General features: G+C 54.0%; 2 protein-coding genes across 2 annotated transcripts; both read right to left on the bottom strand.

Annotated features, from left to right (window-relative positions):
- Nucleotides 1–1,917: 1,917 nt before the first annotated feature.
- Nucleotides 1,918–30,425, bottom strand: VASP (vasodilator stimulated phosphoprotein). Its single transcript, XM_056847648.1, has 13 exons — nucleotides 30,404–30,425; nucleotides 12,720–12,891; nucleotides 12,167–12,335; nucleotides 11,193–11,262; nucleotides 10,219–10,280; nucleotides 9,480–9,772; nucleotides 9,065–9,162; nucleotides 8,123–8,183; nucleotides 7,000–7,033; nucleotides 5,811–5,856; nucleotides 4,171–4,255; nucleotides 3,247–3,304; nucleotides 1,918–1,985 (listed from the first exon to the last, which is right to left on the bottom strand). Exons 1-13 carry the CDS (start codon nucleotides 30,406–30,408, stop codon nucleotides 1,948–1,950), a joined length of 1,191 nt encoding a protein of 396 aa, XP_056703626.1. The 5' UTR covers nucleotides 30,409–30,425; the 3' UTR covers nucleotides 1,918–1,947.
- A 3,911-nt stretch (nucleotides 30,426–34,336) lies between these two features.
- Nucleotides 34,337–43,938, bottom strand: LOC130474618 (4F2 cell-surface antigen heavy chain-like). The gene is made up of 8 exons (XM_056846312.1): nucleotides 43,614–43,938; nucleotides 39,032–39,190; nucleotides 37,796–37,881; nucleotides 37,367–37,444; nucleotides 36,612–36,670; nucleotides 36,026–36,200; nucleotides 35,507–35,632; nucleotides 34,337–34,678 (listed from the first exon to the last, which is right to left on the bottom strand). The coding sequence occupies exons 1-8, from the start codon at nucleotides 43,936–43,938 to the stop codon at nucleotides 34,337–34,339; spliced, it is 1,350 nt and encodes a 449-aa protein (XP_056702290.1).
- Between the last annotated feature and the right edge of the window lie 8,545 nt (nucleotides 43,939–52,483).

Here is a 52,483-nt window from a genome sequence, read left to right on the forward strand (position 1 = left end):
AGCTGCAATCCTGCTTTGGCACTTGCTGCTTCAACCTTCATCAGGAGTCATTTCAAGTCTTCACTATTTTCTGCCAGTAATGTGCTATCATCTGCATATCTCAAGTTGTTAAATGTTCCTCCCCCCCACACCAATTTTCACCCCACATTAATCTTAATCAAATCCAGCTTTCTTTATGATATGTTCTGCATGTTGATTGAAGAGAACCCCGCTCCAGGACAATAATCCTCGTAAAGCAGTGCATGACACTGTTCCAATCTAAGCACCCCAAGTAATTCAGTCTCTGGCCAGCTGCAGACTGCCTTTCCCTCCCCCATATACTCACCCCACTATGTAAGAGACCATAGGTCGCCATGGGTTTTGACTGCTGCACCTAAAGAGGGTACTCTCCACACCTTTACCCCAGACACGCCCTGCCCTGCACCTATGGCTTTTAAGCAAAAAGGCAGCAAAGACATTTCATGACCTCCCTGGTCAGGCCTGAGGGCAGGAACCGTCACAGCACAATTTGAGGCACCGTGCCCCACGCCCCTGTGGATGAGGGGCTCCCCCAACCCCCCTCCCTCTGCTGCTGCAGGCACCTCAGTCTTTGAGCACCCACATTCCTGCCCTACCCTTTCCATTGCACAGTGAAAAGACAACACACGATTTGCAATTTTACAAAAAAGGAAAAAGATTTATTCCTAGAGAAGTTTGGTGTGTGAGCCTGAGATCCTGGTGACCATCTGCAGGTGAGGGGGGGGGGTGCCCTGGGGCGGGAGAATGCGTAAAAATCGGGCAGAAATACCCAGCAATCAGTCAAACAACTTAAAAACAATCAAAATATAATATCCCATCCATCTCAACAAAACAACAACACAAAAATCAAAAAATTACAGCTTGGTAGAAAATGCAAGAATCTGGCCAGTGTACCCCCCCCTCCTCCCCAAGGAGGCGGAGGGGTGAAAACTCATCTTTTTAAAAAAGAAAAAAAGTTACCCAGAGAGGTGAGGACTGGGGTTCCAGATAAAGTATTTTAAAAGCTACCCCATCTCGGTGTAAAAATATATATATATATAAAACAAGAGAAACCAGCAGAGAGTGAGTGAAATGAGGGAAAACCCAGGGGCGTGGGGCAGGGGCTCAGAGGGGCATGCATTGTGGGTCAGGAGCAGCCAGGGACCGAGGCGCAAAGGATGGTCACCCGCAGGGAAGCCACCCCCCAAACCACCTCCTCGGCTTCTCTGTCCCCCTCCCTGAGAAGAAGGCCTGCCCGTGTCACCCCGCAGCCCAAAGCCACACAGACAGGAGGGAGGCGGGAAGGGGTTCCATCCTTCCAGGTACCAGGACCGCTGTGCCAGGTGAGGCCCAGGTGGCCAGCAGCTTTCAGGAAACTCCTCCAGTGTCGTCAGCGGGTGGGATTCCCTCTCCCCCAGCACGGGAGCCCAGCTCCCCCCTCTCCCAAGGACCCCTCACTCTGGCCTGGCTGCCCACCCCTGGGGGAAAAAACACACACCACAGTCTTGTGTTGGGAGCAAGGGGGAGATGAAGGGGGAAAGCGCGGAAGGGCCTGGCCCTCTCTGGGAATGGCACAGGGGAGGGGGGAGGAACCGGTCCCCCCTCCCTCCTCAGGAAAAAGCCTCTGGTGGCAGGAGAGGGGAAGGAAGAGGGTGCTGCTATTGCTCTGGGTAAGGCACGGGCGGGGTGGGGTCCTGCCCTTCCGGGGGGGAGGGGCTGCCACAAACGGTGTCCCTCTCCCCCACCCTGAAATTGCACAGTGGGAGCCAGAGGCCTGGGAGTCGACGAGTCAGGGTGTGTGTGGATCTCTTGGGGGGGGAGTGAAGGAGAGGGGGGTTTGCACTTTTCTCTCTCTTTTTTCTATTTTTATTCTTTTTCCGCACATTTGGGAGAGTTAAACGGCTGACTCCAGGCGGCACTGGGAAGTGGCTGAGGGGGGGCGTGGGGGGGCTAAGGGGAGCCCCGCTTCCGCAGCTCCGTTACGAATGCTGGGGAGAGAAAGGAAGAAGGCAGGTAAAGTCACGCAGGGCGAAGCATGGCGGCCTTTATGGATTGTCCCCACCTGTCACCCATTGCTTCTCTCCCGGTGAAGCACCTCTGGATTTTTTTGCATCCTGTCCTTAATGGCCTGTGCACAATTCAACAGCCATGTCATAGAATCATAGAGTTGGAAGGGAACACCAAGGTCATCTAGTCCAACCCCCTGCACAATGCAGGAAATTCTGAAATACCTCCCCCCCCCACAGTGACCCATACTTCATGCCCAGAAGATGGCCTCAACATTCATCCACTCCCCACCCATATTGCAGGGAGGGGGGCGCATAACACTTTCAGTTTCCATTACGACTTGGTCTAAATCATGCTCAGTCTTATGCAACTTTAGTAATTCCCAACATCTGATAACTAGTGGAAACGTTCAGAGCTTAGTCTTATTCTGTTCCCCAAGCAATGGCACAGACAGCGAGGGAGAGAAAGTAACCCAGATGTGCTCGACAGGGGCATCATCCAACTGGAACAGACAGCCCAGCCACACCGAACAAGATAATTCCTGAGAGGCTTAAAGTAGAAACCCTGGGCACAGAAGGGCCAAGTTCTCCATCTCAGGTTCTGGGAGCATTTGGACTCCTTATAAGGACACGCCTTATTTGCCCACCAAGCCATTTCATTACCTGGGGCTGCACTTGCTGGACAGGAAGGAATGGCTTTGCTTGCGTATGCTGGAAGGGCGGCAGAGAGGCAGCAGCCCCAGCTTTGCCCTACCCCAGTCACAGCTGGCCGGCAGACAGGAGGAGCCGTTGGCACCTCCCTTTGCAGGGGGAAGTGCTTGTCAAGTGGGGATATTTCTCCTGCCTCTCTCAAATTTGGCACATAAAAAACCCCTTGCAAGAGAGGTACAGTCCCTCTCATGCAGATGGAAACACGGCCCCCATTTGAAGCATACAAAGAACACCGGATGGGGGGGGGGAGAGAGAGAGCAAAAGCACAACAAGGGTAAGAAAGAAAATGAATGCAAGATATTAGAAAAATAAAATGACCCCAGGACAACACAAGAGCCTCTCTTCTTGTGCCCCAAGCATGTGTTTCAAGGTAGGGAAAGGATTCTCTTTCACCATCCTGATGGGGAGTCAACGGTCTGAAGCGGCAGAGGGGTGCCCGGTCCTTCAAAGGCCACTTGTGGGCCTTGCTTGGCCCCGAGGCTGCATTTTTCGCAGCCCCTCCCTCTTTCCTCCCCCCAACTTGCTCACTCACCTTGTATGATCTCCTCTTTCACCTTCTGCAGCTCTCTTCGGACCTCCTGCAGTATTTCCTAGGGAAGGGGCACGGCGTTAGAGGTGGAGGATGGACAGGTCAGGAGGGGGAGAACCTTCACGGCTCCCTGCCCCCACCATTTTAAAGCCAGCCCCTAACTTCTGAAATCTGTTGGCGTTCCGAGAGGACCTGGCCCCTGACCGGGGTCAGACCAGCCGTCTTTCCCGATACCAATCTTGGACTGCGAGACTGGCCAGCCAGCCAAAAGGTTGTGGTGATAAGGCCCTCTCTGTTTTATTTCATTTGGGTTATTTATAGTCTGCCTTCTTCCCGGTGTCTCAAGGCGGATTCCATAGTGTCAGTCAAGTACAATTGACAGGACGGGACGCACAACAGGGTTTGGACCGCAGACAGACACCTTGCACAGGGCGGAAACAAAGCCTGGGCTTTTCAGTATGATAAGTGGTGTAGAAGCTGCCTGGCCTGCAGCAGACCTACAACGACAGGCAGCAATATGGTTTTGAGGGCTGCAGTCCCTGTCCCTGGAGCAACACAACTTGCATTACAAAATGTGCAAAAAGCCCTCGAAAATTAACTCTGTCCAGCCCCAGCAGCTACACATCAGAGGTGCTCTCCTCCTACCCACAGACGTCCCACTTCTTGCCACGATCACAGCTAGCAGCCCTCCATCAGACAGCTCATCCGCGAATTCAGCTAACTCTCGTTGCCATTCTGGTGGCCCACCTGCCATTCTGGTGGCCCACCCTTCGCACAAGCCCTACAGAGTGGCGGGGAGGCCAGAACCGGGCACTGGCTGGGCCCCCCTGCCGGAAGACCAGGGGTGGGTGGGAAGCGGCAGCCCCGAGGGGATAGAGGAGACAGCTCAAAGCACATCCGAAAGAACTGAGGCGTGAAAGCAGATACCTGTTTCACTCGTTCCAGCTCGGATTCGTCCCCGGCACCTCCACCTGCGGGTTCTGAGCCAGTGATGGCTCCAGCGGATTTCATCCTGTGAGAAGGGCAGAATTAAGAATTGTCCGCTGGATCAGACTGGGGGGCCCCCAACCACACTGGCTGGAGGCTGGGAGCAGGGGGGGGGCGGCACCCCAGAATCCACTCGGGGGAGGGGCAGAGAAGCACAGTGCTTGTGGGAACGGGGGAGAGGCACACAGGTAAACAGGGTTTGGTTTTAAGGACACATAACCGGGCGGTCCACAAACACGTGGGCAATGGAGGCCTCTCTCCAAAGTGGCCACCGGAGAAAAGGGTTAAAGCTATCCTATGAAGCAGCCAGTTGGTTCAGGGGTTCACACTTATACCCAGGAGGGCAGACAGGGAAGGGCAGAAAGGACTTGGGAGGCGAAGACTCCCTCCTCCAGCAGGCAGAAGCTCTCCAAAGCGTTATTTCCCCAGTACCTGAGATCCTTGAACCAAACGGGAGGTGCCAGGGATTGAACTTGAGACCCTCCGCCCGAGACCACGGACTCAGTCCCAGAGCCAAGCAGAAGCTCAGTCCCTGGAGTGAGGGAAAGCTGGCCTGGGCCACCTGAGTTTCTTTTCCTGTCCTGGAGGAGCTGAGACAGGTCTAGGAAGCAACTGGGGGGGAGCTCTGATAGGATTGGGAGAGGGAAACCCACCAAAGGATTGGGAGAGGGAAACCCCCTCCCCCGTTCCGTTTCCATGCCAAGAATGGTCATGGGTTGCAAGACGGGACCAGCGTCAGTCTGATAATTCACCCGTGCAGAGAACAGGGGGGAAGAGCGAGAGGGCCCCACCATCCGCTCAGCAACCCAAAAGAGCCCCCCCTCGAGAGTGGATGAGGGGTAGAGAACTAGAGCAGTTGGCAGCCGTGCTGGCTAGATATGGTAGCCCCCCTACCCGCCCCACAAGCCCTTCTGCAGCCTCAACTAGTCCAACTGGCTACTTGTGGGGGGGCTGTACTTTTAACCCTTTCCTGGGCCTCGAAATCATGCCCACCCCCACCCCATGGGGATGCCAACATCTTTTCTGCAGTTGAGAAAACTGTTCTGCCCCTCAACAACTCTCAACGCTTACGCCAAGCTGGCAACACAGCCGGAAGCTCCTTGACTTCCTCACATGCGCCCAGGAAGTTTTAAAACAACCTGGGGGGAGAAGATGCCCTGTACTCACTGAGAATCTCCAGAGAAACAGACTACACCCTACGGCGTGTACTTAGCGTAATGGTTCAGCCAGCCCGTTTGCTCGATACCTAAAATGGCCAACTGGAGTCCGGGCCGGAGCCGGGACTGTGGAGCTCTTCGGAATCACACTTTTCCTGATTGGGAGGGGGAGAGAAAGTCTGAGATATGGGGTGGGGGAGTGGGGAGAGAAAGGAACCCTAACCCTTCACTGGCTATCTCTGCCACTGCTCTGGGGGGGGGGAGTATCGTAAGGGCCCCCGGCTTCTCCTGAGGAGAGAGGGCCCCATCCTGCCCAGCAAGGAAGCGAGCAATGCAACCCTTGGCCGTGGGGGGTTGGAGGAAGGGAAGGCAGAGCCCCCTCCCCTGTTCCCCACAAAGAGGCTCAAGACCGGCAGCTCTTACCTGGGCAGCGTCGTGCTGGACTTCTCCCAGGGCCTCCGGAAGGCGTCTATAAAAAAGCAGGACAGCACGGCCTGGTGAATACCCACCTCTCAAATCCAGCCTCTTGCAACACAGAATATGGAAATTTGCATGCCAACATCCGAGGCATTGTTTCTGGGTTTGCCAGTCACGCCCAGGGAGGGCACAGTTGGCTGGAAGCTGGACCACTGGAGTCCTGTTTGGCCCTTTCCTGACCCCTGGGCTTTCAGCGCATATGGCCACGGCCATGAATATTCTCGTCTCAAATATAGAGCTGGGCTCACTCGCTCAAGTCCTCTGGGGCTATTCCCCCTGCAGACTTGTGATTGGAGTGGCTGGTGGCCTAGGGCACTCTGGTACCTCCCAGTTTTGGGATTCTCCTTCTTCAGCCAGATGGACTAGAAATTTGATTGCTTGTTTTTAGAAAGGAAGCAGAGGCTGCTCTCAGTGGACTGACTTTGGTGCTGGACCCCAGACCCCCCAAGGAAGACGTAAAACCGCAGCTTTTGCAACGGGGTGCCTAATTGGCTCAACAGGGTGACAGAGGAGTTAACGCCTGCTGGGAGTGGAACAGGCTGACTTTTGGGTAGCAAACCAGGTGATTTATTAGCAGCTTGCCTGGAACACATTGTCAGGTGCACACACACACCCCATCTCTGCACAGGAAACAGCCAAGTGGCAAAGGGTCTGCCCTGCCCACCACCTCCCTCTTCTGGATGCCCCACCCTCAGCCCAGGATTTATTTACTTCATTTATGCCCCACCTTTCTCCCCAGTGGGACCCCAAGGCGGCTTACTTCATTCTCTTTCCTCCATTTCAATATCACAACAACCCTGTGAGGTGGGTTCAGCTGAGTGTGTGTGATTGTTCCAAAATCACCCCAGCAAGCTTTTATGGATTTCATAGAGTGGGGATTTGAACCCGGGTCTCTCAAATCCTTACTGCCACTCTAACCACAGCACCGTGCTGGCTCTCAGCCGCCCATAGAAATTGCAGGCGGGATCCAAGCCAATAACTATCCTGCCTTTCCTCCCAAGAGCTTACCAAGGCAGCCGCTGTAACTCTACATCCTGTTCCCTCAGCCCAAGGGCAGAGAGCAGACACCCCCCCTTTCAAGGCCAAGGAAGCCTGTGCCTGCTCTGACACTAACCTCACGGCCCTTCACACCCACCTGTGGTCTTGGCACCTGCGGCTTCCGTGTCTTCCTGCTGTGGGGACAAAATGGGGATGGGGGGGAGGAGAAAAGCTCAGTGACAGAAAGGCTATCAACTTTATCATGGCATTCATGAACACATGAAGCTGCCTTATACTGAATCAGGCCCTTGGTCCATCAAGGTCAGTATTGTCTACTCAGACCGGCAGCAGCTCTCCAGGGTCTCAGGTGGAGGTCTTTCACATCAGCTACTTGCCTGGTCCCTTTAACTGGAGATGCTGGGGATTGAACCTGGGACCTTCTGCATGCCAAGCAGATGCTCTTCCACTGAGCCACAGTCTCCCCTCCATAGGAGACCAGAGTCTTCCAACCCACTTTGATGCAAAAAAGCAAGCAGCCAGGGTGGTGGGGTGGCATCAGCAGAGCAGGTATTTGGCTGGCCCGGCCCGGCACCTAGCACACTGCAGGTGCTAAACAGATGCTAAAGGAACACAGCCAAGTCCCATCAGAAGTGTCGACACAAAGCAGCAGAAGTGAGAAGATGTGGGTTTCTTTGGGTTTAACCATTCCAGGGCCAGCACCAGTTCCAGATTTTGGGGGGCCCTGGGCAGAGAGTTCCGGGGGGGGGGGCTTCCCACCCAGCTGTCCCACTACCCGCTTGTGCATCCTTCCCCTGCCCTGCTCACAGGCCCTCCCGCTGCCCATCTGCACAGACACCTGCACTGCCCCCCCCCAGCATGCCCTTCCTCTGATGGCACTGGGCAGCGTGTGCAGCTGGGCGCATGGCTGGCGAAGCTCTCACAATGGAGCAGGCCCTGGTTTGGGCACCATCAAGGGCAACCAAGTAAAAGACACACAGGCCTGCCTCATCAAGGGGGCCAATCCCTCGAGAAGGGCGAAAGCAGCCAGAACCATGCAAGGGACACATTCAAATGAATCTACGTATGAAGAGCGACTGTGGCTGCCACAGGGAGGGGGGAAGGAAGGAAGCGGCGACGGCTGCCAGTTGTGGCAAGCAACCAAACCACACCGGCTGCGCACTTAAATCCCTCCCCGGGTCGCCTGTGGACAAGCAGGTCTTTCTTCTCCCTAGGGGCTGAGGCCGAGGCAGGGGTGGGGGGAGACACACATCCATTCTCACCTGCGCAGGCCCCTCCTCTTTCTTTGGAATGGATTTCTCACCCTGCTCGGTAACTTTCCTCCTATGGAAGGAACAACGGTTACAGAGGGATTTGCCGGGACATACGAAAGTGGCACCGGGACAGGTGGGCCCTGCACATCCCTTCCACTAGCAAAAGAGCCCTTCTGGATCCCGTGATGCCAGAGGCCCAGAAGAGTGCATCTCCTAGCAGAACGAATCCGCAGGACCCGACCCGTTTTTGGGCCATGCATTCCCGGGAGCAAGGACTGGCTAATTGTGCGTGTTCCAGGAGGTGGACTGCCCCTCCCCTCCAGCAGGCAGAGTGTGGGACCTGAGCTCGAGTCTCTCTCCTGATTTACACGGGATCCTGAGCTAGTCTTAAAACAAAAACACAAAGGGGTAAGACAGAGGATTGATTTATATTGGAGATTTTTTTTTTCAAGATGAAAGATTGCTCAGAATATATTTTGAGGCAAAAGCCAGCAGAGGCAGCCAAAGAGCCCCCTTCTGAGATGCCACAGGTCAACCTGGGTCTGTGCTGGGCGCAAGGGATGCTCCAACATGGGGCACCCCAATGTGACCCCACACAGGGTTACCAGCCTCCAGGCAGGGCCTGGACATCTCCCAATTATGGAGATCTGCTTCCCTGCAGGAAACGGCGGCTCCATAAAAGCAGAAGTTACGGTGTCTCAACCGAGCTGAGCTCCTTCCCCGCCCCCAGGCTCCACCCTCTGCCCCTAAATCTCCAGGAATTCCCCAAGCTGGAGTTGGCAACCTTATGACCAGCTAGATGCGAGTACAGCAGCACCTTAGAGGCAAGGAAGATTGTTGGGGTAGGAGCTTTTGAGAGCTGAAGCTCCCTTCGGCAGACACCTCCCGACCAGGCCTGAGGAAAACCCCATGGAAAAACTATGCCCCTCCTCGGGGTTCAGCCCCACTCACCGCCGTGCCAACATGGCACTCATTTCTTCCATGAGCCCTCCCCCGCCAGGTCCGCCAGCGGGAGCCCCAGCGGCAGCCGCAGCCTTTGGTGCCTCCTCCTGCGGAAGAAAAAAAGAGGCATGGAAGTATCCGAATTTGGGTGGATCTCCACAAGGGCTACAGGAACACACGGACCACGGCAGAACCAACGTTCAGGAGCAGGACGGGGCCTCGGCACTCCCCAACCACAGCCCAGGAGCCTCCAGCCAGAGCATCGGTGGGGGCAGGGAGAGGAGGACGGGGCAGAGCCCCACACCCCAGAAGTGTGTGTGTGTGTGGGGGGGAGTGCTGATCCCTGCCCGCTGCAGGAAGGGGAACTGAAATGGAAGCCCCGGGGAACCTGATCGTGCCCCCAGCCCGCCCCACTGCCACTCACCTTGCCAACCTTTTTGAGCTTTGCCCCCGCAAGGGCAGCAGCCAGCCCACTAGGGGGCCCCGCGGCACCTCCGCCAGGGGCCAGTGGAGGAGGGAGAGGCGGCGCTGGGGGTGGCCCCCCTCCTGGGCACGGGCCAGGGGGCGGGGGTGGCCCTGGAGGCGGGGGTGGCCCTGGTGGAGCTCCTGGCGGCGGCCCCGGAGGCCCCATTGGGGGGGCGGGAGGGGGGCATGGCGGTGCCGGTGGGGGTCCTGGGGGCGGTGGGGGGCCTCCTCCGGATGGGGTCACTGGGGATGCTGCAACAGGAAGGAGAATTCAGTGCAAGGGAGGCCGGGAGAAAGGGTCTTGCCCCCCCCCCAGGCAGGCTGGGGAGGGGAGCAACGGTTTCAACCCCAGAGGAGCTCAGGTAGCCTCTTCTCCCCTGACCCCAGAGCTGGACTTAGTAGTCAGCAGAACGCCCTCCCCCCACCCTCCCTCCCTCCAGCATTAATCCTGGCTAAACCAATTGTTTCTCCTCCAAATACTCTCCGGTGGTCAGGCCTCCCCCCCCTCCCCGGCAACCCTCCTTCTGAAATGATGCAGCCCTGCGACTACCTGGGGGAGATTCGCCTGCTCAGGCCAGCAACCGCACAAGATCTCCAACACCCCCCCAATCCAGCCAAGGGGCTGAAATGGAGAACCCAAGGGAAGGAGGAGAGTCAGAACAGCTAGCTTCACAATGCCCCCCACCCCAGGAACCCACCTGAGATAGGTCCCCTCCGTTCTCTTTCTGCTAGTTCCTGCTGTTCTCGCTCCAGCTGCTGCCTGAGGGGGTTGGGGGGGAGAAGAGGAAAAGCTGTTAATGCCCCCACCCCAGGAAGGATAACAGTGGGCTAAATCTCACCTAGCCCAGGCTCCCCCCACCAAGGCAGGCGCTCAGATCCTTCCACACCACTCACCTGTGGGGTGGGGGTTCGGGCAAAATGGGGCCCAGGACCCCCGAAACTGCATAGCCACACATGCTGGGGGGGCAGCTGAGCTCGAGGAACCCCGAGCGAATAAGGTGTGTGCACACCCAAGCCCTGGGAACCCAGAATGGTGGCAGCGGGCAGGGAAGGCTGGATCCAACCCTGCTGACCCCACAATCCGATTAGCGGCTAAGCCGGCAGCACCCGCCCTCGGCTGCTCAGGGAGGTGGGGGTCACACTGGTCAGCACCCCCCTCGCCTGTCAAAGGGGAGCAGAGTATGTCTGCAGAGGCTCCGAACACCAGGGGAAAGAGGCAGCCTCCAGGGAAGGCCTGGGCCTCAGACAGGAAGCAGGACGGCTTGGCTCTCGTAGCGCTCTTTAAGCTGCAGGTGCTTTTACTTCCAAGAAGGCATGCTTCCTGGGCACATCTCTGGCACCCAGGATAGGGTTGCCATGTCCCTCTTCGCCACCGGCAGGAGGTTTTTGGGGCGGAGCCTGAGGAGGGCGGGGTTTGGGGAGGGACTTCAATGCCATAGAGTCCAATGGCCAAAGCAGCCATTTTCTCCAGGTGACCCAGCTATTCTTCAGCTATTTCCTGGCAGTTGGCAATCCTAACTGAAGAGGAGTATTCGAAGACCCACGGAGCATTGCTTGGGGGCCAAAGAACAAGCCAATGCACCAAGCCCCACTCCAGAAACAAAGTGAAAGGAAGAAAGACAAAATCCAATCTCCCCCCACCCCCAAGAGACTCTGCTGAGGACCCAAATACCTTTTCTGCTGTTCAGCAAGTTCGTCTGCCAAGGGGCCGTTCTGGGTGGGCCGAGGTGGTGCAGAGTTTCCTGGGGGAATAAAATAAGCCCCCCCTTGAGTATGGCACCCACCTGGTTAAGCCATCCCCCTTCTCTCAAGTTAAAAATATGCACCTCAAGCATCTCAGCCAGGAATTTCGAGCCCTGCCTTCAGGTTTCCAAAGCCCCCAGAAAAAGAATTCACACAAAGGCTGCCCGTTTTTGACAGGTTCACAAACACCAAACAGAGGCAAGGATTTGTTTTTGAAGAAGAAAGGCTGTCACGGGCTTCAGGATGAAACTGTGACGTTTGAACTTCTGGCCTATTTTCTTTCTTGCAACATTTATAAATCCGGCCTTCGAAGCCAGACAAACCCCTACTGCAGCTGATCCCGTTTTCTCCTGCGGACATCCCCAAGCCATGACCTGCCAGATGATTTAATCAGCACACACAAGTGGCCAGGTGTTAATGACCCACAGAAGCGGCTGCCCGCCACACCCCTGCACATTTGCTGCAGCAGTTTTGCCTCCTCCTAATCAACCTCTACTGGATTGGGGCGGGGGGGGAGAGAGCTTCTCTGGAATCTCTGCATTGCACACGACTGAACTAATCGATCTGCTGCCAACATAAATCACTGGCCCTCAGAAGAGGCTGCCCAGTGCATCTCTGCATGTTACTGCGCTGCCTCACTTCCAGTCAGGAAGTATGCTCAGAACAGTGACTCACAAAGAGACGCTGGATGTGGGTTAACAGAGGCCATGTCATTTATTCCTGGATCCAAAGTAAAGCTGTTTCTAGCTCTCCTTTCGAGATCCCTCTTCTGTTGCCTCCAGGTGCAGACCACGTCTTTCACCACCTACGCGGTGCCCTCCTCCCACCCAGAGGTACCCTGACCCGGGGGACTCAGCCTGCCTTCCCAAGGGGCTCTCCCCCTGCCCCAAACTCAGGCCTCACCTGAATCCAGCACCTCCAGCGCATGCAACATCCCGCTGGCAAACTGCCCGGCATCCTCTTTGGTGTTAAAGTTGAGCCCCCAAACTTGGCGGGCATCGCGCCACTGGTGGAAGTTGGGGGTGGCCTGGTTGTATTTTAGCCCTTTCACAATGGCACTGTTAATGACCACCTTTGGTGGCAGGAAAGAAGCAAAAAAAACCTGGTCAGTTGCAGTCAGGCAGAGGGGGTTGAGTTGAACGGATGAGCGGAAACACAATAGAAGATGTGGGTATCGGGGGGGGCGCTGAATGCCCCCCCCCCAGCAATCTCACCAGAACGCTCTGAGGAAGGCCTGCGCTGCAGGGTAGTGCCAGAGAGGCAGAGCACATGCCCCATTCCTCCAGAAGGGGCACCCTATGCTATGGTGACCCAGGGTATGCCACCTTCTTTGCCAGGGAATTTCCTTCTCCCTCATCACTACAGCAAGTGGCGCAGCCCATCCTGGTACCCATCTCCTCCTGCCCAGCCCCTCCCTTCCATTCCCCTCAACTTGGAGAGCCTGTTCAGGGCGTACCTGTTGGTCCTGCTGCATCTTGCGGCCCACCACCCGGAAAGTGTTGGTGGTGGGGTTTTGGTAGATCTGGATGCGGCTGGGTGTCTGGGGCCCGCCCCCAGCCGGCATCCATTTCTTGTTGACGTCGTCATACAGCATCACGGTCGCTCGAGTGGCGCAAATGACCGTCTCGCTGGGGGTGGGGGGTGAGAGAAGGGGAGGGTTAGGCATCAGGGACACATACACACGTACCCCAACCGCAAAGGGGGCAGGGCACGTCCTGAAACACGCCACCCCCACCTGAAGAGCCTGGCAACACTTCTGCATACACAGGGTGTTCCCTGCCCCGGCATCCTGACCTCCTGCCAGTAAGAATAGAGAGAGGAATCAAAGTCTAACATTACGCAAATGTCAAAATGCAAATCTGCATTCATTTGTGTCCTTCTGGGCTCATATTTTTGAATAAAAATTTGCATTTTTCTTCTTTTTTTCTGAAAGAAATCTCGAGCTGTTTTTTGTTTGTATCTTCTGGAATTGTACCCCCCCCCCAAAAAAAACCCAGATTTGGGAGGGAGTTGTGATCCACTTTATGAATGACATGTTGGGTATTAGTCTGATGGTCCTTAAGGTCATGTTGCTGGGAAACATAAAAGACGCTCCTAAGTGTGGTTTTTTTCAGATTCAGAACTTGTATTAACTCCGTTAGTGGCAGCTAAATTAAATGCCAATGCTAGATGGACCCAACATGCCTGCCTCAGCTCTGTTTGGAATATTGTTGTGTTTATCAAGTTAATTTATCATCAAAGAACTTTAAGAAGCTCGATGGATATTTCAAGCACATTTTTAGAATGCTGGACCATGTTCAAATGTTTTGGAAGGATAAAGCTATGGAAGGAATTTCTCTTTTACAAGCAATTATGAACAACAGTTACAGACTGATCAGTTTAGTCATATGTTAACAACACTGTTAACATTGTATTTTCTATTCAGGAAAGTGGTCAGTTCACATTGTAACACTTCATATTCTGCTCGTCTGCTCATATCGTAACAATTTGTATTCTGCTTCTCTCACTGAAGAGTAAGGTGATAATTTTTCTATTTATTCATATCATGCTTGTCTCACTATTTTGAAAACTAAATATTGATATTCCTAGCTCACGTATGTCTCTGTTAGGTTGGATACGATTATATTCCCTGGGCATGTGCTACTCAGAATAAGGTTTTAGCTTTGTTTATGTTTGTATTTTATTTAATGAAAAAGTTGGAATTCTAAGCACTTTAGGACACTGTTTCCACGGTGGTGGTGGGGGAGCCATGCACTATAACCAGCTTTTGAAATTCCTGAGGCCCCCCCCCCAACATCCATCTCTTTAAAGCAAGGTTGCTACTTTTTTATTTAATGGCTTTAGTCTGGGCCTCAGCAGGTGAAGCTCTCCCCCCCTCATCTCCCAAAGGTCAAGGCTAGGGAAAAGAGGGCTGGCATCCCAGCTCCGGCTGCCCTTGTGACTTCCAGACACCCTTCCCAGTTCTGTCACACCCACTGCAACCAGCACCCCCGCGCACAAACACCCACACCTCCACATGGCCAACATCTGGAGCAAAAGCTCTGCAAAGCCTCACGCCACAGAAGTTCAAACAACAGGCAAGAGAAACGTGGCTTGGCAAAGGGGACAAGATTTCCAGTCCCTCTGCCTGGATTCCCCAGAGGTGTGTGGGGGGGGGGGGCTTGGAATCCATAGCCTGCCTCCGGGGAACCTGGAAAATCTTGCCATGTCAGAGTCTGCCTCTCCCTCTCCCCGTCTCTGCCACTTGAATTCTTGTGCCATTAATAGCCACCAAACAGAAATTCAGGAGGTGTGGGCAGAAAGTTAGGCGGCTGCACCAGTGGAATTGCTGCCTGTTGGAGGCTGGGTGCTTCTGCCAGGAGAAAGGGGGCAATCCTGACTCAATAGGGGGAAGAAAACTGCCAGTTCACAGTGGGATAAAAAAAAAAAAGCATGTGTGAATCTTAAGAAAAAAGGAAGCTGGGGGGGGGGAGATTTGAATGTGGGGCTTGAGTTGATTTCATATCCAAATTTGTGGTTCACCCTCAGCAAAAAAACAAAAACAAAACAAAACTCCACAACTGAATACAGGGAGTGTCTTTGCACTACAACCTGGTTTCATGGCTCTTCCCTCTTGGACGCTGGGGAGGGCAGGTGGACTTAAGAGATCTGTAAAGAGAGATTGCTCAGCACCTTCTTCAGACTACAGTTCCCAGGATTCCTGGGGGAGGGGAAGCCATACCAGTGAAAACCAATACAAAGCAAGACAGTCCAAGGGTGGTGCAAAGGTCCACGGGTCAGACTAGTACTGGGGAGATCCAGGGTCAACTCCTTCCTCCTTGGGCAACCTTGGGCCAGTTTCGTCCTTGACCTAACCTACCTCACAGGGTTGCTGCAAACATAAAATAAGAGGGAAGAAGCCACCACCCAGGAGCTCCTGGGTGGATAATCACGTATTAAGGGCATTTGTCGCACAGATGAGCCCTTCGGTTCCCCATGTTTGACGTCGTGACCTGCAGGATATCCTTAGGGTGCACAGAAGCAACATAGCTCTGGGGCTGCTCCTTGGTCGCTGACTACCTTCCCACACTATAGGCCACCATACAAGATGGCTCTTCCACCAGGAGGGGCCCCAGAAATCTCTTTTCCAGAAAACTCAGCCGTTGTTTCTCCTGCAGCAGGCAGGCACCCGGCAAGGGACAGGGACACCAGTATGGCAGAAGCAGCCTGGCTCCAGGCCCCTTCTCAGGGCCATGCGGCTTCACCACCCCACAGGAGCCGCACGGTTATCGCCTGGCCCAGGGGTTTCCTCAAGAGGAAGCAGCGGGCAAGCGGGCACAGCCACGCACAGGAACTCAGCCATGCTGACTTTGACTGCAATGCCAAGAGAGGAAACCGGATGGTCAGCGGACAGAGAGATGCCATCCCCAAGCTCTTCTTCAACTAGGATACCCCCACTAGCCGCTCTCACATGCAGCCTCAGCCTCCCCCTCTGCAAAAATGGTTTGTGTGTGGGGGGGGGGGCAGGCGAAGTAGCAGTCAAGCATTTCGCAGATCAAGGGCACTCCAGAAATGGTTGGCGGATGGAAGACAGCGGGTATTAAATTGCAGGGACCGAGGGAGAATTAAAGGTGTGTGGATGCCCTTGCCTGATTTAGCCTGCTCTCGGGACCTGGGTACCACAGACCGCCAAAAAGACAAATCAGTGGGTTCTAGATCAAATCAAGCCTGAACTCTCCCTAAAAGCTAAAATGACTAAACCGAGGCTATCGTACTTTGGTCACATGAGAAGATCAGAGTCACTGGAAAAGCCAATAAGGCTAGGAAAAGTTGAAGGCAGCAGGGAAAAAGGCAAACCCAGCATGGCCGCAATGGTCAGTCTGCAAGACCAGAGCAAGGCTGTTAAGGAGAGGATGTTTTGGAATCATGAATTCAGAGGGGCACCATAAGTCGGAAGCACCCTGATGTCACTTAACACGCACACACAAGGCCGGGGGAGGCAGCAGCTCCCTGGAATATTAAGAAAGGGAAGGAAACGGAGGTGAGAGGAGGGGATTCCCGTTCCAAGGCCCTGGACCTCCAAAGCACAGAGGACTAGAAACTTGGTTGATGGGAGGAAAAAAGAATGGATGTCCAGCTTTCTCGCAAAAACAAATTCAACCTCAGATGGTCCAGAAGCGCAGGCAGGCAGGCAGGCAGGACACCACACGGCTCAACCTAGTCCCAGGTCCCACCTCCATCTCTCCCCCCAACACACACACACACAACTACACACACCAAAGCTGCCAAGGAGTCCTAGGAAGCTTCTTCACCTTTCAGAACAAGGATGGGCGACTCCTGGCATCATCTGGCAAAACTGGAAAAGCCAGGAGGCTGGAGGAGCACCCCCCCACGGTGTATGCATGTGCAAGGAGGAAGTGGCAAAGACATGGGGCAGAGCAGCCCAGGAGTACAGTGATGCCAACCCAGGGAGCCTGTGTGGCCGCTGGGGGTGTCGCTTAAGGTCCCAGGCCAGGGAGGCCCACCCGACATGCCCCCCACAGCTTGACCATTCAGGCCTTTGTCCAGGAGAAAGGAGCACGGCTGCTTCCGCCTGTGAAAGCAGCCTGGATCCGCCCCCGCTTTGCCGCCACCCCCACCCCCCACCGCCACCAAAGCTCAGCTCCTCTCCAGGCACCAAGGGCTGAAGCGGAAGCTGACGCCACTCCCTCCGTCTAAACAGGGAGCGCCGAGCCAGGAATTCCTGCCCGGGCTGCATGCAGGTTGTGGCAGAGCCCGACCTGGCCGCTGCAGGGAAGGGAAGGAGCGGCAGGGGAGGGGAGCTCTCCCAAGCAGGCAGCCCCTCCCCACATATACAGGAGGCGCAACCCTCCCCACTCCCCACCATAGGAAAAGACCCCCCTAGCAGTTCAGAAATGGAGCAATGTGGAGTTTTCCGGGAGGGCTTCCCCAGAGAAGTAGTGAAACAGGTATGGGCCGCTCTTCCATCTGGTGCTATTTTCTGCCCTTCCCTCCTTCCCCAGAACTCCCCTCTTCCCCGTTTTATCCTCACAACAGGTTAGGATGAGAAAGTATAACGGCCTGAGATCAGCCTGTGAACTTCTTGGCAGTGTTGGCATCCGAACCTGGGGCCACTGCTCAGCTCCTGTGTGGGCACAGTTAAGGCGCTTCCGACTGATGGCGACCCTCCAAAACGTCCTCTTGTTAACAGCCTCGCTCAGGTGTTCAGCAGGGCAGCTCCTGATCTGCCACCAACAGGGCCAGAGCAGAATGCGGTCGGCTCCCAGAGAACACCAGCTTCCTTTTTTTGAAGGTTCTAGCTCTCATGGCTTCGAATGCGTGCAAGAAATGCCCGCTCAGGTCCTTGCTTTGCTGCTAAGGCCTTGAGCCCCCCTCGAGCCCACCTGTACAATGGGAGCGATATCCACCTCCTGCACCATGGGGCATTTAGGAGAGAGGAGAGAGAGCCGAGAGGGGCCTGCACTTTTCAAGCCCTGAGTCAGCGACCCAACGCCTCCTGTCCACCGCAGACCTTCCTCTGCACGCAGCCCCGGCCTCTGCCATCCATAAACACTGCAGCTTGCAATCTTTGCAGAACGCCAAGTATATTGCCAGGGGCCACACCAGGGACTGGGCGACCACTCTTCATGCATCCCCCGCCCCGCCTGGCTACTCTCCCCCCACCGCCAAGAAGCCCCAGCTTCACTCAGCCCTGCTGCAGCACCAGCACCCTCCGAGGAGACAGAGGAGGACGTCTCCAAGTCTCCAAACCCCACGCGAGGCTGTCCTCCAGCTTGCCAGAGCAAGGGGTGTGGGGTGAGCCACACTTATTTATTTACCCCATTTATACCACACTCTTCTCCCCAATGGGGACCCAAAGCGGTTTGCATTGCTCTCCTCTCCTCCATTTTATCCTCACAACAAACCTGTGAGGTAGGTGAGGCTGAGAGGGTGTGACCGGCCCATGGCCACCCAGCAAGTTTCCATGGCACAAGTGGGGATCCCAACCTGGGTCTCCCACATACTAGTCTGGCACTCTAACCACTACGCCACACTGACTCTCAGGTGGCAACGCAACAGAGCGCCTCATTTACACAAGCGCAAAACCAGTCGCCCCAAAGCAGCCACGCATTCCTGCCAAGGTGGCAAGTTTCCCACAATCCCTTGAGACACACCCCACTGTGAAGGCACCTGCCGCCCCCCCACCCAACTCTCTTTCCTACTCGCCAGCCCCTCTGCCCCCCCCCACTTCCTTGCAAAAGGTTGTTCGCCCTTTGGAGCCCCAAGAGAGGCACCGCAGGCCCCGGCCAAAGGTCTTTGTCTCTCTTTCACACACTCAAACAAACGGCACAGAGTTTGCAAATTGAAGAAAAACAGGTTGCATGCAATTTTGAAACAATTGACCAACAATCCGGAGGCGCACAATTGCGGCATCAGCCACCTTGCTTTCATAACTTCGGGGAGGGGGGGAGGGGAGAACAAATGCTCCCGGGTCTCGCTGCTAGCAGCTCACTTTGGGGAAACCCTCTTCTATATGGCTGCCAACCTCCAGGTGGGGCCTGGATTTGTCCCAGAATTGCAGCTGATCTCCAGACTGCAGAAATCGCCCCCCCTGGAGAAAATGGCTTCTCTGGAGGGGGGGCTCCAAGACCTCCCTTCCCAAATTCCACCCTCCCTGGACACCACCCTCAAACCTCCAACCCGGAGTTGGCAGCCCTACTCTTCCCTCGTGCGCCTCAGTTTCCCCACTCTTCTTGCAGTAGCAAGCCTGACCAGGAGAGCTTAGTTGATGCCTCCATGGCAAAAAGAGAACAGGGGGGGGGGACTTATCCAGAGGAGCAGCTGGAAGGAGTGGGCACAATGCCCAGGGCAGGGAGGACAGCCAGGCCTTTTGAACTTCGCAGTGCCCAGACCCCAAAGGAATGAGGATGGAGTTGGGCAGGCTCAGGGCCAAGAGGTCACTCCCTGGGCACCCGATGTCCCCCTACCCCAGACGAGCGGCTCAGCTGCAGCAGAGCTGCCAAGGCTGGGGGGGGGGAGAGACAGAGAGAGATACGCCTGGCCCCTCTCCCCTGGAGGGGCTAGCCACAGCCAGGCCAGGCACGCTGCACCGCCTTCCCTCTTCCTGAAGGCCAGAAACGGGCGGGAGCAACCACTGGCACCTGGGAGGGCGGGGAGGGCGCTTAAAAGGCGGAAGGAACAGCGGGGGAGAGAACACAGTGGCCTCTGCCCATATAAGGGGTGTTTTGAAGGATCGGCACAGAATCGGGGAAACGCGGGACAGCCGCTGGGGAGGGCCAGCCGGCAGCTGCCCTGCCTCGCCCCCCAGCCCTGACCAGCAGAGGCATGTGCCGCCACCCCCCAACCCGAGGCGCCCAACATTCCCAGCCCACTGCTAGTCACAAAGGAGTGCACGAGACTTCTGTGCTGGAAGCCTTTCATCCGGGGGAGCGAGGGGGGGGGGGGCAAGCGGAGAGCTGACAAACAGGTAGGACCGTGACTCAGGGCTGTTTCCGTGTGCTTTCCTGCCGCCAGTTGCAAAGTTGCCTGTGGGGGCGGGAGGAAGTTGGCTGCGCCACCCGCCTTTGGTGTGCTGCAAACAGGCCAGGCAGAGGCGGGGCGGGAAAGGGACAGCCCAGGCTCCCGGATGCTGGGCAAGATGGGGGGAGAGAGACCCCATGGTTTGGCTTTGGCTGGCAACGGTGCAGAGATGCCCAAGAAGCAGTTTCCAGGCCAAGAACAAAGAACAGCTCCTCTGTCACTTCAGAAATTCGCCGATGACACCAAATTGGGAGGAGCAGTGAACACCCCAGAAGATATCGAATTCAACGAGATCTGAACGCACTGGAAAAGTGGGCAGATGTGAACAAGATGCAGTTCAACAAGGGACATGAATACTGAATGGGGGATACACTTCTGGGCAGCAGTGTGTGTGAACAAGATCTAGGGGTACAGGCGGACCGTAAGTTACATATGAGCAGCCAGTGTGATGCAGCAACAATTAAAAAAAAATCTAACACAATCTTGGGGTGCATCAACAGAGACATAACATCCAAATCACAACATGTCTTAGTTTCGCTGTACACTGCATTGGTCAGGCCGCACTTGGAGTATTGTGTGCAGTTCTGGAGGTCTCACTTGAAAAAGGATGTGAACGGAGTTGAGTGGGTGCAGAGGAGAACAACAAGGATGATCAGGGGCCTGGAGACCAAGCCCTACGAGGAAAGGCTGAAGGACTTGGGAATGTTTAGTCTGGAGAAGAGGAGGTTGAGGGGGTACATGGTTGCTCTCTTGAAGGGCTGTCATTTAGAGGAAGGCAGAGAGCTGTTCCTGTTGGCAGCAGAGGATAGGACTCGCAAGAATGGCTTTAAATTGCAGAAGGAAAGGTGCCGGCTGGATATTAGAAAACAAGAGTTGTTCAACAGTGGAATCAGCTACCTGGGAAGGTGGTGAGCTCCCACTCGCTGGCGGTCTTTAAGCAAAGGCTGGACGAACACTTGTCAGGGATGCTGCATCAAGCAGGGGGTTGGACTAGATGGCCTGTATGGCCCCTTCCAATTCTCTGTTTTAGTTCCAGCCCTAGACGTGCAGCTGACTCTGGGGAGAAGCTGGGCCAAAGTTCCAGTTTCGCAGAGAAGAAGCAAAAAGGAACTACACCGTTCCCCTATTTGCTACTGCGCTCCTCTGAACGCCTTTCCTCCGGAGAACCATGGAAGGAGGGCCATCCAGTTAAAGGGATGCAATTCAAGTCTCCAAAGGTGGAGTTGGAGCTCTGAAGATGCCCAGGGAATTGGGGAGGGGATCATTCCAGCTACCAGAATCATAGAATAGAATCATACAGTTGGAAGGGACCACCAGGGTCATCTAGTCCAACCCCCCGCACAATGCAGGAAATTCTGAATTATCTCCCCATCCCGCCCCCAGTGACCCATACTTCATGCCCAGAAGATGGCCAAGGTGCCCTCCCTCTCATGATCTGCCCTAAGGTTCTCTCATGATCTACCAGCCACTCACTGGTAGGGAGGGTCCCAGGAGCCTTGTCCAAAATTTCAGGAGCTGGGTGAGAATGCAAGCTTGCAACCAAGGAAACCAAGTGCGCTGCCTCGGAGGGTGGTGGAGTCCCCGTCTTTGGAGGTCTTTAAGCAGAGGCTAGATGACCATCTGTCGGGAATGCTTTGATTGTGGGATCCTGCATGGCGGGGGAGGTAGTTGTGAATTTCCTGCATTGTGCAGGGGGTTGGACTAGATGACCCTGGTGGTCCCTTCCAACTCTATGATTCTAAATGCATCTAGGGAAATGGCACAGGCCAGCATGGTGTAGTGGTGGCTAGAGAGTGTCAGATCTGGGAAACCCAGGTCTGAATCCCTGCCTCAGTCCTGGAAGCTCACTGGGTAACCTTGGGCCAATAAACAAGAAAAAAGGGGGGAGGGGGGGAAAACCCCAACCTGAAAAACCAAAAGCTGGGTACCCAAGGTTGGGTGGAGAAAGGTAAAATAATATTATAGAGAAATGTATTTATTTTAAGGCGCTTGTATCAAAGTTAAAAGCATTAAAAGTGATAAAACAAAGCACAGTGGCGACTGGTAAGGTTGATAAATATAAACCACCCACCATTCACGTTTTGCCCAACAGATAAAAACCTATATAATGCACACACAAACAATGTATCACAATATATAAACAAAATTATAAAAGCTCAGGTATGTATCTAGGGTGTATAACAAATTTCAAATTTGAAAGCCCTCTAGATGAAATACCTGCAAGTTGTTCTACTCTGCGCTATATTAGTCTCCCATACAGAGTATGCATGCTAGTATCAACCTGGGCCAATCACAAACTCTCAGCCTGGCCTACCACACAGGGCTATTGGGAAGATAAAATGGATGAGAATGATGTAAACTGCTTTGGGACCCCCAATGAGGAGATAAGCAGGATATAAATAAAGTAAATGAATAAATAAAATTCCACAAAGCCAAGCCACGGCCCATTAATGCCTCGGGGGCTATTCCACTCCACTTGAATCCCCCCCCAACACAAACACACCCCGCTGTGCACACCTGCTTTTCTCTGGACATTTCTCTTCCTTCTGCTTGGGAGGCTCGGGAGATTTAGAGGGGCGCCCCAGCCTGCCAAAGGGAAAAAAATTCAGATCTGCCAAAGGAACTGGTGGGGAAGGGGACACACCAGGAAATGACCTAAGAGATCACGTCTGGTGCGCGCGCGGGGGGGGGGGCTCTCTGAATGGGGAACATTTCAGGTTTACAGCCAACCGTCTGCACATTACAAGCCCACATATCTCTGTGGCTGTTCAACAGAAACAGGGAAGCCAAATGCCCAAGGGGACCCTGCATGACAGGAGGCTGGGAGCCATCCTGGGGCTGAAAGATAAATTGAAGATAAATCCAGAGGAATGCCAAAAGGGTGCTGGGGAGAGAACCAGGCCAGACTCTGACCAGCCAAGTCCCCAAATGTGTGCCAAGGTGGGGGGGACCGCCAAAGCCCCTTTAGGGAGGGAGACCCCCAGACAAGCCCCCAAGTATCCACACCTGATCTTCAGAGAGGTCCTTCCTTCTTTGGGCTTTGGGTCAGGAGCATGCTTAACATCAGACCTGCCAAAGGGGGAGGAAACAGACTCACTTTTCCCCCAGGGCCAAGAGGGGGAAGCCAGGGGATCAGTGCTAGCCCACCACTGGGGGAGGGGGGGGGAAGGACGAGGTTCTGAGATCCTGAGATCTCACCACTGGAGATCAAAAAAGGGGCTTAAGCGGGGGGGGGGGTCGCATGTCTTTGTCCCAATCCTGCCCCTCCCCCCAAACGCCACACTCCGCTGGGTGCTGGCACTTGAGACGCTGAGTCACTCACTTCCTGCTTTTCCAGCTGAGTCCTGTTCAGGACATCTTGGGAAAAGAGGGAGGAGAGGGCTGCCACTTCCCCCCCCCCCCCGCAGGGCGAGGAGAAGGAGCCCTGCCGGCCCACAGGAAAACTGCTTTTGTGCAGCACAAGCACCAGCGCCAAAGAGCAGGGAGAAAGCCACGCTGGGCACCCTCCCTCCTCCTTAGCACCTGGCTTGGTTCATGTCCCCGGCTTTGCTGGTTGGGGCAAGTTCCCCCCCACCCACACACCTTTCGGAGTGACTACTTTTGAGGAAGGCCATGGTGCCGCTGCCTCGGGCCGCCAGGGAACGTTCAGGGCCCGGCCAAGTCCCGCCTGGCCGCAGTCTGCCCTCCCCAGTCCTCAAGACCTGCCAGGCCAAGCGGAAGGCGGCGTTGCGAGGTCACAATCCAGACAGCCCAGAACCTCCCCCCAGAACTCCGGGGCCAAGGACCACCTCTGTGGGAATTGCACAGACTCCCAGAATGCAGTGGGGAGCGCGCATGCATTCCCAAGGTGGTATGACCGGAGTTCGATCCCTACGGAAGTCAGTTTCAGGTAGCGGGCTCAAGGTTGACTCAGCCTTCCATCCTTCTGAGGTTGGTAAAATGACTGGGGGAGGCTTGCTGGGGGTAAAGTGTAGACAACCGGGGGAGGAAACGGCAAACCACCCCGTAAAACATAGTCGGCCTAGTAAACGTCGTGATGTCACCCCAGGGGTCAGTAATGACCCGGTGCTTGCGCAGGAGATTACCATGTAAATGAGGGTTACATCAATACAGCTATCACTGGGTGCCCAACGAACCCCTCAGGTGCTTCACTTCTGGAAAAATAGGTACCGGGGCCTGGGAACCCTCCACTGGGCTACAACAGGCTGCAGATAACTCAGACCTGTTTTGAGCGGGACGCTGGCACACGTAAGAGCTCAGCCGTGGAACATTCCACTGGGCTGCCACTAGAGCCAAGCAGCTACGTGGCACCTTAGTGGAGAGAAACAAGGGATCGGGCCCTATGGGCATGGCTTCCGGAGCTCAAAATCCCCAATGAGCTCCAAGCAAGAACAGCCATCCCCAAATCATGTCAAGCAGAATATGCTTTGGGTATCTCGCACCCTCGGCCCTACTGGACCTAGCACCCTCTTTTTCAGGTCAGCCAAGAGCCTTGGGAAATGCACAAGGAGGGCACAAGGGCTGCAGCCAACTCCCACCGCCTGCCTCCAGAACACAGCGCTCCGAGGCAGACTGCCTCTGAACATGACGGTTCCACTGAGAGCCAGCGTGGTGTCGTGGTTAAGAGTTCTGGCTTAGAGCGGTGGACTCTGATCTGAAGAACCAGGTTTGATTCCCTACTCCTCCACATGAAGCCAGCTGGGTGACCCTAGGCTAGTCACAGCTCTCTCAGCCCCACCTACCTCACAGGGTGTCTGTTGTGGGGAGGGGAAGGGAAGGTGATTGTAAGCCAGTTTGATTATTCCTTAAGTGGTAGAGAAAGTCGCCATATAAAAACCAACTCTTCTTCTTCTCTCTGAGGTGTCATTTGAGCTCTCCAGTCCTTGTCTACACACCCTCCAAGCTCCTGGCAAACACCACATCTTGTGGCCAGAGGTTTCACTTACTCATGCACTCCAGGAGTTAACACTACAAGCTATGGATCCCTTTTCCTCCAGGGGAAAGCCAGTCAGTCAGTTTATTGTAACGGTCCAAGACCAGTCAAAATATTCGTCACATGTACAGAAAATAGAAATATTAAGTTTAAGAGGAATATAAAGTAATCCAAAACATGTAAGCACCAAGAATTAATTATAAACATTATGTAGGTCTTATACATGATTAACCAATTAAAATCAGTGCATAATAATTTACACTATGATAAAAAGTCTCAATGTTTATCAGACTGCGGGGAACCTGGTTTATTTGTGAGTGCCTTACGTTTGGTAATTGCAATGAATAAAAACTTTGCGACCGAACATGAAACCCCCATATTCTTGTCTTCCAAGAGATATCTCAGAAAAAGGCTCTCAGACTGGTGTAAAGAATTTCCGGCTAAGGTAAAACGCTGTAATAGAGGTTTGATTAACCATTTTCTCTCATCAACATATAAAGCACAGTAAAATAAAACATGAGGGACTGTCTCTACAGAATCGTTCGAGCAGGGACAAAGTCTCATAGACCGGGGAGTTTGTTGGAATCTACCGTAAAGTAACAAGGAGGGAAAGGCATCAAATCTTGCCCTTGAAAAGGCCCATCTATGGTTTGGATCCAGGGGAAAACCAGAAGTTCTCAGAAGGATTTCACGATTTTTATATTTGAAGCTGGTGGGCATGAAGTAGCTTTGACAATGGGCTAAGGGTTTGTTTTGAACACGAGTCGGGTGACATCTGATGTGCATGGTGTGTGTGTGTGTCTTTTTATATTGCCTCTTTTCCTGAGACTGCACCTTGGCGCTCCAGATCCACTGCTATCCTCTGAATGCTTTCGATAGGGACTACAGGGACAAAAGGGTTAACAGGCAGACAGACTACCACACCACGTACACAGTGGAAAAGGGAAGTCGGGGGAATTTACTCGGCTCCTTCCTGCCATTTGGGTAATCAGCAAACTCTGCGGCCACTGGCCTGCCCCAGAGCCCCTTTCAGACCCACAGCCAGCTGAGAATTCCTAGCACACACTGCAAAGCGAAGCAGCTGGGAAACTACTCAGAAACCTGGCTGGGCGGCATTTCTCAGTTTTGACAGATGGGAAACTGAGGCACAAGGAAAGGGGGGCTCAACCTCTAAAAATAAAGTGTTGCACGCATACTAAGCTGGCGAAAAAAGTTAAGTGTTTAAAATTGCGCCAGCAGATATAGCAAAAGTCCTGTAAGTTTAATGAACCCACTCAACAGATGCTCCATTTAAGATTAAACTGCATTTTACACCCCCAGCCCCTCCAGCTAGACTTTCTGATCTCAGTCTTCCCCCCCCCGCACCCTACACAGTGCCAGTCACATCCATTTGCCCCCCAACACGCACCTGTGACACCACAAAGCCCCAACAGCCACAGCAGGTGTCGGAGTGCTGAAATACACAATGAGCTCCCTTCCCACCCCCAGACAACTGGACCATGTGCAGCTGTCCAGAGATACCAGAGAGAAACCCCAAACAGCATGGAGGGGGGCTTATTTTCCCCACCACCCTCCTCCATGCAGCTGCTGAACCTGTTTGCATCTTGCTTTCCTGCAGCTTTAGCTACTGGGCAATGCTTTAAAAAAAGGAGAAAAAAAGGGACTTTGCCATTGTCGCAGGGTGTGGGGAGGGTGGCTGTCCGGCTTGGGGTGAGATTGCATGAGATTGCTCAAACCCACAACTTCCGTGGCTGAAGCAGAGGTGTGAAATATTTGCTTAGCAGCAAGGAGCTGAGTTCCTACAGGTTGCGGGGGGGGGGGGATTCTCTACCCCCACGGCTCTGGTGCTCTGCAGAACTGAAGCAGGTCTTGGTGCACCAGGAATCCTGGGCTTTGTGATTCGCAGCCCCTTTGCAGTTTTCCACACACACACAAAAAGCTTTGCCAATCTAATGCACATACATCTATCTCCCGGTCAAGCAAGGAGGCCAGAGGGGAAAGCATCAGGCTCCTGAATTTTGGCCCTTGATGTGAAGCCAACAAAAGTTTTTTAAAAATTCCCCAGAGAGGCTTTGCGGTTGGAGGGTCAAACTCAGTAGCAGCAGCTCACCTGCAAGATGGGAACAAAGACCTGCCAAGGTCAGCAACACAAGGACACCACCAGAAACAGAACCGTCAGGGTTGGACTTTTACCCCAGCCCTCCAGATTTCATCTGCTCCCTACCCCCCTTCCAACACCACCAAGAGTCGTCCCCCCAAAAGCCAAGCCTTAGAGGAAAGTCGGCAAGCATACCCCTGTCACACTCTAGTCAGATTTCCACATCCAGATGCATGGGGGCAGGGGTGGAGATCCACACTGAAAAAAGTTCTTGAAATTATTTAAGAACAGTGGAGATTTAAACGCTCAACAATCATACTACCAAGCTTTCCAACAGAGACATGCAGCACGCCAAGAAAACTCAGCCTCTGGGCAGAGGACTGGAACACAGGCCATGCTGTACCCATTTGGGTTTCCCCCCCCCAAAAGGATCCAGGTAGGATCTGAGAAAAAACTGCCTTTTTGTCCAAGTAAACTCAAAGTACTGAGTTAAAGGCTTCAATACAGAGAAGTATAGGCCTCAGCAAGGATGAATCAGCCTGACATCTGCACAGGAAATCTGAGTGACCAATTTTTTAGAATTCTTTGGGAATGCAGGGAAGCCCTGAGGTCAGGAGGACATCACCCGGTAGGACTTCCAAACGCCCTTTTTGGAAAAGTCCCCACAATGCTCTCAGAAAGCCCTGCTACGACGATGGGCGCCCAGACCTGTCTTGTAACAAAACGGATGGGCAGTTGATTCAGGACAGACAAAGGGAAGTACTTCTCCACCCAATGGAGAATCGTCTTACAGAACTCCCTGCCACTAGACATAGCAACCACCACTGGTTTAGACAGCTTTAAAAGGGGGATGTAACAAATTCACAAAGCGGAGGTCTGTTAACACCTAATGGCTATGGGGCCTAAATGGAACCTCCATGGTCAGAGGCTGTGCATCTCCCAGTACCAGCCGTTAAGGAGACTTTGGCCATTATGCCCTGCTAGCAGGCTTCCACCTGGCTGCTGTGGAATGCAGGAAGCGGGACAAGATGGACCCTCGGCCCCACCCTGAGGGGCTCGCAAGATACTGAGCCACCCCGCAGGCAACCTGGCTGTCACTCGTAGGTCACTTCCCCACTTTTTGAGAAGGGGCAGAAAATGCACAACCACAGGGCCCTTCCAGGGCTTACTTAGTCGGGGACCCCTCACCACTGGGCCTGCAGGTTCGCTGAGCTTATGGGCACCACTGAAGCACAGGGCAATTAACAGTATAAGCACAAGTGACAGGCCCCTGCCCCAAGGACCTACAATCAGAACCTGTAGAGAGTAACGTGAGAAATGGCGAGGGAGGGACTGTGAGTATGCCCGGTTGTAGGAAGACGAGGCCTCCCTATTGAGTTACCTGCAAAAGTCTGCCACCTGGAAGAAACCGCAGTCCGCCTCCCCTAAAGGCAACAAGAAGCGCAGGCAAGAGATCCTTGCCCAGAGGCAAGTCCCCATTGGCTTTCTTTTTTCAACGCCCACAGAAGAGAAACGCCAGAGGCACCCCCGGCCTCACAGACAGGCTCGAGGAAGCGTCTCCAGCACACGGAAGCCGGTCGGCTTGGGAGGCCCGGCAGCACGCTTGGTACCCAAGAAGCCAGCAGGGCCCCTCTTCCCAGCGCAAAAGTTGAGAGACTGGCCCTGCATTCAGCCGCCTTTTAGGATTGGGAGCCTGCGGGCTGGGATTGCTTCTTGCAACTTAATTACCGCCCAGCCCGAGCGGCTGTATAAATAATGAATTTCATTTATTTATTACGAATTTAAAGCCAAGACTTAACCTAACTGTTCTTATCTGTATTTTATTTTTCCTTCATTCGCCCCAAAGTAGCTTACAGCATTCTCCTCTCCTCCACTGTATCCTCACAACAACCCTGTGAGGTAGGTTAGGCAGAGAGTGTGTGGCCGACCCAATGCTGTCCAGTGAGCTTCCATGGCTGAACCTGGGTCATCCAGAATCTAGTCTGACACCCTTAAGCACGCTGGCTCTCAAAATCCATCTTCCTGTAGTTTACCCAATTTGATTTTGGCCCTAGTTCTTAGGAAATCCAGGAGATGAGAAAAGTGCAGGAAGCCCTGTTGGGGGAGGGAGTGGGGGGAAAGTTGAAAGAGTAAGGTGACTGGGTGGGGCAGGGGGTGGGGCAGAGCCAAGGTGGGGGAGGGTGCATCGGGTGACTCAGAGGCTGGGAGCCAGAGAAGCAGGCTGAAGCCCCCCAAACAGTGACTCCCCCCACCCCTGCATAGCCTTTAATTCCAACAGGGAGGAGTCGGGGGCATCCAGGTCTGTTTTGAACTCATCCTTTATGATCCAAAGCTCTTCCTCCTGACCCCAAATCAGACAAGAAAGCAGGGCGAGAAGCCGGGAGGGGGAGGTGAAAGCACTCTGTGCATGCTCAGGACTACCAAAAACAGGTTTGGGGGCTTGAATCAGGCTCACATTAAGTCCTGCCAGCACAAAAGGTTTCAGGGATGGGGGGGGGGGGAAGAGTTTGAGAATGGGCATCCTTTGGTGACCAAGTTCACACAAGGCCACTGTAGGCTATGAGCCCCCAGACTTAATTAAGGCGCAAGGAGATTCTCCTGTCTGGCTCTGTTGGGTGGGTGGGGGGAGCTGCCAATAACCAAGAAGGGAAGTTGGTGCAGAGTCACCAAGGAATCCCCTCCAGAGTGGACGATGGCATCTGGTTGTTGGCCCAAAGATCTTTGGGGTGGCACTGAGAGGGGGGTGTCACTTGGTACAGAAAATATGGAAGCCAGCAGTTACCCCCCAGAGGGTTCAGGAAAGTGGGGGTGTGCTAGACTCAGCCCTCTCCCCACACATGGGGGTCCTCCTCTTCTCCCTCCTGCAGCTCCCCCAGTCCTAACATTCAAAGCACTTCCCATATTTGGACAGACCCCCCCCCAAGAAGAGAGAAGAGCCTCTGCTTTCCTCACCCACCCACCCTCCAATCATGCAGTTGAGGAAATGGGGGGGGTGTCCCCGTTTTGCCCATCTTGAGGCCCCCAACACCTTGACAGCAACCGGGTTGAGGGGGGCAGGCACTCCCCATCCTGAATGCTTGCCCCCCCCCCAAAAAAAACCAAGCTGGGCAGGAATAACAAAACGCAGCCCCAGCCAGGGACCAAACTTAGAATGAGACCTCCCCCAAAAGACCATGACAGCAACTTCCCCCTATGGGGGGGGCACCCATACTTCGCCTTCCGACAAGGAGGACCCCCCCGGTCCTGCATCCTCTCTCGGGGGGAGGCTCAAGACTTCCGCACCTCCCGGGGGGGGCAGCCCCCCCGGCTTTCCTTCCCAGAAAGTGCCGCCTTTCTCCCCGCGCGCCCCCCCCCCGCAGTCTCCGGGGGAGGGGGGCGCCGTGTCCCGCGCCACGCGAAAGCCTCCCCGGAGCCCTTCCCGGCCGGCCGGCGGGCTGCGTCCCGAAGCGGGGGAAGCGCTCCAGCCTTTTTCGGGGGGGGGGGCGCAGAAGGCCGCCCCCCCGCCCCCCCCTCTGCAACAGGCTCCTCCTTCCCCACCCGGGGGCCAACAAAGGCCCGGCGCTGGCGGGGCGCCCCGGCAGGTACTGACCTCATGTCTGCCGGCTTTGTGCGCGGCGCTGCAGCCGCCGCTGGGCTGGGCGGGGTCGGGCGCGCTGCTGCTCCGTGGCCGGCCGGGGGGCCGCGGCTGGGCTGGGCTGGGCTGGGCTGGGCTCAGCCCTGGCTGGCTGGCTGGCTGGCTGGCCGGGGGCGCGCAATGCTGCCGCCGCTGCTCAAGCCGGGCCACCCATCCCCATCTGCGGCGCGCCGCCTCCCGCTTCCTCCTTCCCCCCCTTGCTTGCTTCCTTCCTCGCCTCGGCCCGCCCCGCCGGCTACCTCGGCCCTGGGCCGGCCGCTCATCCCCGCCGGAGCCGCCCCTTTGGCTGTGGCCACCCCGCCGCCGCGCGCCCCGCTCGCCTACATGGCCTGCCCCACTCCACAATGCACCGCACCGCTCCGGCGCCTCTTAAAAGGGGAGCGCCGCCGACCCTCGCCTTAAAAGGGGCGGCGGGCGGGGGGCAGGGGGCGCGGGGCGGCGCGGTGGGCCCCACCCCGTGGTCCCTAGGGCAGCTCCGGCGGAAAGGAGAGACCAACCCAACTCGCAAGTTCAACATAAAGCCCGTTCCGATACCTGCTGCGACGAAACCACCCATTTCAATAATGAAGGGAGGGGGCTGCTCGGTGGCCCGGGTCGGGTTGCCAACCTCCAGGCGGGATCTGGCGCTCTCCCGGAATTGCGAGCGGTCTCCAGGCTGCAGAGGCCTGGAGGAAAGGGCGGCTTTGGAGAGGGGGCTGCGTGGCGTTATTCCCTGCCGAGGTCCTTCCTGGGATCCAGACCCCGGGACTTCTCCCACCATTCTCTTCTTTCCGTTTTATCCTGGCGACAGCCCTGGGTGGTAGAGTAAGCGGAGAGGGCGTGACCGGCCCAAGGTCACCCTGCCAGCTTCCATGGCAGAGCAGGGATTGGAACCCGGGTCTCCCAGATCCTAAGCTGACTCTCTAAACCACTATACTGCACTGGCTGTCATCTCCAGACTACAGGTGTGAGTTCCCCTGGAGGAAATGGCTGCTTTGCAGGGTGAACTCTATGGCATTATACCTTCTGGAGGTTCCTCCCCTCCCCAAACCCCATCTTCTCCAAGACGCTGCTCCCAAATCTTCAGGAATTTCCCAACCTAGAGTTGGTATCCTGAGCCCCAGACAAGTGCGGGGGGGACGACCCCTTTAGCCTTTATGCTAACATTAATAAGTAGGGTTTGAAGCATTTGAAGAGCCTCCCCCACATTATCCTTATAACCGTCCTCAAAGGTTGGCCACTATCCTTATCTTATTGTAGAACTGGAGGCTCTGGCCTGTGGAAAAGAGGGGGCTCATGAATTTGTGGTCAAGGCAAGGTTCTGACCAAAGGTCCCTTGACCCAAAGCAGAGGGTGCGCTGGTAGCCCACGTGGGAGCTGATCTCATTGACCACAGTGGGGCTGAGAGGCCCTGGGAGCTCCCTCATTCGCTTACAGCGCAATCCCTAAGTTGCTCCAGGCTAAGCCCATTGAAATTAATGGACTCAGACTGGAGTAACTCTCTTTAGGATTGTACCTAAGCTGCCTCCTCACTTTATTATTTAAATGGGTAATTTCGTTGCAGGTATTGAAATGGGTTTTATTTTGAACTTGTGAGTTGGGTTTGTATCTCCTTTGAGTGAAAAGTGCAATATGAGGAAGAAATACACTTCCTTGCCGGATCAGACCAAGAGTCTGTCTAATCCAGCTACAGGCCCTCTAAGAGGTATAAGAGGTACACTGCATCTGAACCTGGAGGATCCATTTAGCTGCCCTAAGAAGGTACTAGATTATAACAAGAGGAGCCCAGTGGGTCAGGCCGGTGGTCCATCTAGTCCAGCAGTCCATTTCCCATTGCGGCCAGCCAGAGGCCTCCAGGGAGCCCACAAGCAAAACCCTGCTCCTGTTGCCCCACTGCAACTGATATTCAGAGGTATACTGCCTCTGTACATGGAGGATCTATTCAGGAATCAGGATTAACCACCACAGACAGCTCCCTCCCCATGAATCTGAAAAAAACTGGCCATAGAAAGCAACTGCTGTGGGGGGAGTTGTTTTCATGCTTTGGGTCTTTCTGGTATATCCAGCTGTCCTCTGTGTTGGGAAAGGGATGCTGGGCTGGAAGAACCTTTGACCCAATCCAATAGGGCTCATCTTCTGGTCCAAAGCCCTCAAACAAATGGCTATCAGCACATCTTGTGGCAATGAGTTCCATAGGTCAAACTGTGTTGCAAGACAAGCTCTTGCACAGCATCTCTTCATTGTGATGAAATTTGCCCGGGAGAACTTCCTGGTGGAGCATGCCCCTTGATCATTAACGTAGGGGAAGGCAGGATTACCGCTTGAACTATCCCTCTTGGGCTGGCCGTGTCCCCCACCCAAATGTTTTGCCTAAAGCTTGTCACTAATCCTCTTCCTCCCACCCCAACGCAGCCCCTCACATCTCTGAATTGACTCCCTTTGAAATAACACAAAATATGATTGCAAAAAACAACTTGTGTTTTCTTTTCTTTATTAAATCCCATCAGTAAGGAGATAAAGTTAATGTAACTTTATATCCAAAAATACTCCTCCTCCTCTAGCAATTACTTGGCCTCTTTGTGGGGAGAGAATGTGGGGTAGACATTGCCAGAATGCCCCACCACATCCACCCCACCCCCAATTCCTTTGTTTCCTGCTGAATACCAAATTGGCAACTCAGGGGTCTTGGCACACATAAAACCCAAAATGAAGCCCATCCTTTAGTTTCCAGCTTTCAATAAAAAGAAAACACAAGCGGCTAGACCTCATGGCCGCACGACTGGAACACAGGACAGATGGTGTGTGGGGGGAAACTGGGAAGCACAGCAGGACCCCCAGGGGACAGAGCAGGGCTTCGTGGCTCTCCGTGGCTCCTTGCTTCCCCTACACTTAGTAAAAAGCCAGTGTGGGGTAGTGCTGAATGTTGGACTAGGCTTCGGGAGAGCCGGGTTCAAATCCCCACTCTGCCCTGGAAGCTTACTGTGTGACCTTGGGCTAGTCACACACTCTCAGCTTAAGCTACCTCACAGGGTTGTTGTTGTGAGGATAAAATGGAGGAGAGGAGAATGATGTCAGCCACCTGGGGTCCCCATTGGGGGGAAAGGTGGGATGTAAATGAATAAAAACAAAAACATATGACACAAATTATGTACTATAAGCAAATCTACACGGATTAATTTACGTCATGGAATCCATCTTTTCTTGGGGTATCCCAGATGCTGAAGTGGGAAACCGGTGTGTGGGGGAACCAAATCCACATGACCCAGGGGGCAAGAGGGAAGTGCTTTGCATTGCTCTAGAAGCAGCAGCATGACTTGAACCCAGGGCTCAAAGCAGCCATTCTCAGACCTGCCCCCATGTGCACAGGCTGTATATACCTGGCCATGTGCAAAGAGGCACCCATCTCCAGCTGGCCTGCAGGAACTACATGCTGTGTGTGTGTACAGGCGGGTGAGACTAGGCACGGGGAAGAAGAAGGCCTGTCCAGAGAAACTCCACGTGGCTCCCCGCAACCTCTGTTTGTATTGTGGGAGGGAAGGCTGGATCCGCCCCGGGAGTTGGCGGTTTAATCGCTGGGCTCGGCTCTGGCTGCTGGGGAAAGGCCACCTGGTCTGAAATCCTTCCCCTGCATTTTTACCAGCATAATTCCAACGTTCTCACATGGTTAGAGATGTCCAATCCATGGTCTCTATCCCCACTCCATTCCCCTGGCCCATCCCTCTCTCAACTTTTTAAACCACACCGATGATAGGAAGAATGAAGAGTCCACAAGAGCCAATGGGATAAGAGCATCTCTTACATTTGCCAATCACAAAGCAGCAAAGTAACCAATAAGACTGTCCCTTCCTTCCTTCCTCATCCCATTGGCTGCCTGATGAGCAGTTCCCAGAAGGCATGCCAATCACGGCCCTATCTTGAGTGTACTTTGAGGAAGAGAGCTTGGTGTGAGACCAGCCGGACTTCTTCCATGTTGACTTCACTCTGGCGCTCAGGACGGCTGCTAAACAGGACCCTGGCATGGTTTGGGAAGCTGGGTTGGCTCAGGTTGAGCTGGTGGGTCTGTGAGCCCAAGTTCAGGACCACCAGAATGCCAGAGCAGGTGCCGGGTCGTAGAAAAACAAAGACATCCTCAGAGGGGCCGGTGAGGGGCAGAGGGGTAAAGCTGGCACCTTGCAATGCAAATGAATTTGCATGGAGTGGCAGAAGGGAGCGGTAGAGGGTTGTAAGAGGGTGCCCGTTCGTGCCCGGCTTCTGCAAGAGACAGAGAGAAAAAGAGAATCACAATCAAGGAAGGAAGAGGTTGCATCACCAGGAGAACCTTTGACCCATGGCTGTAAGCAGGAGGTGCGGAAACGCTCACAACAAAGTGTGGGTGCCAGCCCCATTCACTGCAGTGGAATTTGCACAGGAGAGCTTTCCCGTGGGCTGTGCTCACTCTGTAAAGATTTCTGCTGTCTGCAAAGTCTGAATTCAAGTCCTGAACCCTGAGAGCGGCTGTGACCAAAGGCCAGCCAGAATCCCCCAGAGGGCTCAAAAGGAGAGCACAGAGGGCAAAGACTCCCCAACATGACCCCTCCCTCACTGGTATTCAGGGTTTCCTGTCTCTGAACATGGAGGTTCCATTTAGTCAGGGTGGCTAGCATCACCTTTTGACGGAGTTCGCCTGTCTGATTCCTGTTCAGCGCCACCTAAACTTGCGGCACGTGGTGGCTTGCAATTACTCAGTGAGTAGAGAAGTCCTTGCCTTTGTCTATGCCAAATCAAAACTCTGGCTAAATTAAGATAAATTCCGTATACTGTAAATGGAGACATATAAAATTGATTTATTTAAAAACAAAGGAAACAGTGAGATGTTATTAAACTCAAGTTCTGATGCCAAGACCACACAGTCCAGACTTCTGTTCTCACTGCAAAAAGGTCAGCGGCTCCATCACAACTTTGACCTCCATGTTCAAGGGGCAGGTGAAAGGTTTATGGGGATGAAAGAGAATGCCTCCCCCCCAAAATAAGAAATATCCCAGAACTCTGCCTTTATACCACTCCAAATATTTGGCCAGGGACTCACATTTATTTACTCACCATAGTGTTGCCCAGTGGAATTGGGGATCCTGCCCCACCTTGCAAGAGGGGCGTTCCAGGAAGGCTGAGCAGTAGAACCCCAAGCGTCTCCCCCAAATCTGCAGCCAGCGGCAGCCCCCCAGCCACCTGGGAGAGCAAGGAGAGAGGAGGCACGTGGGCATGGAAGCCGGGCACTTAGAATCATAGAGTTGGAAGGGACCACCAGGGTCATCTAGTCCAACCCCCTCCTTCTGCCCCACCTCTTCCTAAAACTGCAGTCTGCACAAAGTTGTTCACTCTTTGGTTCCAAAGCTGCAGTCTGCTTTTTTTTTCATCCTGAAGGCTCCTGGAACATCCCTATCGCCCCCATCTCCCTCCTTCTTTGGCCCCTGTTCTTCCTGTGGCCTCCAATTCACACAGACGCACCCCCACCCCCCAAGACAGCCCCCACACTGCACAAGCCGCTGGATGCAAACTAGTTCCCCCCACTATGAGCTGGCAGTGAAGCGCTACAGAGATGCCCCAGGCCCTCCTGCTCACCGTCCAGCCGGGCCACGACCCTCCGGGGTTCTGCAGGGCCGCCTCCACCCGCTGGGTCAGGGCACCAGCCGTCAGATTCCTCTCGCTTCCTGGTAGGGTGCAAGTGAGGATGACCCTGCTTGGCACCCGGTGGGAAATGTTGCAGGTTTCACTCTGGTCCCAGACCATTAGGACTCTGCGAGAGATTGGCAAGTACACAGCCTTCCACGCAAGCAGACACTACAGTTCCCAATTTTCTGTTTTGGAGTTTTGCCCATCCCCCTGCATTCCCCAATGCTGCCTCTAGGGGTCCCCACAGCACTTGGGCAGGGGAAAGGGGAATTTGGAAATAGTGGGATACTCCCCCCCACCCCCCCCACCCCGGAAGAGCCCCGTGGCGCAGAGTGGTAAGCTGCAGTACTGCTCTGCTCACGACCTGAGTTCTATCCCTACGAAAGTCAGTTTCAGGTAGCCGGCTCAAGGTTGACTCAGCCTTCCATCCTTCTGAGTACCCATGAGTACTCCGTTCATGGGTCAGGAATGCCCGGTGCTTGCACAGGGACCTTTACCTTTTACCGCCCCCCCCCCCAAGATCCTACATACTCACCTCTCCTCGCCCTGATCCGTCCCTCTCTGTCTGCCCAGCTCACTCCAGACGTTCAGGACCTGCAACCATATGCCACACCTTGAAATTAAGGGCCAGGCAACCTTTTGGCCCGAGGGCTGAAAATAGCACAGCATCTTCCTATGAAGGCACTGGTGTGCTAACAAGCACCTCTAGGGCTTGGCCCAGCGGCTGACCCAGAGAACCGGCTTAGCATGCTGTTCAACAGTCTGGTGTGCTGCACGTTGGCTCACATGCTGGGAGTTTCTGACCCTGATCCAGACCCACATGTGTGGTTGTCAACTCCAGGTTGGGAAATTCCTGGGGATCTGGAGGTGCAGCTTGGGGAGGGCAGAGTCGGGGGAAAGGAGAGAACTCAGGAGGGATGTGATGCCATAGAGTCTGAAGCTTCCATTTTCTCCAGGGGAACTGATCCCTGGAGATCAGTTGTGATTCCAGGAGACCTCCAGGCCCCACCTGGAGGTTGGCAAGCCAACGAACATTTGTCCTGGTTCACCCATTCCCACTCATAAAGGTGCATTTAAAACTTCCCTTTGTCTCTAAACACCTATTAAGCGGGCACCTTCTGGTCTATTAAGATCTGCCAAGGAGGCTGTGGTCAGAAAACACCGTCACAGGCACGGATGCCAAATGGCTGCCAGCTGCCGCCACCCCCCATTGCTGAAGTTGCCCGAGATGAGACACTGCAATGCAGTTTTAGACATCCCCCCCATCCTACCCATTGGCAATGTACTTACTGCATCCAGACGCCAGGGGGGGTCCTTGGCCACCAGGAATCCATTCACTCCTTGGGCCTGCCAGAACTGCAGCGCCTCCTGCAGGAGAAGGCAAAAATAGGCTGGAGGGATGTGGGACCCAGAGTCAGGACTCACCCATAAAACCCGTCACGTTGGAACACTCTACCTTTAAGTAGGGCCTTAATCTGAGCTCCCTGAACATGCACAAAGACCTCTTCGGCTAGCCTCTACACATCTGGGATCGAGGGAAAGTTCCCAGGCTTCCAAGCGGGTTTAAATGCAACTGGCTTGTTTTAGAAATTAAGCAAAGCAACATCAACTCACTGAAAAAAATCTCTCCCCGCCCCCTCGCCACTGCCCTGAGGAAACAGAAGCAACAAAGAGCACCTGAGTTAGGGAAGAAAGGCAGAGGCAGGGATGGGCTGTTACCTTCAGGTACACTCCTGTCCCGTTGTCCTCAGCAACTGGGTCCAGCTCTTCTGCCCAGGTTGGAAGTTCCAGTAGGATTCGGATCCCTGGGTGGGGTGTGGGGAACACTGCTTAGCTTGAGCCCCAACGATTAGCCCCCAAACCCGTTCTAATGAGTTTTTTCCATGGCGGCACCTTCCCTGGGGCTGCCCTCCCGCAACCAATGCTTGCCTGGCACCACCCTACCATCTATTAAGCCCAGGCCAAGACATTTCTCTGTACCCAGCCTTTTCTCTAAGGGGCTCCCTCCTTTTTGGCTGTTTTATGTTCTGCTCCTAGTCTGAGGACTGTTATATCAATATCATCTTAGACAGCTCTGTTTGCCTGATTGGCATTGATGCCCTATTAGCGGGGGGGTTGTTGCTAAGTTTTTTATTTTTATTGACTTGCATTCTTTTACTGTACTTTTCACTAGCAGTAGAAAAGAACAAGAGTCCAGTAGCACCCTAAAGACTAACCGTTTCTGGCAGGGTCTGAGTTTTCGTGAGCCACAGCTCACTTCTTCAGAAAGCTCAGCTACCCTGCCAGAAATTTTGTTAGCCTTGAACGTGCTACTGGGCTCTTGCTCTTTTCTACTGCTAGTGACAGACTAACATGGCTACTCATCATGTACTTTTCACTGTTAGGATTTGTTTTGTTGTTGCGACCTTCCTCGAGCAGATTTCAAGGCCGGACCCACATTTTCTAAATAGAGTGCCTCAAAGCATGTGCAGAGTGCTTTCCTCTCTCCGATGAGTACATACAGCACATTTCTGCACATCTGGGCTGGGGAAGTGAAGGCCTAATTTTCAGATAAGCTGAAATTCCAGCTTACAGCCTCCCCCCACCCAAAAAAAGATTCTGGGTGACCCCCCCACCCAGTGCCCCAGGTAGGACTGCCAACTCCAAGTTCTACATCTGGGTAACAAAAATGAGGATCACACATACTGGATGGGGGATACACTACTGGGCAGCAGTGTGTGTGAACAAGATCTTGGGGTAAGGGTGGACTGTAAGTTAAATATTAAATTCCTAATTGCTGCCTGGGGAGGGCAGAGTTTGGAGGGGGAAATGGGAAGGGAGGGGGCATTTCCTTAAGGGGAACTGATCTCTATAGTCTGGAGATTGGGTGAAATTTCAGAAGTCCAGGCCCCAGAATGAGGTGGGTAGGGCAACTCTCCCCCCCTTCTTCATTGCCTGCCTGCCTGCCCTCTGTACCTTGCTTGTGTCCATCGGTCACCAGTGCCCGCAGTTGTTCCAGGTAGCCGTGGGCAGAGCAAATCCTGCTCAAATTGGCACCGTCTCCCTCGAGGACAGGGCCCAGCACAAGGGCTTGGATGCGGAGTTCTACTAGTTGGTCTAAGAGATGTCTCACACCTGGAGGTAGAGTGGGGTGGGGGGCAGTGGACAAACACTGTCACCTTCTAGCATGTTCACCAAACAGCACCTGCCTGGGCTGCTCAAGGAACTACAGTTCCCAGAGTTCCCTGCAGAGCTTGCTGGGTCTTTGGCCTTCTTGGCCGTTGCTTCGCAGCTGCTGTAAGCTGGCAGGGACAGACTGCTGTAAGTTTCAGCCAGTTTGCAACATCCTGTGCAGTATTCAGGAGTGAGCCCATACCCCCTCCACCTCCACATCAAGACGGAGACTAGGGTTGCCAACCTCCAGGTACTAACTGGAGATCTCCTGCTATTACAACTGATCTCCAGCTGATAGAGATCAGTTCCCCTGGAGAAAATGGCCGCTTTGGCAATTGGACTCTATGGCACTGAAGTCCCTCCCCAAACCCCACCATCTTCAGGCTCTGCCCCAAAAACCTCCCACTGGTGGCAAAGAGGGTCCTGGCAACCCTATTTCCAGGTGAACGGATCCCTATAGGCTGGAGATTGTAATAGCATGAGATCTCCAGCTTGTACCTGGAGGTTGGCAACTGTCAGCGAGGTTGGAATCCTAACCTTACTTTTTATTTTTTATTTTTGTTTTTATTTTATTTTCCGTGTTAGTAATAATTAGTGTTAGTATGACCGAGCAATCTGCACGCTCGCTCCTGACGGGAGAAGTCCTCCGCCAGAGCGAAGGTCGGGGGGCAACCTCCCTTATGGATTTTGACTTAGAAGCAGCGACCCCGGAGCAGTGCCTGCTTGGGTTTACCGATTCTCCCGAGATGCCGACGTGGACCTCTTTGCCTGCGCAACTTGAGCAGCGTCAGAGAATCGGGACCAGCGAATGGGTGGCTTCAGAACCATGTGGTGGATCCTACCGGGGACCGCTAGCTGCTTGGTACGGAGAAGGGGAGGAGCGAAGCCGAGAGGTCGTTCCTAGAATACGCCTACAATAACTCGGTACACTCTGCTACTGGTATAAGCCCGTTCAAGGCGGTCTACGGGATGGACTTCGGGCCCTTGGGGGCCATACCCCTCCCGCTGGGCGGCGACCCTCCCGAGGTATCAGTGTGGGCCAACACAGTGAGGAACACCTGGCCCCGACTTGTAAAAAACTTGGAACAGGCGAAGGAGAGGTACAAGGCGCAGGCAGACAAACACAGGGCACCTCAATGGGAATTAAAGGTTGGAGGGAAGGTGTACCTCTCCACCAAGAATCTCAGGTCGTTATGTCCGTGCAAAAAGTTGAGTCAAAAATTTGTGGGGCCGTTCCCAATCTCCTGGGTTATCAATGAGGTTACAGTGGAGTTGGAATTGTCAAAAACCTTACAGGGGGTGCACCCGGTATTTCATGTAAGTCTATTAAAACCCTTCGTACTGGCACCTGAATGGCACCCTGAACCCGCAGCGGCTACCCCAATTATGGTACAAGGGGAACAGCACTTTGAGATCTCCAAGGTGTTAGATTCTCGAGTGTGGAGGGGCCAGCTGGAATATCTCGTCCATTGGAAACACCTGAACTCTAGCCACGATGAGTGGGTGTCCGCTGTACATGTCAAAGCCCCCACCCTAGTATTGGAATTCCATCGGCACTACCCCACCAAACCAAGAGACCCCGGGGAGGGGTCTTTGGGGAGGCGGAGTGTCAGCGAGGGCGTCCAGTCGAGCCCCGGATGAGCAGACTTTGTGTCTCCTTCCCACCCCGTTCTCTTTCCTTTGATCGCCTGGCATTAGAGTTTCAATAGAGATCCAGGTGAGATCTCTGGCGCCGCAGAACAAATGCCTGGGAGCCCAGTGATCGCCCGGCTGCTTGCTAGTCAATCTCACCAGGAGGTTTGGTAGAGGACAATCACTGGCGAACATTTCCTTACTGTCACCTTGTATCCTTTTATATTCAAAACAACTCTGCTGCCCCCTTTCATGTCCTACCGCTGATGTAATCAATTGTATTGTATGTTCCCTATAAAGTTGACCACTGTTTCCCCAATCCGTATTCCAACCTTAAGTTTGTAAGATATCCTGAACCTGTTTATTTTCTTAATAAAACTTTAAACTCTCTGCACCGTCTGGAGTGAAGTTTACTATTGCTGAAATGCAACGAGGTACTGAAGTCTGACAGCAACCCTACTCTAAAGGTACCATTTTCTCTATGAGAGCTGATCTCAGCTGTTCGGAGATCAGTCGTAATTCTGGGAGATCTCCAGGCCCCACCTGGAGGTTAGCAACCCCAGATCAGGATAGCAACAGTCCCTTCCTGACTTAACAATGCCCTATTTATTAATCAAAGAATGAGATCCAGGCCAAAGCTTGAAAGGTGTAAAGAAGCTTGACATGGGCCAAGGGGCCCACCGGCTCACCCCAGATTTCTGCAGAGGATTATAGCAAACTTGCGAGGATTGACAATCATCTGACTCTCGTCTGCTGTGAGACTGCAGCAGAGCAACTACAAGAACTGTAACAAGCTGCAGCAGAAGGCCTGGCCACAAACTAGCATTAGGGTGTCCCTCTCGATCCCAAACAGGCGCCTGTTGGCCTTTTCCTGGGAACTTCCTTGGGGGGTCCCAGCTCTGGAGGACTCCAGACGGCAAGGTGTCCGGGGTTACGATCAGATGACTCCTGGTCTGGTGGGACGTCCTCGTCTGCCTCCATTCTTGCTTTGCTGGGAAATCGTGATTAAACTAACAGGCAGGGTGGGGAGGGAGACCGGGCGGGCCTTTGATTTCCTTCCTGAGTCTAAAGGCCACAATTCAACAGGATTTTGTCCCCAAACCCGATTTCCGCTCCAGCCAGGCTAAGCCTGGAAATAGGACACTGGAGACAGAGAAGGGTTTGGTCTAACTCTAAACATTGTCTTATGCCTTTTATGCAGGGACGTCTCCCCGCGGTCACCACTGCCGACTGCTTCAGGGATTCCATTTGATTATGTATGCCTTTCCTGACTGTCAGAGGTCACCTCACTCTGCCCACGCATTTTGCCCACGTTTTCCAGATTCTGGCTAAAACAGCATCTGGAAAACACAGCCAAAATGCGTGGGGAGAGCGAGGTGACCTCTGACAGGCGGAAAAGGCATGCATAATCAAAAGGAAGCCCCAAAGCAGTGAAGCAATGGGAGGGGCTGTGGCTCAGGGGCAGAGCATCTGCGTGGCATGCAGAAGGTCCCAGGTTCAATCCCTGGTATCTCCAGTTAAAGGGACTAGGCAAGTAAGTGATGTGATATGAAAGCAATTGGCAGAGGTGACTAGGGTTGCCAGGTACCTCTTCGCCACCGGCGGGATATTTTTTTTGGCAGAGCCTGATGAGGGTGGGGTTTGGGGAGGGGAGGGACTTCAATGCCATAGAGTCCAATGGCCAAAGAGGCCATTTTCTCCAGGTGAACTGATCTCTATTGGCTGGAGATCACTTGTAATAGCAGGAGATCTCCAGCTATTACCTGGAGGTTAGCAACCCTAGAGGTGACCATGGGAAATGTCCCCGGATAAAAGGCCTTAGAGAACTAAAGGTGGTTTGAAAAAGGCAGAGACGGAAAGAGGAAAGACAACTCACTCCGTGGCTGCCTTTGTCTAACAGGTTTGGCAGGTTTTCATATTGCTTCAAGAACCTGTTTGACTTGAGGAAACAGAGGGAGGAAGGGATAATCTCTCTCTCTCTCATTCTCTTAAACCACATTAAACTCTCTGGAGAGCTTTTTGAGTTTATGAAGTCTGCCAGGATCCTGGTCTTTAGATGCTGACCTACTCTGATCAGGGATGGTTTGCCAGTCTTCCATACCCCTTTCTTAGATATCCTGTGGATACTATGGAATTCACTGCCAGTGGAGGTAGTGATAGCTCAAGTACAGGTTGCTTTAAAAGGGGGCTCAAAAGATTCATGGAGGAGAGGCCCATCAGTGGCTACTAGCCTTTGGGACTCAAGGGAACCTCCAAATCCAGAGGCAGTCTCTGAATGCCCATGCATTTTGTGCCGTGACCTGGCTCAACCTGGTCAGATCTCAGAAGTCAAGCAGGGTCTGCCCTGGTTAGTACTTGGCAGGGAGACCACCAAGGAAGTCTAGGGCTGCTACGCAGAGGCAAGCGATGGCAAACCACCTCTGAACATCTCTGGCCCGGAAAACACGAGGGGTCACCATAAGTCAGCTGCAACTTGATGGCCCCTTCACACACCAAAGAGAGTGACAGGCGAATAGTCACTCAGTGAACTTTATGGCAGAGCGGGGATTTGAACTCAAGCTTCAGTCCAACACTCTAACCCCGACACTACACTCCCTCTTCATAGCGCCTGCTTTTCTGGCAGGAGATGGCAATGACTGAGCCTCTGGAGCATTTGGTACGCAGGACAGACACAGAGCTGCAGTTTTGCCTCCAGGACTGTCCAGGCCACAGCTCAGGGGGGGAGGCACCGGCTGCCTCCCCCGCCCCTTACCTTCGAGGTCTCCGTGTCGGTCGCCGTCAGAGTCAGGGAAAGAGGTGGGCGGCAGGTGGTAGAAGGAAGCCTTTTGCCACCAGGTCAGCGGTGGGGCTGGCCGGGGCATCGTGAGCAGGAGCACCAGGGCAGTGGCCAGCATGCAGGCAACGAGGGCCCCCACCAGGCCCAGCAGGGCCATGCGCAGCCCTTGCCAGGGGGCAGCTCTCGCCTGCTTCACCACCTCCTCTTGGCTCAGGTAGGTGGTACTAGGAGAAGGCTGGCAGAGCAGAGGCAGCCGTTCGCTGGGCTCCTGGCAGGCAACGGTGGCTTCGGCCGTGCCCATCTTTCAGGCCCTCGTCGCAGAGCTGTGGAGGGGACAAAAACAGAACACCGCAGCTAGACTGCTGGTCAGGGCCAGCTACCGGGACCACGGGACCCTGGCAGTATAGCCATTACACCGGCTACTGATCCACTCCTGAGTAAGATAGCCAACCTCCAGGTGGTGGCTGGAGATCTCCACCTATTACAACCGATCTCCACCTGATAGAGGCCAGTTCACCTGGAGAAAATGGCCGCTCTGGCAATTGGACTCTATGGCATTGAAGTCCCTCCCCTCCCCAAACCCCGCCCTCCTCTCCAGGTATTTCCCAACCCAGAGCTGGCGGCCCTACTCCTGAGCCAAATTTAAGGTGTTAATTTTGACCATTAAAGCCCTGCATGGCTTTGGCCTGGGGCATCTGAAGGACGGTCTTCTTCCATACTTTCCTCCTGCCTGGGAATTAAGAGCACAGGGAGAGATTCTCCTGACTGTCCCACCAATCAAGGAAGCTCACAAGATGGGTACAAGAGACAGGGCCTTTTTGGTGGCAGCCCCACAGTCATGGAACAATCTCCCCACAGAGGTACACCTGGCCCCCTTAGTCTTCCTTTAGGAGACAGCTGAAGACAATTTTATTCAGGATGACATTTGATTAAAACTTTCCTAAATTTTGATTTAAACTTTTTTTGGTTGTATGTATTTCTATGTACTCAATTTTATGTATTTTATTTATATTGTAAGCTGCCTTGAGCTCCGTTAAGGAAGAAAGGCAGCTAATAAATGTTTTAAACAAATAAAAGAGCAAAAGATTCTGGAAAGAGGAAGCTAAAGGCAGATTGACCTATGATGCAGTGGCTCTAGGCACATCCAGAATACCTCCCTGTCCTCACTCGGTTGCCACAGTCCCCATGCACATACTTGGGAATATACAGGGAAAGGCTCGGGGACAGAGGCTGCGACATTCAGGCTCCAGAAGCCAGCGTGGCATAGTGGTTCAGAGTGCCGGACTCTAATCTGGAGAACCGGGCTCGATTCCCCGCTCCTCCACCTGAAGACTGCTGGGTAACCTTGGGCCAGTCACAGCTCTCTCAGTCCCACCTACCCCACAAGGCACCTGTTGTGGGGAGGGGAAGGGAAGGGGTTAAGCCGCTTTGAGACTCCTTAAAAGATAGCGATAAGAGGGGTATAAAAACCAACTCTCCTTCCACATTTGGGAAGTTAAGCCCGTGTCTGAGCTTGGGCAGAGTGTTCTTCCTCAGCCAGGAGTTGTCTGTACTCTTATGGGATCCTGTTTTTGTTGCAGTTATATCATACATAAATATTATTTGGAAAGGCTGCTGACACATTTTGACCATCAGAGACACAAAAGAATTCGTGTTGTATCCCCAGCACTTCTCACTTGTCCTGACCTGGATGGCCCAGGCTAGCCCCATCTCGTCAGAAGCTAAGCAGGGTCGGCCTTGGTTAGTACCTGGATGGGAGACCACCAAGGAAGTCCAGGGTCGCTATGCAGAGGCAGGCAACGGCAAACAATCTCTGAACATCTCTTGTCTTGAAAACCCCACAAGGTCGCCGTAAGTCGGCTGCAACCTGACGGCGCTTTCTTTCTACCACCACCTCCCAATCACAAATCCAACATTACTGTTGTTTTCACTCCCCCCCCCAAGCCATGATTCCAAGTGATGGACTCTGGATGCTTTTCGGGGTGGCAGAGTAGGAACGGACTATAGGGTCAAAGGGCCCCATCCACCAGGAAGGGCTTTGCAACGACTGGAAATGCAGCTTTCATTCATTGCAACGAGGCCGGTGCCAGAGACCCTTCTGGTGGTCACACCTGGTGTTTTTAAGAGAGGAGCACTGAGATTTCCCACTTCAGGCACCAAAATGTGTGGGGCCGGCACTCCTTCCTCACCTCCCTGCTTTCTAGCCCCCCCCCTTTGGTCTGTTTTTTGTCCTTCTGCCCCCCTCCCCATGCAATTTTGTGTTGTGAAATGGTGTATTTTGACTTATCCTCTGAAGGGGAGTCTATGCCGGGATGGCAAGTAATCTGTCCGTGATGTTTGGTTAACACCCCCTCTTCTCCAGCTCCACTGAAGAAACAAACACCTGAGAAAGCACCTTGGTCCTTGCCGCTTGCCAAGGCCGTCCGTCCTTCACCCTTGCTCCAGTTCCTGAACCTTTGCCTACCTTGGCCCCAAATCCTTCAAGAATCGATAATGCCTCTTTAGGTTCCTGCAGGTCTCTGAGTCAGATGTAATGCTTCTGCACTGTAGGGTTGCCAAACTCCAGGTGGGGCCTGGAGATCTTCCGGAATTACAACTGATCTCTGGAATTGCAACTGGGGAAAATGGCTGCTTTGGAGGGTGGACAGGGTGGCATTATACCTCGCGGTGGTCCCTCCCCTCTCCAAACCCACCCTCCTCAGACTCCGCCCCCAAATCCCCTTGGCATTTCCCAGCCCGGCCTTGGCAACCCCGTTCCGCAGACCGACACCTGCTTTGCTGACCAGTGGTCTGAGACATACGACAAACTGCTTGGGTCTTATTTATTGTAGCCCACCTTTCTCCCAGGGACTCAAGGTGGATTACGCAAAGTGAGTCAGTACAGCCGACAAAATAGGACATTCAATAACCAATGCGTTAGGAGTTTAGAAGTTTGGAATCACCAGAAAGAACTGAAGCATGGCAAAAGTATTCACGTGACACAAGCAGTACAGAAATTACATCAATACGATCCCACTTACAAGAAGGTATACACAGCAGTAGAGACCACAGTACCCAGTAATTGATCCAAGCAAGCTTGTAATGCCATTTTGTGCAGTGCAACCCGATTCCCAGCACAGAAAAGCTCTCTTGAATAGTTCGGTTTTGCATGGTTTGCTGAAAGCCAGGAGAGTCTTCCTGGCTTCCTCAGGGAAGCCCGTCCCACAAGGTGGGGAACCACAGCAGAGAAAGCACATGTGTGGGCAGTTGTTGGTTTTGCCCATTTGCAGGCTGGCACCTGCAGAAGCCCCTGCTGACTTGAGCAAAGTTGTCCTGGTGGGACATAGGGAGAGAGGCGGTCCCACAAATAAATGGGGCCAAGGCCACGGAGGGCTTTGTATGTGACAGCTGATACCTTAAACTGAGCCTAGTAATAAAGGGGCAACCAAAGGAGGGTCTGCTTCTAGCTGGGCCCTATTTTTGCCGGTGGGGGGGCTTCTGTTTGTGACCCAGCTTGCGCAAGGAAGCTGTATAAGAATCCGGCTTGTTCTGGCTCTCATAACTATCTGGATTCCTCACTGTGAACTCTCGGCTGCCGGAAAGAATTGCCACCAACCTGAAATATTTCTCAGTTATTTGCTAAGGCCTGACAAGTGTTCTCCCCCATCCAGGGCTTCAAAGAGGTGCTGGGGCTGACCCTTGAATGGATGCTACATGGATGCCACATGGCCAGGATACTCCCAATTCCAACTCAAGATGCCTCCATACCAGCTGGTGGTGAATGTATTCTTTGTGTGCTCTGTGCAGCCAGTGGTCTGTATAAAACGGGACCCCTCCCGCCTCCGAAAGCATCCAAGGCTCTAAGAGGCCCCCTGCTTGTGCTACAGGGGGGCACGGACCCCAATTCTGTTTTATTCTGTGGATCTCCATTTAAAGGCAACCGTGTGATATTCAGACCACAGTTAATGGATTGAGGGGGTGAAATGTGTGCAGTAGCACAGATATGGGTGGGTGGCCTTTATAACATAACAAGGGGAAGGGCTGTGGCTCAGTGGTAGAGCATCTGCTTGGCATACAGAGGGTCCCAGGTTCAATTCCTGCCGGTTTCAGTTGAAAGGATCAGGTTGTGGGTGATAGGAAAGACCTCTCTGCCTGAGACCCTGGAGAGACACTGCCAGTCTGAGTATACAATACTGACTTTGATGGATCGAGGGTCTGATTCAGCGTAAAGCAGCTTCACGTGTTCAGCCACAGCAGGTGTGTGCTCCAGGATCACTCAGGCTCTCCAAGTAAAACATTCATTTAAATTCTATTCAGTTATTTACAAGACATCACAGCCTTGTTAAGGGTGGTACAGGGGTACCCGAAATTCCTAGAGATTTGGCAGTGGAGTCAGGGTGTGGGAAAGGGAGGGGAGGGACCTCAGCGGGGGGAATTGATCTTAATAGTGGGGAGATCAGTTGTAATTCTGGGAGACCTCCAGCCTCCACCTGGAGGTTGGCAACCCAGTTCTTACAGAGAAACATGGCCCATTGGATTCAGTGGGGCTTCTTCCCCGAGTGTCCGTGCGTCTGTGTTGTCAGTCATCTGCGGAGAGTAAGATCAGCCTCCTGGAGATCCCCCCCACCACACAAACACATATACTTGCTTCAGCCACAAATGAGTGACCTGCGCAGACTGGCAAGCAAGTGAAGACACAGGTCCCTTGTGTGGCCTGAAATGCCAGGCTGGCCTGGGCGGCATTGACAAGGGGTTCCCTTTTCCCCAGTGATAAACTGTCGTACTTTGGATGCCGGGCGACGCCATCGCTTTGCCAGATCTAGGCAAAGCAGCACAGAAGCTAACCTGATGATTCATTTGCAAGAAAGAAGTAATAATTTGTTTAAAAGATACAGAAAATGGGGCAAGATGCTCTAGAGATCTGAGGCATCGTGGTGGCTGCGCATGGGCTGGGCAACCCCAGGTTCGAATCCCACCACTGCCCTGTACGCTCTCACCCACCTGTAATGCGGGTTTAGTAATAGCTGTGGTGAAGATGACTGAGGCGCCGTCTGCAGGAAAAGCTGAGGGATCCTCGAACACTTCGGGTGCAAACCAAGGGCTTCTCCTTCCCTGGGACAGTCTAAGCTCTTACCTTTTCCTCCTGCGCAGCCCTGGCTTGGAAAGAGCTGCATAGAGAGGAGGAGATGCTGCCCTGGGTGGGAGAGAAAGGAGGCGGGGAGGCTTCTGGTGTCGTCCCCCCTGAGAACGGATAGGAGGAGGGTGCCGGGGAGGGCCTTTCCAAGCCCCTGCGCCCAGAGGTGGTGCAAGCATGGGGGGGGGGCTCTCCCAGGTCTTTGTGAACCATTAACAGGCTTGTGTCAATCTGGAATCGCTCCTGCAAGCGGGAGGAGCCTCGTCCCACAGTGAGGACAAAGCAGATTGGCCTTGAAGCAGCCGAGTCCCTCAGCCCTCGAGCATGTGGGCAGCAACCTCTGAGCATGTGCAGACTGCATTTCTCATGTGCACCACCCCAGTCTTTGGCCTGACCTTGGGTGACATCGAATGGTTTCCTTTCTGAAATCCCAACACCTCTTCTTTTAGAAATGAAGGGCCAGGGAATTTTTTTTTTGGGGGGGGGATTTGTGGGAGCTTCAAGGGTGGCCAAGAAAAGGATTTCCAACCCTGAGAGAGTTTGGGGGATACCCAGGAGGAAAAATGATGAAGGCAGGGCTGGGGGGGGGCAGGGATGGTTGGGGGGGCACTTAGTCCCAACACAAAGAGAATGTGGGAATGCGATGAACCTTTGAGCCAAGGATCCCCAGCCCTGCTGGGGGACTTTCTTGTCAAATGCGTAAATGGCTGGGGGTGGGGGGTGGGGGACAGAAATAATTTCCCTTGGAGCCACTAAGAATGGGGTAGGTGGACACGAACTCCCTCTCTGTTGTGGGATGCAGCTGCTTCCGATTTTTAGATCAGGAAAAATTCTAGTTTAGAAAGAGTCCCTCCACCAAGCTCAGTTCTTTATTTCAGTAACAAAAGAGTACCTTTCAGCATGTGCAGAGTGCAGGCATGGAACTCAGAGGCTGTTTTCCTTGAAATTAAGCCCCTCCTATTCCATCTGTCACAATGACAGAGTGGTGGTTTGGAGTGGTGGACTCTGGAGAACTGGGTTTGATTCGCCACTCCTCCACATGAGCGGCAGACACTAATCTGATGAACTGGGTTGGTTTCCCCACTCCTACACATGAAGCCAGGTGGCTGACCTTGGGCTAGTCACAGCTCTCTTAGAGCTCTCTCAGCCCCACCTACCTTACAGGGTGATTGTAAGCTGGTTTGACTTTAACCTTAAGTGGTAGAGAAAGTCGGCATATAAAAACCAACTCTTCTTCTTCTTCTGACAGACCCTTTGCACGGTCCTGCCATAGCCCTCCCCACAGCGGTCTTGACTGCCCCCCTCTCTTTTGTGCTACACTTGTAAAAAGAAAGTGACACTTACTTGTCCCCAGAGATGCACTCCGGAGCACATTCTGTGTATACATGCTAACTTCATTGGTGGGGACCCCTCATGGGGTTTTCAAGGCAAGAGACTGAGCAGAGGTGGGTTTACCATTGCCTGCCTCTGCATAGCGACCCTGGACTTCCTGGTGGTCTCCCACCCAAGTACTCACCAGGGCCGAACCTGCTTAGCTTCTGGGATCAGATGAGGTGGGGCTCGCCTGGCCCGTCCAAGGCAGGGCAATTCCATCAGGGCTCATACAGCAACGGCCTGAATGAAGCAAGGAAAGGGGAGGGGTCCCAGCCCAGGGTAGTGCCCTTTGAACGCCCACGGGTGGGAAATTCACCTCTCCCTGATCTCACACACCTTGGGGAAGAGGCTCCTTCTTTGGGGAGCTCATCTTCTGACTGGTGTCCCCAGCTTCTCCCGGTTTCGAAACGAAGCTCCCGGTTTAGAAACGAAGCTTTAACTCTGGGGCAGGGGGTTAGACCTCACGCAGAAGGCCAGATCCCCACTCTCCTGCGTCTGGGCTGTTCCTCCATTTTTTTTCCTTTCTCCGGAGCGTAGCCCTGGTGTCTCCTTCTCCCCCCCCCCACTTCAGCATAGCACAGCACACTTTTTCATCAGCTGTCCAGTGGCACCACTGCATTCAACCTGAGGTAGCATTTGCACGGGTGACCTGAAAAAGAGGGAAACTGAGGGGCTGGAGAACAGTGCCAAGAACACACAGAGAATGGAGTCAGGTCAGGATACTGGGAGCAGCCTAGCCAAGGTGGAGGTAGAGCAACAACTCTTTGCACTCCCCCCCCCCCGCCCACAACATTTCCCAGGTTTCCCACACAGGGCAGTTAACGTTTGTCATGCTGGCTTAAGGTCGTACTTATGGGGCCCTCATGGGGCATCGGAAGTGCATGTAGGACAGACAAAACACCTGCCTGGTGGATCAGGGCAGGTGGGAGCTCCTTATCTTGGTCCCCTGGGCATTGCTTCACGACTCCCTGCTTTCCTGCAAGGGGCACAAGATTGCCAGGCAGGTGCCCAACCCAGCCCCTGTTCCTAGCCTGGAAACAGTGCATGTGCAGAGTGCTTTCCATCTAGCGACTGAATTGCCACGCAGAATCACAGTGCCTCCCGTGTTCTCAATAGGCCACAGCAGCCTTGGCTTGCTCGAGGTGTCCTCGAGGTGGCAGAGGCAGAATGGCAGACAGCCCTGAGCTGCTCAAACTTATGAAGCAGAAAAGGCACCGTCAGACCTGCCTGCCAAACCAGTCAAGCCCGTATGCTCCCAGGCAGGTGCTTACCAACAGCCCAAAGGCCCTCATGTGTGGCACCAGAGGAGCCAGTGTGGTGTAGTGGTTAAGAGTGGTGGTTTGGAGTGGTGGACTCTGATCTGATTTGTTTCCCCACTCCTACACACGCCAGCTGGGTGACCTTGGGCTAGTCACAGCTCTCTCAGTCCCACCTCCCTCACAGGGTGTCTGTTGTGGGGAGGGGAAGGGAAGGAGATTGTCAGCCAGTTTGATTCTGCCTTAAGTGATAAAGTCGGCCTATAAAAACCAGTAGTAGAAAAGAGCAAGAGTCCAGTAGCACCTTAAAGACTAACAAAAATATTTTCTAGCAGGGTATGAGCTTTCGTGAGCCACAGGTCACTTCTTCAGATATCTTCAGGTATCTGAAGAAGTGAGCTGTGGCTCACGGAAGCTCCTACCCTGCCAGAAAATATTTTTGTTAGACTTTAAGGTGCTACTGGGCTCTTGCTCTTTTCTACTAACACGGCTACCCACTGTGAATTATAAAAACCAGCTCTTCTTCTTCTTCTTTCACTGCCAGGGGGGTCTCCCTTGCAGGCCGGTAAAGGCCTCTGCCTGCATTCCGGCAGACGCTGGGCAGGCAGCTGGCCGCCCCAGTGCCCCCAGGGCCGTCTGCCATTCTGCCTCTGCCACCTCGAGGCCAGCAAGCCCAGCAAGCCCAGGCTGCCGCGGCCTATTGAGAACACGGGAGGCCCCGTGATTCTGCGTGGCCATTCAGTCGCTCGATGGAAAGCCCTCTGCACATGCACTGTTTCCAGGCTAGGCACGGGGGCTGGGTCGGGCACCTGCCTGGCGATCTGGTCACCCCAGCTATCGCTCGGGGTCAGCTGCTCCACCGCACGTGGCCGAGGTGGGAGGAAGGGGCTTCCTCCCGGCCGGCGACCCCGGGCTGGCCGCGCAGGATCCCCGGAGCGGGGCTGGCCCCTCGCCGCCCCGGCTCAGCGCAGGTGGCGGACCGCGCGGCAGGGCGGGGCTTTGCGGGGAGCGGGCGGGCGAGCGAGCCGGCCGGCCGGGCTGCCCCAGCCTGCGCTCTCCTCCCCGGCCTGGGCGGGCCTCCCCCTCCCGGCGCAGGCCAGCGG

Source organism: Euleptes europaea, chromosome 3 (assembly GCF_029931775.1).
Source record: "Euleptes europaea isolate rEulEur1 chromosome 3, rEulEur1.hap1, whole genome shotgun sequence".
Classification (NCBI taxonomy): domain Eukaryota; kingdom Metazoa; phylum Chordata; class Lepidosauria; order Squamata; family Sphaerodactylidae; genus Euleptes; species Euleptes europaea.

Excerpts from the sequence above, each read along its gene's own strand:
- VASP (XM_056847648.1), bottom strand. Across the intron at positions 8,184-9,064 it reads AGTGCCATGTTGGCACGGCG|GAGGAAAGTTACCGAGCAGG; the intron begins GTGAGTGGGGCT and ends TTCCTTCCATAG. Across the intron at positions 4,256-5,810 it reads TCCAGCACGACGCTGCCCAG|GATGAAATCCGCTGGAGCCA; the intron begins GTAAGAGCTGCC and ends CCCTTCTCACAG.
- LOC130474618 (XM_056846312.1), bottom strand. The coding sequence starts at position 43,938 with ATGGGCACGGCCGAAGCCACCGTTGCCTGCCAGGAGCCCAGCGAACGG. Across the intron at positions 36,201-36,611 it reads ACGGATCAGGGCGAGGAGAG|AGTCCTAATGGTCTGGGACC; the intron begins GTGAGTATGTAG and ends AATCTCTCGCAG. Across the intron at positions 35,633-36,025 it reads GGTCGTGGCCCGGCTGGACG|GTGGCTGGGGGGCTGCCGCT; the intron begins GTGAGCAGGAGG and ends TTGCTCTCCCAG.